Source organism: Tenrec ecaudatus, chromosome 5, assembly GCF_050624435.1.
Source record: "Tenrec ecaudatus isolate mTenEca1 chromosome 5, mTenEca1.hap1, whole genome shotgun sequence".
NCBI lineage: Eukaryota > Metazoa > Chordata > Mammalia > Afrosoricida > Tenrecidae > Tenrec > Tenrec ecaudatus.
In genome coordinates this window covers 49641840-49713928 of record NC_134534.1, presented here as the reverse complement: position 1 = coordinate 49713928, position 72089 = coordinate 49641840, and the positions used below count along the sequence as shown (strand labels likewise).

At 37.9% G+C, this 72089-nt stretch overlaps 1 pseudogene; it reads right to left on the bottom strand.

Annotated features, from left to right (window-relative positions):
• Nucleotides 1-31290: 31290 nt before the first annotated feature.
• On the bottom strand, nt 31291-62206 carry LOC142449082 (large ribosomal subunit protein uL2-like; annotated as a pseudogene).
• Between the last annotated feature and the right edge of the window lie 9883 nt (nt 62207-72089).

The following is a 72089-nucleotide window of genomic DNA, read 5'->3' as shown; positions in this document are numbered from 1 at the left end:
GATGCAAATGTGTTCTTACCTATCCCCAAATTCTTGAGACTTATCTAATCATGATGTTTAAAGTTCAAAATGTCATGATCCATGGTGAGTCCTCGTATTCATGTGAGAATTTATAAGATAAAAACACAATTTGGTTTTATCTTATATGTACAATGTACAAGTGCAAACATGAATTTGCCAACTATGAGTATCATTCCCATTGGAAAAGAAAGATGGGAGAAAGAAATTATGAAATGATTATGAGAAAATGTTGCTTCTTCTATTTGTGTTGCAAATTATACTTGAAATCTAGATCAAGTGCCTTTGGTTATGCATTGGGTGAAGCGTTCTCGCTGGGTCTCAGACTGATCTCTTTGGAAGACCTTCCTTTCTTATCAAGCTTCTTAGTCATTTGTGAAAAAAAAAAAAGGATTAGAAACTTGATTATTGAACAACTTTATCAACTTGATATCTGCTTATAGAAAGTTGGGGAGCCAGAGGCTTTATAACAGTCATTTTGAATAATCTTTGTCACTTTTTTATATTTACCTGTCATTTATTGACTTTGTAAAATTATTGGACTATGTGGATCATAATAGAAATTATATTGCATGTTGTAATTAATTTATTATTTCCCTACCTCCAGCATAATATAAATTCCATGAGGGCAGGGAATTTGATTTCAGTACCTAGAGTAGTTCTTGACATATTGTAGGCATTTGATAAACCGTTGTTTATCAAAAAGTAGATGTACTTAAATCTTTTTTTTTCTTTTTTTACATTTTATTAGGGATTCATACAACTCTTATCACAATCCATACATGTACATACATCAATTGTATAAAGCACATCCATACATTCCCTGCCCCAATCATTCTCAAAGCATTTGCTCTCCACTTAAGCCCTTTGCATCAGGTCCTATTTTTTCCCCCTCCCTCCCCGCTCCCCCCTCCCTCATGTGCCCTTGGTAATTTATACATTGTTATTTTTTCATATCTTGCCCTTCCCCCCCTTCTCTGCCATCCCTCTCCCAGGGAGGAGGTCACATGTGGATCCTTGTAATCAGTTCCCCCTTTCCAACCCACTCACCCTCCACTCTCCCAGCATCGCCCCTCACACCCTTGGTCCTGAAGGTATCATCCACTTTTTATTCCATGCTGGCAATATTTTTGCCATCAGTCTCCAAAAGTTATTTGAGATTCTAGGAGTCTAATTCCATCTCACCCTAAGAACAAAACTATTGGCATAATTGTTTTTGAGATATGCCTTTCTCAACTAGTTTCAACAGTGCCACGTGGTTTCTTCTTGGAGTTAATAGTAAAATATCAGACTAGAAACATAAACTAAAAAAAGCACTTAAGAACAAAGGTTATCCAGGTCATGATGGTTTGACAAGTATTGGACTATAGTCATTTTAGCAGTGGGCTGAGGTAGAGGTCGGAAGAGTTGTGTCTGTGACTTTCCTTAGTGAATTAAAAGCCAGCCAGGCTGTGTTGTGTGCTCAACATTTGGCTGCTAACCACAATGTGGGGATGATTCAAACGCATCAGCTGCTGCGTGTGGGAAAGATGAGGATGTAATTTCCTGTTATCAGAGACGCAGTATCAAGATAAATTTAGGGTCTTATGACGGAAACAAACTTCATAGGGGCGATGTTTGCTTGGTTTGGTTTTGGCTAAGGAATCCTAGTGGTATAGAGGATTAAGCATTTGTCTGCTATCTATAAGGTCTCCGAAAAATTTACAATTTCTGAACCCCTAAGGAATACTTCTATTATGTCTTATAGAGGCACTCTGAGTCAGAATTAATCGAGTGATGTGGGTTGTTTGGGTTTGAGCTTGGAAGGTTTTAGAGGGAGTTTTGGTGCTGCGGCAGTTAACATCCCAGCTGCAAACCAAAGAATTGGTGGTTCGAACCCATCAGATGCTCCCAGAAGATGGATGTAGTTATTTGCTTCAATAAAGATTTCAACCTTGGGAACGGCGTGAAACAGTTATACTCTGTTCTATATAGAATTACTCACGACAACACGTTTAGATCGGTAAGATTCACATAAAAAATCTCTAGTTGCACAATGGCTAACCATTCTGTTACTATGGAAAGGTTGGCAATTTGGAGTCACCTAGCAGTGTCATGAGAGAGCAAACAGATGATCTGCCTCCATAAGCTCACAGCCAAGAGAGCCCTGGGGCAGTACCACTCTCCCACACAGCTCATCTCCAGCATAGATACTTGACAACCCCTAGCAACAACTACATACCAATAACTAGATTATAGCAACAAAATATGACTTATTGCTTCATCGGAATAAATTAAAATTGAGACTTCACTACCAATTGCATCTTCACCTTTTCCTCCTCTCTCCTGATCTTATTTCACACAAGGAACTCCCTCCTCCAGCACCTGTATGAGCCTTCATGATAGTACTTATCACACACAAGGTGATTTTCCTTACTATACTTGGGCCATGGGCTGTCAGAGAGCAGAGAGAGAAAAGAAAAATCTAAGTGTTTGTGAACAAAGGGATGTTCCACTAACAAATATATTGGTTTGAAGATGACTAGTCATCAAAAACACTTTTCATGAGGGTAGACTTCACACACTTGAAATCTCTAAAAATTAAAGCTGATTCTTGAAGCAAAGGGGGGATTATCTGTTGTCCTAAACCTAAGCCTGCTGACAAACACTAAAATCCAGAGTGAAGCTGCTTTTAAGTTTGATTCAGAAAAAAGCTTCTTACTTGTTTTATTTATTTATTTTTCTTCTCCTTTTTACACCCTGAGAATATGAAGATAAAAATCCTTTATCTCCTGGGTGCAGAAGTCAGTAAATTTCAAATGTAAGAGAAATGAAAAAGCACACCATACCAACTTAGAATTAAGATGAAGAAAATACAAGTGCTTTTTCTTTCTCTGGACGGAAGGAAAGAGATTTGTTTTCTATGCCTGTTAATATTTTGGTACAATATGGCACAATGAAGTCTTGCTAATATTTTTTATCAAGTGAAGTAGAATTCTCCTTAATTGAATATGTTTTTAGACTTGATCTAGGCAAAATAGAAATAAATATGCTACCATTGTTCCAAAAAATGACAGAAAAGTTAAACTAATATTGTTGGTTCATTGGTTTATATATATTAAAATTTTGTTAGAGAATACTATCCATAGGGAGAAAAAAACTTGAGCATGATACTTTAAAAGCATTCTAACATCAGCTAGTATCTCCTTTCTACCCTGAAAGCATGCATTCCTTTCAAGATTCTAATAAAATACAATATTACATAAGCTTTTATTTGACATATGAACTGGATTTTTTTCTAAACTTAGTTATTAAAATTTCCAGAGGATTGAGGCTATCTTAAAAAGCAGGAAGCTATTACCATTGTTTTTGTTCAAGGCCTTCTATTTCAACCTCTACCTACTTTGTGATTTTATCTAAAATTGGAAATGCTAGATACATTCAGTGGGTATTTTTCCTGGACTAAGCTTGCCCTAGGATAATTTATTTGGTAAATGGAAAATTATACAACTGAAATGGCAAAGAAATATAAACAAAAGGTATGATTGATGGCCACATTAGCAGTCAACTCATAGACTCAATCTCTTAGTCCTATTGTATAAAAGAAGGGGAAAGAACCAAATGCTGATTTAGGATTAATCTAAAGGGTTTAAGAAAGAAGATGGAAGAGAAGAGACTGTGTTTAAATTTCTGCATGCCTCAGAGAAGGGTTATCTTACTGAAAGAGCTGTGCTTGTCTGACCTGGAGCCCAGGGGAAAGGGCACTGCAACCCAAAGATGTGTTGTGGTAAGAGCTGCTTGCTTCACTCACAGTGGGCTTCTTATTGATGTGTTCAAAGTGTCACTGAGTTTCTATTCTTTCAAAGGGCTAACAACACAGCGGTGATTAAAACCAAATCCCTTTGCTATTTTATTCTGAAGAATATGTTTTAATAGGAAGATGAACACTGTGTGTATACAGAGTGTGTATATATATATATATATGGAAGATGGACTCTGTATACAGAGTATGTAGGTATACATACTCTGTATATATTATTTAAAGAGAGAGAGATTATATATATACATACACAAGCATACTCACACACATACACACAGGGCTGTTAAGCACAAGGTCCATAGTTAAAACCAACCGCAGTTTCATGGGATAAAGATGAGGCTTTGTACTCCTATAAAGATTTACAGTATGGGCCTTATATACACATATTTCTCATTTAATCTCTATGTCAACCTTAAAAACAAAAGATGGATTTTCAAAACTTTGTGAGGAAAGATTTGGAGTGGTTGAGTGATTCATAACTATCAGACTTATATGTGACAGAATCTAGATTGGAACTTGGATATTCTGAATTCTAATGTGTTCCTGAGCTATGGCTTTCCATCAAAATAAAGCTCTTCATTGTATACATTTTAAGATAACAACCCTTAAAATTTTTTAAAATCATTTTATTGGGGGCTCATACAACTCATCATAATCCATACATCCATCCATTGTATCAGGCACATTTGTACATTTGCTGCCATCATCATTCTCAAAACATTTTCTTTCTACTTGAGCCTTGGTATCAGTTCCTCATTTTTTCTCCTCCCTCCCCACCCTCGTTCCCTCACAAACCCTTGAAAATTTATAAATTATCATTTTTGCCATGTCTTACACTGTTCAATGTCTCCCTTTACCCACTGTTCTGTAGTCCAACCCTCAGGGAAGTGGTTATATGTAGATCATTGTGATTGGTTCCCCCTTTGCATCCCTCTTTCCTCTAGTCCTCCTGGTATTACTACTCTCATTATTGGCACTGAGGGAGATATCTGTCCTGCATTTCCAGTTCTTGTCTGTACCAGTGTACATCCTCTGGTCTAGCCAGATTTGTAAGATAGACTTGGATCATGATAGTGGAGGGAAGGAAGTATTTAAGAACTAGAGGAAAGTTGTATGTTTCATCGTTGCTATACTGCACCCTGACTGGCCTGTCTTCTCCCTGCGACCTTTCTATAAGGGTCAAAGCCCAGTTGGCTACACATGGGCTTTGCTTTGGGTATCGGCTCCACACTCACCTTTATTTAAAATTATATGATTTTTTGTTCTTTGATGCCTGTTACCTGATCTGATGGACACCTTGGTGATCATACAGACTTGTGTTCTTCTTCCATGTGTTGCATTGTTGCTTCTGAACTAGATCTCCGCTTGTTTATCCTCAAGCCTTTTAGACCCCAGATGCTATATCTTTTGATAGCCAAGCACCATCAGCTTTCTTCAACACATTTGCACCGCTTTGTCAACAACCCTTAATGTTAAGGCTTCCCATACAGCAGGAATACTCACAAAGGTATGTACTTAACAGGTCTGTTCTACCCTATAGCTCTCATTTCTAATCAGTGTCGGCTTTCCTATGTCCCATATAGAGATTTAGTTATTTTTCCTATTAAATTACATATATCACTTCTCTTCTAAAATGTGAGATTTATTATAAAGGAAAAAAATGTAAACATCCAAAAATGTGCAGCGGCAAAAGTAAGTTAGGAATACATACAAAACAAGGCAGGTTTATGTAGAAAGTCTTACATTGAACAAAAGAAGCCAGAAAAAAAATCAGTCAGTGTTGGCAACATGAAGTTGAATATCTGTTGATGACTGCACAGCTCTTCTTGATATGACTGAATTATTCAGTTTATGATATGTGAATTATATGCCAATACAACTGTTGAGGGAAAAATTAATTAATGAATTTCAGTTACATGGGCTAGAGCTGGGGCTGGAAGCTTCAAGGAATATGAGGAACATTTCCGAATGATGAAAATTATTTATACCTTGTTTATGCTAGCTGCATAGACAAATAATTTACAAAAATTAATTAACCTTTATACTTAATTTATTATTTGTAAATTATGTTTTGTTTATAAAGTAAAATGATACATAGGCTATTGTATGTTTCAGGCAAATTATCAATGACTTGGAAACAACTAAAGCAAAGTGAACAAAAATTTCCTTCTTTCATTAATCTTTCAAAATCAAAGTATCTTTAAAAAGTTGTTTAATATAGGCACTTTCCCTTGTATATAAGGTTTCCATTCATTTAGCAAAAATTTCTAAAGTAATGGAACCTCAAAAATCATCTAACATCAATTAAATCAAAAGCTTTCTTGGCACTCACTGATAGTATTAATACAAAAATGTCTTAGATCGTTGGGAAAAATAAATTAAGCTAAGTCATGTATAGACATTTTTTGCTTTACTCTCAGTTTTAATAATGCTCGTCTGGCCTTTATGCATGCGTGGCAAGTGACCTGCCAGATAAAGAGACAGAGTCCTGGGCTTGCCTTTGCTCATCAGCTAGAGGGGTCTTGTTGGCTTCATGGAATAAATGGATTGGGATTCACCTTAATAGCAGAGAATAATGGGTCCCCCCTTGTGTTGGAGAATATTCCCTTCACATGAAATCATTAAATAAGTTATTGACTCAACATTTTCTTCTAAACATTTCTGTTGTGTTTCTCAGCTACAAAAACGTTGATGATGGCACTTACTTTGAAAAATAAAAGTGCATGAAAAAAAACCAATTTTATGAAATGTTCTCATGAACAAAATGTCCTGGATTACTTGAGAGGCCGTTACATAGAGGGTGGACTTGTTTTCAAAAAGTACAGCATGGGAGGGGGAGTACAGTAAGTAGATTTGCATCTCTACATTTTGTACATTTTCATATGTTTAATGATTCCAATTATTCCCTATATGCTCACATCCTCACACCACACAGGTTATATAGTAATAGGAAAATTCAAAGATCCAAGAGATAATATTTAACTAAAAATAGAATAAAGAGAATGAAAAAACTTAAAAGAGAACAAACTTAAAAGATTTCTTGCGGTACCATTTAAAGTTGCTAAACCTTAAGCTTTGCAGGAATTTTTTGCTTCCACTACTGGTTATTTACAGTGATGTAGTAAAATCAAATCCGAGAAGCTGCTAGACATCAATGATGTAGGCAGTCACATGTGATGACTGCAGAGCTGTAGAGATCTTGGGTAACTACAGATACTCATATTGTCCCCACTGTGCATCTTCAAAGCATGGTAGACTAGAAAGGAGAGAGTTTTTGAACATCAACACCAACTTGGAAGTGGACAGATTGCAGAGCGGGAACAACACCCAGCATGAATTCTGGCTAGATGTTCGGGGTGGGGAGGGGGTGAGGGGGGATTCCTTTCAGTTTCTAAAATGTTAGTTAAATACATTTGGTAAAGACTTTATAAATGGGTCTAAGAGGTAAAAGACACACCAGAAAAGAAAAGGAGGAAATGAAAAAAAAATCATGCACTCATGTTTTTATCTATTCCAGAATTCAATGTTAAATATTGATTTTCTAACCTAATTACTAGTAAAAAAGTATAAAGGTCTCTTTTGAATTCTAAAAGGATATTGCTGAAATGTGGAAGTATATTGTTTCTATATGTGACTTTCCATCCATGCTGATTTTATGGTTCAGAAGTTGATGCTTCATACCTTCTGTCACTCATAAACCTGTGGCCAGTGGCTTGCAAAGTAAGATAGCTGACAAAGGTAAATGTAGCATTTGTGATTACTGGGCAGTTTTCCCCAGGCCTTCGTAGAGCACATTAGTAATGGAATACTTTTTAAACATGTACTGAGAAAAATCAATTAAGTGAAGAGCATAATTTTTAAAATTCAATTCTTCTACCAGTCATTACTAGAAATCATAATGAAACTTATCTTATTTCTCTAGGTAAGTTTTTAAACTGTATTATCTTCATCCCAGAGAACATTCCCAGTACATTTGTGGCCCAGTTTACATATTGGTTCCTAAAACAGGTATTTTTCAGAGAAATATTAAGTATTCTTTAATGACATAAGGTTTTAAGTAATTTTATGGAGAAACATACTTAACTTCTGGTTGAAAAATGAAGTACATTGGAGGGACAACGAAAAAGATCAAATTTAGGTTTCTCACTTCTGGTAGGTGGCAATCCATTATTTATTGTGGTGTACCTTTGAGACAATACTTACTTCTGAAGACCCTGTAAAACAGAGTAGATGTGCCCCATAGTATTTCGAAGGCTGTAATCTTTAAGAAAACAGACTATTACATCTTACTCTTATGGAGAACTTAATGGGTTTAGATTACTTATCCACTAAACAACCACTGGGCTTTAATTCCTGTATCTGTTATTCTGAATTTGGGGAAGATGCTTAATATCTCTAAATATGTTACTTCATTCTGGAATTTAAAAATGCCTAAAACCATCAAATATCCTTAAAAAGAAAGAACTATTTTGGAAGATTTATACTTCACTGATTTTTAAAATGAAGCTAAAATTACAATAACCGAGATGATATGATGTAAGGGTATAAATATAGGTAAATGGAATATAGAATGCTTATGAAATAAACCGATGCATTCAAGGATAATTGTTTTCAGCAGTTACCAAGATAATCCAAAGGAAAATATATTATTTCAAGATGTATATCTGAAACAATTGGACATTTATATGTTAAACCAAAAACAAATAAAAAATAAACTCATTTATTGTAGCATATTATGCACAAAAAATAGAAGTGGGTAATATTGCACATGATATGAGACAATGGAAAATACTACAACTTGAGTCAGGCTCACCATAGTCCTCAAAGTAACATCCTCGCTCTTCAACACTTTAAGGCGGTCTTGTGCAACTAACTGATTTACGCGATGCGGTGAGGCACAGGTTCTCCTAAACGCTGCTTCCATGAGTATTAATTTGTGGATCCAAGCAAGACAAAATCTTGACAACTGAAATCTCCTGTTTATCTTAATGATTCCTATTGGCCCAGTGGTGAGTACTTTTTCCTCTATTGAGCTACAATCCTTGATCTTATTAGCAAGTGCTTCAAGTCCTCCTCACGTCCACCAAGCAAAATTGTGTCATTTGTGGATCCCAGGTTGTTGAAGAGCTTTCTTTCAAACCTGATGCCACGTTCTTCTTCATATAATCCAACTTTTCTTTTGATTTGCTCAGTGTACACAAAGTGAGAGGATCCAACGCTGTCCCACAACGTCCCTGATTTTAAACCTTGCAGTATTCCATTGTTTTGCTCATAAAATTGCCTGTGGACACATACAGGTTTTGAATGAATATAATTAGATGTTCTGGAATTCATATGTATTTACAAGGTTATCCATAGTTTGTTATGCTCCACACAGTATAAATCCTTGGCATAGCAATCAAACACCAGCAAATCTCTTTCTAGTATTCGGTGTTTTCAGCCAAGATCCATCTTACATTAGCAATGATATCCCTTGTTCCATGTTCTCTTCTGCATTGGGGCTGAACCTATGATAGTTTCCTGTCAATGTTCTCCTACAATCATTGTTGGATGATCCTCAGAAAAAATTTAATTTCATGTGATATTAATTGTACTCTTCTATAATTTGTGCATTCTGTTGGGTCAATGCCCTTAAGAATGGGTACAAAAACGAAACTCCTCTAGTCATTTGACCAAGCAGTTGTCTTCCAAATTTCGTGAATTACTTAAACAAGTGCTTCCAGGGCTTCAACTGCTTGTCGAAACATTTCAATCGGAATTCCAGCAATTCTTGGAGCCTTGTTTTTGGCTGATGTTGTAAGTGCATCTTGAACTTTTTCCTTCAATAATATTGGTTCTACCTCATATGCTTCCTCTTAAAATTGTTCTTTCCATTGTCTTTTGATGTTTGCAGCATCATTCAATATGTTGTTCATAATGTCTTTCATGATGCAACTAGAGCCTAGATTTTTTTCCTTTAATTCAGTTTAAGATATGTTAAACATGCTGGTCGCTGTTGGAATTCTCTTTCGGGGTCTTTGCACATTTCATGATGCTGTTTTACTTTGTCTTCTTGAGCTTTCCCTTTGAACGTTTCTATTCAGCGCTTTGACTTCAAACTTTCTTCCATTTGCTTTAGCTTACTCTACAAATAACAAACAACTTTGTTTCTTCTGAAACTCTTCCTGACTTTTTAATGACCTTTTGCTGTTATCATGAATGGTTTTCTTTACTTCCTCTCAGAACTCATCAGGTCTTCTCTCATTAGTGATCAACGCATCTAATCTGTTCGACATGTTCTTGAAATTCAGATGGAATAGACACAAGGTTGTACTTCGGCTCTTTGGACTTGATTATATTTTCTTCAGCTTTATCTTGAACATACATATGAAAAATAGATGGTCTGTTCCATAGTCAGTCCCAAACTTGGTTTTAGCTATTTATCTTGAGCTTCTCCATTTTCTCTTCCAACAGATGAAGTCAGTTTGATTTTTGTGTATTCCAGATGCAGAAATCCAAATACATAATAGCCTTTTATATTGTTCAAAAGAGTTATGATAAAGAAGATGTTGGTCTTGAAAAGTTTCTATTATTTGATCCCTTCATTTCTATCAACCAGGCTATATTTTTAAATTGCTGTTCCTCCTCTTTGTTTCCAACTTTTGCATTCTAATCACCAATAATTACCAATGCATCTTGATTGCCTATTTGATCAACTTCAGACTGAAGGTGTTGGTAAAATTCTTCAATATCTTCATTATAAGCTTTAGTAGTTGGTGCAGAAATTTGAAGTAATATTTGTATCGACTGTAGTTCCTTGTATGTGGGTATGTATTATTCTATCAGACAACACTGTGCTTTATGATACATATTGGCATGCCCTCTTTCTGCCAATAATAGGACACCATTCTTCTTGAATCTTTCATTCCCAACCTTGTAAACCACAAGATTTTTCTATTCATATTGGCTCATACCAGTCATTTTCAACTCACTAATGCCTAGAATGCTGGTCTTAAGTGTTCCCTTTCACTTTATACAATTTCCAACTTTCCTCGGTTCATACTTCATAATTCTAAGTTCCAATTGTTAATTGACATTTTCAACTGTTTCTTCTCGTTTTAAGTAGTGCGCCATCAGCAAATGAAAATCCCAAGGGCTTTACACCTGAACGTTGCTCTCGGGCTGAGTCAGTACTGCTGACTGGGCTTTGCCAACGCAGCTGAGGCTCAGGCACATTTCACCACGCCTTCCGCTCTGCAGGGCTCGGCTTCTCGGTTATCGCCGACAAGGTTCAGCTTCGATTCAGGAGCTTTTCAGTTTCTCTCTCTCTCCCTCTCTATTTGAAAAATCATTTTATTCGGGGCTCTTATAGCTCTTATCACAATCCATACATCCATCCATTGTATGAAACACATTTGTACATATCTGGTCATCATCATTTTCAAACATGTTCTTTCTATCCAAAAGGTTTTCAGTTGATAATTCTTCAGAAGTGGATTGTCTCTTCCTTCTGTTCTGTTCTGAGTCTGCAAACTCTTTGAAAGTTGCTAATTTGGGTGACCCTGCCAGTGTTTGAAATGCCAAATATATAGTTTTGAAAGTATCTTTTTTTATTTTTTGAGGTAATGCTATCAATAAAACAACAAAAAATTTGTTTCCTTGAGTAGTTCTAGATTGGAGTCCAAAGATGTAATTAACTTTAAAATAATTCCACACCTCTCTGGCCCCAGTTGAGGAACCCTGGGGCATAGTGGTTACACCGGGCTGCTACCCACAAGATCGGCGTCTGAAAGTGAAACCACGCTCCAGGAGACGCAGGAAGGTTTCCCATCCCACTGAGAAGCACAGTTTAGGAAACGCAAAGGGGCTGTTCTACCCACACGTCTACGGTCGTCTTCAGTTGGAACTGACTCAATGACAGGAAGTGAGCGGGTAAGGCAGTGAATGGCACCCCAGTTTCTTCTCTTAAAAACTAGTGATGATAGTATAGTAACATAGGATTTTATTTTTTAAATGGTATCATAAATGTTTGCTTTATGAATTGTAAAATACATGTACATCATAATTGTTTTTATTTCTGAATTCTCATCATTCATAACTCAAACAAATAATTTCCTTCTCATTTAAGTTTTCTGAATGATGAATATTCTCTTTCATAACTGGGACATGTATAAACAATTAAAAGCATTATGTTTTTCTCATTATTATATTTTTTCTACTAAAATTAGTATAAGTCTATTTCTTTCCTCTACATTGAACAAATCTTGATATCACTTACCACATCTATGTGTCTGCTACATATTGTTGTGTAATTTTTCAAAATATCAACTCACTCTACAAGAATGTGCTCAATGTTGTCTGGTTAAATCATATTTTTAAGCACACTGAAACAATAAGAAAGAGAAAACATTCTTTTCTCTTGAGAAAAAAAATCTTAATTGTCATTTTAAAATTGACAAACTTAAAATTTGACAAATCTAGATACAGTCTGTTGAGCATAAACATGGTACAACAATTTTTGCAACCTACAGAATGCACAGACTTGGGCAAATGTCCACAGGGAATAGGGTAACTGAGCATTGTGGTTATATGATGAGCAGTAGATTCAACACAATCCATGATATGATTCATTGCAATGCAAGACTCATGGTGCAAATACATGCTCTTACAAGTTTGTTCTTATCAAAATTTTGTGCTCTTTTGTGCCCACATTTTAAGAAGACATGAAGGAAATACAATTCAAGAGATTTTTAAAAAATTTACTTAATAAATGAGTATAACACTTTTTTAAAATTAACACAAGAATATTAAACCTCTTATCAATCATGTCTTGTTAAAGCTAACATATTTAAATATGGTAGTGATAACTAATTCACCCGATCATTTATATATCTCTTCTCTATTTTTTGGAAATGTCATTAAAAAATGAAAGATACATGTTTTCCAAATGAAAAACATGAAAGGTCCATGTTAGGTAGTTTTACTCTTTAAAGGTCTTCACAGATGTAAAGTTTGTGAATGAAATGCCTGTCTTAAACAGCTAGCTTGTAGTACTGTAATGGAAGCTATGTCTATTGTAAGACTCAATCTTTAGAGATTTCATCTGTAAGCAATAGTAAAGTGTGCAGCTGCTAATGAAAACTTCAGAAGCTAGAACCCACCAGCAGCCAAACAATGATAAACAGTCGACTGACGATAATCCTTCAAATTAGTTGAAATTTTGCTTGGCTTTACCATTCATTGCCTTGCTGAACCCGGACAACTGCTAACTTTTCAGGTCTGCGGGTTTTTTCCTTTGAAAAATGGCACTCATGAATAAGGACCAGCTTTATGGAACACAACAGGAAATCACCTTCCGGGGCCTTCTCATCTGAGCGGTCTCCCTGATCGTCCTTGCGGTGTAAAGGCTCCAGGCACCTTTCTTTCTCAAATAAAAGAATAAATGTCAAAAGAAATAGATGTTCTCTTTGGCATGTGTGATGAATTGAATTCTGTCCCCAAAATATGTGTTGGAACCCTAACCCAAATCCCTGCGGATATAATCCCATTTGGGAATATGGTTGTCTTTGTTATATTAATTAAGACACACGAGTCTAGAGTGTGCTTTACAGCAAATGACTTTTAAGCTACGAGGGGTAGCACAGAGACAGAGTTCTGATGCCGGAAGGATATGGCAAAAGGAAAATATTTTAAACTAATACTGAGACGACTGAAGTTGAGACAAGTTCTCCAGCAGAGTGAGTAGTGAACGTGCCTTTCCCTAGGGGCAGTCCTCTGAATTCTGAGTCCACCCAGCTAAGCTGTGAGGAAATAACGTGCTGTCCATTAGAATCGCTCACAGGTGGTCTTTTCTGTTAGAACAACACTAAGAAAATAAAATCTCATGACTTCAGATTCCACTAAGCACATTTTAGATATTGTATACGCAACTTAGCTGATATCACCCCTATCAGCATCCCGGGGGGAGGGATCAGTTTAAATCCCTGAGGCAGAGAATGATCAGGTCACTGGTCAGTCGGTCCCCTCATCCCTTCATTTGCTGTACTTGAGTTTGGCAAAATGAGAGTCACGTCACCGAATAGAGGGGCTGTGAAGATTTAAGTGAACATAATTTCAAAAGCTTTCAAAGAGCAGAAGGCATCATTTCTTATGGAGGTCTGAATAAGCAATTTGAAATTTATAAATGAAGTGCAAAGCAAATTATGACTGCTCACAAATCTGTAGGGGGCAAAGTGGTGTGTTTTCCAAGGTTGAAATTTGAGCTCTATTCAATCGGGTATGCAAAAGCCAAACCATGTTTTCCATATGTATGTTGAAATGTGACTGTTAAATTCAGTTTTAAATAAGTCGACTTGCTTCTTGTCTTTATTGCTCTTATTACAAATGCCTGATTTTTTTGTGTGTGTGCCGCAGTTTCCTTTCCATGGCTATAGCTTTGATGGTGCATCTGGGTACTAGGCAATTAAATCTTGACTGCACACTAAAGATAGTGATCTTTCCAATAGGAAAATGAAGACAAACGTATCTAGGCAAATGGATAAATGAAATTCTGGCTCCTCAGCGAATAGACAGGATGATCGCAGTGGCTGCGGTAGCCGAGGTCGGCGTTGGAAGAACGTAGCCCTCATTCTTACCCCACAGACCACTTTCTAGTCTTAATCCAGGATGAAATTTGTATTCCATCTTCAATGCACTAAGCATATTATCGATGATATTTCTTATACTAGCATATCTAAAACACAAAAATGCATCTTGAGATTTTCAAGTAACATTCCATACCTCAGCCATTGTCTAGCTCTAGATACTTGTTGAACCTGTCACTCACCTGAGGTAAATGAGTGAAACCTTTTTTAAGGATTAGATGTTTAAAAGAACGAACAAAACATATTGGAATAGAGGAGCTTAAAATCCATAGAAGCTATCCTGCTATTTCTATGTGGAAAGATCATCTATATGTTAAATACAGAGATTGCATCATATTATTTCTGCCAGTAACTTAAATAGCCTTGCCCTGAGACACCCAAGAGACCCAAATGACAATCAGTTTATTTAAAAAATGAAGGGCAGACTGTTATTGGTGAATATGTATAAAGTTCCTGCATAATTACAGTGAAGAATCCTATATTAGAAACATTTCTCAAATGCCCCCCGGCGTGTCCTCTCTCTGAGTTATCAAGGGGAAGGTGATAGCCCTCGAGGCCAAGAATGCCTGGGAAGAAAACTAAATTTCACCTCCTGACACTTCTTGATTAAACCAGTGACCTCAGAAAATGAAGTGAACAAGATTCCAAGAGATAGCTACTGCCTCTATTAATACGAGCAAACACAGCACCTATCTACCCATCATTTAATTGGCATATGACATCACTCTTTAGCTCTCACTACCATAGTCCCGCATAGTACTACATTCACGAAATGCAGTACAGGTCACACATGCAAAAACATACAGACACACAGAATTCTTTTACATATGTGTACCTTGGAATTTTCATCTCCCCTATATTGGCTACATTATTAAGTGAGACTATATGGCAGAAGATAACATGTTTGATGAATTAGATGGCTGGAAAAATTGTAGAAAAAAATGTTTAACCTTGAAGAGATGGATTGACAAATAGTTGCAACATTGTCAGACAGCTCAGCAATTGTGAGGCTGGCATGGCCTGCAGAGTTTCATGTGGCTGCACATGGGGTGGCTTCGAGTTGGAACAGCGTGATGACACCTTATAGCAACAACCCTGAATTAAACGTTGGTCTCCTCCTTTGCACTAAACATCTGACTGAGCAAACTAAAGGAAGCCTGAGGCATGAAAGTTACCAAGTTTGCTAAAACCCAGAGTTTATTACATGTAATCTGATATTGATTACCCTTCTTGAATATTGCTACAATTAATTCTCTAAAGAAACATGTGCTTTCTTAGTAAAAAGAGGGAAAGTCATTCCAAAATCACAAAGAAAGGCGTGGAAAGAAAAATTGATTCATTTCTAGCTCTCAAGCTTATTGCCCTAATTTTCTGCTGTTTTCACCTTTTGAATCTTGTGATGCTTTGGGTAGGTCAAGGAAAGGTACTATCAACCTCTTTTCTCCTCAAGGTTATTTACAACACCCCTCCCCTTCATTTTTCTTTATCTCCCTTTTCAACTTGTTTTACTGCTCTTGCATTTCTCAGATAGGATGGCTCGCATTTGGATGATGTTCTCTATTGTAACTGGAAGTTGTCTCTCTAGAGAAGCTGAGGATATGAAATGCGATATGGGGCTCCACAGTCACACAAGTGTAGGCTCAGAAAGATGGAGAGGAAAAACACACAGGCTTACCTATCACAGGAAATTGAGATGGCGATATAACTCAGCTAAAACATAGTCACATTCAACAGTGACATGTGGAGATCTAACTACTTCAAAAGGTGAATTATTCACCTAACTTAATTAGGATCAAATTAGACCTCTGGAAATCTAACTGCCCCTTTTTAAGCTAAACCCTTTTCGCACATGGACTAATGATACTCTCCTGTAACACAAAGGTGCCGTCATCCTCATTCATATGCCATGCACATTTTGACTGAAGACCATGCGCACTACTGTGGACTCAGACCAAGGCAGTTCATCACTCAGGATTCTCAGACTAAGTGTAGATCAAGTGAGCCAGGAAAAGGATTCGTGATCTCCATCCTTCTGACTGATCACAGAGATGTGCTTAGATGTATTTGGCTTGGAATAAATCTTTCTATGTATGAATTGGAACACCATATATAATTACAAAATAATTATAATATATATTTCATATAATTCACATAAAATACAATGTATGCCACAAATACTTTTAGTACATTAATTCTACTTAGACATATTTTATTTATATACTTTCTTGGGTTGTGAATTTTTATATTCCTTATTCTAAATTTCATTCATTGGCAGTACTTGATTATTTCCAGACCAAAATCCAGATTTATTAGAGACAGACCATTACCTCATCCTCCATAATGTCTTTTGCCTTTTTGAAAGGTATTTAAGGAAGTTTGATACATCTCTGGGCCTAAAATTAGTAAGATTAATAATTAATAGGATTAATTATGATGAAAGCCAAAGGCCTTAAGATGCATCTGACCAAAGCCATGGTATTTTCAATTAACTCAGATATATTTGAAAATTGAGCATTGGATAAGGAAGACTAAAGAATACTCAATACATTGGAATTGTGGTGCTGGAGAAGAGCATTCATGGTACCCTAAACTGCTAAAAGCAAGAGCAGATCTGCTTGGAAGGAGTATGGCCACAGTGCTCCTTAGAGACAAGGACGGTGAGACTTGGTCTTACATGCTTTGGACATATTAAGGGCACCAATCGCTGGAGACAGATATAATGCTTGGTAAAGGAGAGGGGCAGAGATAAAGAGAAACATTCTCCAGATAATGAATCAACACAGCGGCTGCAACAATGGACTCAAATATATGAGCAATTGTGAGGATGGCACTGGACCAGACATTATTTGGTCCTGTTGTGCAGAACGTCGCTATGAGTTGGAACCCGCTCAATGGCACCTAACAAGCACACAATAAGGTTATCATAAAATGACTGCAATTAATTCCCCTGTTTTATTTCTTTTTCACTCTTCCATCATAGAGTTTTATAAATATTCAACCTACAGAGACCGTGTGCCACAATCTGGATAAATAACAATGCATCAAAAATAAGCTTCCTTATACGATTCCTTTGCAATAAATTCTAATGTACTCTTGAGATTCATCCAAGCCATTTCTATTGCTGAAATAATATCACATTGTAATATGTCTGAAAGTTTTTATTCTCTCTCACTAGTGGATGCAAATCCGCATTGATTTTACTTTTTGGTGATCACAAGTTGAACTGCTATACACATACATATGCAGATTTTTGTGAGAACATAAAGTTCATTTTTCTAGGGTAAATAAGCATATGCGCAAAGTGCATATTTAACTTTCAAACAATTTCCCTTAGAGTGATGTAATTCGCATTCCTTCTAGGAATGCATGAGAGTCCTTGTCAGGATTGACAGCATTTTAAACTGAATGCATTTTAACAGGTGTGTAGCAGCATGAACCACCACCTATAGGTCAGTTTGTTGTACTATGGGGGTTTGTATACTGTTATGACTCTAGAAGCTATGCCACCAATATTTCAAAATGAGCTCTGGTGGACAGATTTCAACAGAACTACCCAACTAGGGCCGACTAGGACAAAAGAATGGGGATCTACTTCTGAAATTCTCCAACAGAAACCCTACGGATCAAAAGTAAAGACTGTGTCTGATACGATGCTTGGGGATGAGTGTCCTCGGTGGGAAGACCCTCAAAACAAACAGTGACTCCAACAGTGAACTTGACTACGCTAAATCGTCCAGAAAACAGTGCAGAATGAGGGAATATTTCATTCGGTGGTGTTTCCTATTGTAGCTTATGCCCCCATTCCTCCTGAAAATATTTAATGTTTTGAATCTTCCTTACCTGGACTTGGGACTCTCATGGTTCATTCCTACTTAGTATCAATAATTAAAAACATTAATGAAATTAAACTACTAAGTCTATTAAGCAGTGGAATTCATAACTTAAATGTTACAGCTGTCCCCACTAGATTAGAGACTTCCAGTATATTCTGCCTTATGGGTGCCATGGTGAATGCTGAAGCCATGTATTGAAGGTTCGAATTCCAGTGTTCATAGTCAAATGAGGTCATGTTGTCCCAAAGACAAGGCAAATGATTTAAGCAGCCCCAACTTCTACTGCGCTGATGCAGATTTCATATGGTGTCCCTGTCACATTGACATTGAAAAGGGAATAAGAAGAAAACAGATATATTCCTTGCCTAAATTTTCAGTGTAGACTGTTTTTTTATCTCCTAGGAAACCTCTAAGATTTAATATTTCATTTGGATTGTTGAGTGCTGCCAAACTCGGTGTTACAACGTGCATATTTCACATGACAATGGAGGATGCTCCCCGGAGGCCTCGGACAGAAATGAGCACGCTGAGAAAGCTGCCAGCACCGCCGAGAGACACCGTCCGTCCCAGCACCGAAGACACCGTCCGTCCCTCCACAGAGCTCCAGGCGGCTGCCAGGCACAAATGAGTCTGGGGGAAAACACTCACCACAAGCACATTTAGCTTCTATTTAAAGGGGCCCTTTGGAGCAAAATATATTAAAAGGTCATAAAACATGCAGAAATAGTTCAGGGTCTAATTTTTCAGGGCATTCTCTTTATTTTTCTGGGGTTCTTATTGCGCTATTTTATCTTTCTGTAAGGTGCCTGACAACTCAAAAATATCATGAAATGGCAATATTTTTGAAGATGGAAAGAAGCCCAAAGTGAGTTTGAATCGTTCCACATGAAAAATAAGATCTATATAAGCAAATTTGATAAATTTTGGAATCCTATCTTCGTATGTCTCTAGATAATGTCAGGACTTTGAAGGGGAGCTAGAGTTTTGTTTTTCTTTGTTCTATTTTTTTAATAGACAACTTCGTTATTGGGATAAGGATAGAGGTGTGTACACATGGGAGAAAGTCACTTGATAAATAATTATATGATATTCTACTCTATCTTTCTTGTTTAGGAAAAGCCTGTATAATTATTTTAGAAATACATATGCTTACTTGTAAAAGAGAGCTTTGCAGAACTCAAAGCTGTGGTATGACATTTTTATTCTTCTTATGAGTGTCTATGGATATGCACGTATATGTATATTTAAAGAGAGTATACATATTCATATGTGAGTATTACATATTATTATATAGGCAATATAGAAAGATTCTGTGGTCAACAGAACATCAAAAATGATGGAAGTGTTTTATCGAGTCACTATACCAGAAAGAAATGGGCCAAGACTCAACTATTTCAGGAGATAGCATACGCTCAAGAATCAATGATTTTAAAGGAATGGATAAGTAAAAGTTGAATAGAAGGCACTGATGAAATTAAAAGCTTCTGAAATATCAAATGAGATATTTCAACAAAGGGATGAGTGTTAGGATGGATTGTATAGGGAAACCAAACCAGTGACACTCATATATGTAATTTATATCCAGAAAGGGGCCCACACAACCACAGACTGGGCAAGCCCTGTGTGATTTAAGTCCATGTGTCTACTGATGAACCAAAAAGCAGGATAATTTACCAGAAGCAGACTGGTGGAGGCCAAGTGGAATGAATACAAGGTCAGCAAGTTACATGGAAGTCCACTGATAGCTCCCAAGGTTATCAGGACACATAATGGTTTGTAACGCCAAATGGTGGGTTTCTAGAACACATAGTGGGTTGTCAGGTCACATGGTGAGTTGCCATAATATTTCAAGTTCCAGCGAACCACATACAAGATCTAGGCCAACAGGAGAAAAAAGAAAATGAAGGTTATTTACATTGTCTATTAATAGGCACGGCATAGGCCAAACTGCCAAGAGGACATCACCAAATTTCAACCTGAATAAGGAGTTTCCTTGCCATACAGGGAAGCCTGGAGTGGTTGAGATTACATTAGCTGCAAACTACTGAAGATCCTGGCTCAGCAAGTTGACCTAAAGCCTAACTATCCCAGTACATCTCAGTAGATGTGCTTACTAGTCTATGCGAAGAAAATTTAAAAGACAGATACCTGGAAAATCAACCGGGAGAGACCCATATTTGTATCCATTCCAAAGAAAGGTAACCTAACAAAATGTTACAATGATTGAAACAACTGTGAAAATTTTTGTTTTTTTAAGTTAAAACATATTTCATAGTAAGGCATATAACTTTTGTCATTAATATCACAGGCAAGCAAATTTTTTGTGAAGAAAATTCAAAAGTAGCTGCTACTATACCATGATAGGGAAGTATCAGAAATTCATGTCAGATTCTAAAAAGGATGTAGAACTGAGCTAGTATTGCTGAGGGAAAATAAATTCAGCTGAAAATAGAGACTATCAGAAAGATGTTTACATTTGTTATATTCAATATGCAAAGACATTAGACTGTGGAACACAGTAAATTATGGATAGCACTGCTTTCCATAATTCCAGAACATGTCATTGTGTTCATGTAAAAACTATACATAGATCAAGAGGCAATTATCAAACAAAGGGGATACTGCGCACTTCCAAAGCAGGAAGATGTACAGAAACTATGCGGCCCTTATGCTGGCTGCACATTAGCAGCCATCCAGTCAAATTCTACTTCCAGCAGCCCTGTACACACAGCACAAAACACCGCAGGGTGTTGTGCCATGCTCACAATCGTTCTGATGCTTGCGTTAGTCCTTCACAATTACACAGCCACCGTGTCACGCCTTCTCCTTGAGGACCTTGCTCTTTTGCCCTGCCCCTGCCTTTACCAAGCATACGGTCTAACTCCTGACAACATGTCCAAGGTATGAAAGACCCCGTCTTACCTTCCTTGTCTCTAAGCAGCACTCTGGCCCTACTTCTTCCAAAACAAATCGGTTTATCATTTTAGCAGTATATGTTACTTTCAATTTTCTTCACCGGCACCACAGTTGAAATGCATCAATTCTTCTTGTGTTTTCTTTATTCATTGTCTAATTTCTCCATGCTCATGAAGCAATTGAAAATGTCATGGCTTGGCTCAGGTGTCCCTCAGTACACAAAGTAACCTTGGAGATTGAATTCAGCCTGTATAATGAGCAGAATGTCTGTGAAGTTGAAGAGATAGCCTGAGAAGCAGCATCGGGACTCGGGGAAGATTCATTCAATCATAAACTGCAAAATGCAGGTGACATTTCATTCCTTGCTGAAAGCAAAAAGCCCTTGTAGCACTTATTGAAAAAGTTCAAAGATTGCATCCCTCAATACAGATTACACATCAAAATTTAAAAAAACAAAATTTCTCATAATTGGCCCAATAAGAAACATCAAAATAAATAGAGAAAATATTGGAGTTGTCCGGGAATTAATTTTGCTAGGATGCACAATCAATACTCATGGATGCAGCAGAGAAGAAATCAAATGACATATTGAATCTGGGTAAAGATGGTACAGGAGATGTCTTCAAAGCAGTACAAAGCAAAGGAATCACAGGTTGACTGGAAAAGAATCGATGCATTTGAATTTAGGTGTTGTCAAGAAATATTGGCTACATCATGGACTGCCAGAAGAACAAATAAGCATGGCTTTGTATAAGCATATCCATAATGCTTCTTGGAAGCAGAATGACAAGGCTTTTTCTCGCTTACATTGAACAAGTTATCAGGAAAGACCAGTTTCTTGGTAGAGTAGAGGGTAAGTGAAAAGGAGGAATACTTTCAATGAAATGGATTGACAGTGCTTGCAACATGTTCAAACACAGCAAGGATGATGGGGATGGCATAGAAACAGACAATGTTTCGTTCTCTTTTACAAAATAGACACTATCCCAACCAACCCAGAAACCCCTAGCAGCAACAACCAAGTGGAATCTAATAATATGGGTTTAGCACATAGAAAATATCATCAAGATAGCTATGTAAGTCATTAAGCCAAAGAAACAGGCAGTTGACAGTGAAAATGTTTCCCTTCTCTCCAAAAGACTTCCACATCAATTGGCTGCAAGCCTCAAAAGAGTCTTCAAGTCATCATGCTGAGGAATGGGTCCTGGAAACACCCATATAAGAAAAGGGGTATGATTATATTTTGGATCGTTTTGCAGAGTCAGCAAAGTGTTATAGTCAGCTTGAAAAAGATTAAATCCATCCATTAGTCTGCTAGCGAAGCGCTCCGATCATCGAAGTCTCTCTGGCAGGACACATGTGAAGGCAGCCACTAAATAGCATTTTCTCAACATCATTCTGTCAAAGGATGCACTTACAGAACAGGAGTTAGAAAGCTTTCGATGAATCCATCATGTTTTTTATCAAGTATTAGAAATAGGATTGGAGCAATAAAGAATGTGGCCATATTTTTATGGGCAATCATGCCTCAGTATTATTCTCAAGTATGTAACCCCAGAAGCAGTCAACGTAGATTTAAAGAAAAATTCAGAATGGGTTTCTGCCATGTCAATAGGCATGTAACTCTTAAATTAAGAAAAGTGGGGACTATTTTAATGAGAATCAACTGCCACCACAACATGGATGGCCAGAGCCAGTTTGCTACATAGCACATATAATGTTGACATCCCCGCCAACACTAATAAGCAATTTACAGTTGTTTGGTAAGGGTCTCTTTTGCGACTTCTGATCTAGATCAACTGGCCTGCAGCCCACACGTCATCGATGTTGACAGAAGGCATCCGTGTTGAGCTGGAACTTGTGACCTTAGTCTATTACACCATTTCTGCTGCAAACTGAAATACTACCACAATTAGGGTGCAATCAAGGTTGCAGTGTCGCATCACCAAATCTGGGAAGTAAGGGTTTCTCTGGAAAACTTGTGGTTCTATTCTAACCTTCCAAGTACTGCTCAAGAAGTACTTTTAATAGCCCAGATTTTGAAAGAAGTCACTCCAGTGGGAGCACAGGATAGTTCCCTTCCAGACTCACGTTAACCTAGCTGCCACGTGTGAAGATCAAGGACCACGTCTCATGACAATTGAGGGGAAACCCTCATAGCTCCTTTAAACAGTGTAACATATTCACCTGCCCTCCACTCTACTTGCCAACCAGGAGGTGCTGGAAGGTTTCCAGGTTCCTCTCATCATCATCTGCTCAGACTTTTACAGCAGAACCTTTGGTGATACAAGCATGAATTGACCTCATATGATGTAATAAGGTCACCACATAAGCAATACCTCCTTCATTTGAATATGACACCACCAATCACACTGTTCAAGGTAGTGTGGGAAAATCTACTGTACAATACCTCTTTAGGTTGCTAAAGAGTCAATATGTCATTTGGAAGACTGACTTGTGCCAGCTACAAGCCATATTATCTGCAATGGCCTCAAATGCATGTGGAAGCTGATTAGAGAAGTTTGCAGAAGAATTGACGCACTTGAATCACAGTGCTGGTGAAGCATATGAAAGTGCCATGGACTGCCAGACAAACAAACAAATCTGTCGTTGAAGAAGTACAGCAAGAATTCTCCTTAGAAGTGAAGATGGTCAAGAAGATACTGTTTATATCTCCATGGGGAAAGAGGGACCAGATTTCACCCAGTGCTCCAAGACGTGAATGCAACATACCAGCATGAACCCGGAAACCAAGGGAGAGCAGGAAACCAGCCCCAATTCCAACTGCATGGACAGCTCCCCCTCTCCCCAGAAAATGTCACTTCAGAGGATAGCAATGAAGCTACCGCTCAGGGAGAGGGACATGTCTGATCAGAGCACATGGGAATAAATGAAGGGGGAGAAAGAGAGAGTGGAACACATCCTGGCCCACCAAGCTATGAAGACGATATTCCTGCTCAGAGAAGCAATGCACAGAGAGGACCATAGGGTCAGCCACACTACAAGACATGACATCCCTCTCTGATCATAGCACTCTGAGGGAAAACACTGAAGACACACTATGGTAACTGTGCCCAGTCTGACCCCACCACAGTGAGGTGAAACACTAAGTGTGTGCAACAGAACAGCAAGGAAAACAAAGAAAAAGTCCCCAGGGAATACCAAAAATAGACTTTGGGGCCAGGGCATGGCACCCCATCAGGCTTGACCAGAAAATACTCCTGAAGGTCAACAAACAGACCTTGAACTATTTTCAGGCTTTTCCTTTTTTTGTCATTGCATTTTTTATTGTTGTTGTTTACTGTTGTTTTGTTTTCTTTTGTTGCTTTGTTCTGCTTTGTCTTGTTTTTTGTGCATATTATTATCTCTGCAGGTCTATCTAGATAAAATAGGCAGGATAAACAATCTGGAGGAGAAAACAACAAGACCGATGGTTCTGGGGGTACATGGGAGAGCGGGAGGCAGGAGAAAGGAAGTGGGTATTAACAAATCCAGTGACAAGGGAACAGCAAGTGATCCACAATTGATGGCAAGGAGGGTGTAGGCGTGGGATCAGAGGAAAGTAAAAGGAAATTGAGGAAAGAGGCAAAGGACATTTATAAAGGTCTAAATACGGGCATGTACATATATATAAATGTATTTATGAATGACAATATGGGAATAGATCTATGTGCATACATTTATAGGTTTAGTATTAAGGTAGTATAGGGTCATTGGGCCTCTACCCAAGTACATCCTCAGCACAAGAACACTTTGTTCTATTAAACTGGCATTCCATGATACTCACCTTCCCGACACAATCAGTGAAGACAAAGCAGGTGCATAAGCAAATGTGGAGAAGAAAGCTGATGGTGCCCGGCTATCAAAAGATATAGTGTCTTGGTTCTTAAAGTCTTAAAGATAAACAAGTGACCATCTAGCTGAGAAGCAACAAAGCCCACATGGAAGAAACACGCCAGCCTGTGTGACCATGAGGTGTCGAAGGGATAAGGTATCGGGCATCAAAGAACAAAAAATCATATAATTGTGAAGGAGGTGGGGGTGTGGAGTGAAGACCTAAAGCCCATCTCTAGGCAACTGGACATACCCTGACAGAAGGGTCACAGGGAGGAGATGAGCCAGTCAGGGCACAGTATAGCAACAATGAAACAACTTTCCTCTAATTCTTTAATGCTCCCCCCCCCCCACACACACACACACTATCATGATCCCAATTCTACCTTACCAATATGGCTAGACCAGAGGATGTACACTAGTATGGGTAAGAGTTGGAAACACATGGAATCCACGACAGATAAACCCCTGAGGACCAATAATGAGTTTAGTGATACCAGGAGAGGAAGGGGAAGGTGGGGTAGAAAGGGGAAACCAATCACAATGATCTACACATAACCCCCTCCCTGGGGAATGAACAACAGAAAAGTGGGTGAAAGGAGACATCAGACAGTGTAAGACATGAAAGAATTGAGGATGGCATATGGTGAGACTTTTTCTCTCATATTTTAGACATTCTCAAGGGAGACCAGTTCCTGAAAAGGACATTGTGCTTTGTAAAGAAGACAGGCAGAGAAAAAAGGGAAAACTCTCAGGAGATGAATTGACACAGTGGCTGAAAGCCATTAGCTCAAACACAGATGTGAGAATGGGGTGGATCCAAAGACTATATCATTCTATCATGCAGAGGGCCACGTTGAATCAGAACTGCCTAGATGGAGCCTAACTACAATAAGAATGTACTATGAAGACACTCAGTTCTGGGCCTCAAATATTCTGCAAATAAGATTTCCTGACATCCAAGACAATGCTTTGATCATTGCTATATGAGGTTCAAGTCCACACCCTTATCAAGTGTAAATACACATGATCCTAAATTAGGAGCCACAAATTATCCATTTGGTTTGAGTAATAATCTTGGTCTTGTGAACCCCAATTACCTAGATCCCTGGAGTGATCCATCAGAAAATATGCACCCCAAGACCTCACAAATGCAGTCCATCCAGAACACAGTTTACTTAGGAAGTCACTGCATGAAACAATGACTGAACATGGTCGGAACGAGTGCATAGGTATGAGTGAGTTCTAGGGAGAAGCTAAATTGGATTTGCTACATGTTTATGCATATAGAGAGAGTGGTTACTTTTAAAATCAATGAATAAAGCCTTTCTGCTTGCTGAACTATTTGTATTAATGCAGTCTGGCTTCTCTCAGTGCATTTTGTGATAACAGTATGAAATGCATTTCATTAAGTTAAAGTGTGCTGACATTAATGTAATGGCTGATAGCATCTCTAATTTGAGAGGCCTGCAGAGTACATTTTATGGGAGCATTTTCCTCAGCACCAAAAGAGGGCTATAGAATATCTGTGGGATATTGTTCCACTCAGACAAGAATTCATCCCTTTGGCCTAGTAGATTTTTTATTGACTCAGAAGTATTAACCAAAACATAGCACCCTTGCTACTTCCATCCAGGAAGCAACACGATATTGTCTGTAGTTGTGCAGAAGCGTTTCTCAGGTTTTCAGGACTAATTAAGTTAGTAGTGGACATGGGATCCAGAGAGCAGATGTGTCTGGGCAAATTTTAATGCAAAATAAAGAGTTGAATATCTCACAATTTCGAAAGGAGAAAACATTTTTGGAATTTATTTCAATGAGGGGAAGAGACTGATCTAGCATTTACCTACATAAGACGTACGCTGCTATCAAATGATGAGTTGATTTTGTTGGCTGAATAGCAGTTTCAAAACGGTTACAGCTCCTGCAGTGATGGGCCAAGTTTATGTTGTTCTCTGTGCCACCATGTTTTGTTCTGAGTTCAATAAGTAGGTGCTCAGAAAAAGTATGTGAAGATGAAGTGGTACAGCCCAAAGCAGCAGTATATTTCTGGGATGTGCCTATTATGCTTATCTATGAACTTTCTAAATAATGGAGATTTTTACAGGGCATAAAAGCGCACACTACTATTCAGATTTACAATCCATTTTAATGAATTCTGAACTCTGAGGCTGTTTCAGCTCTTTTTCTCCTTGCTTGGAAGAAATAAAAAAGAAGAAAAATACAACTAGACACCATTTTCCTTTTAACGGAAAATAGTAAAAGTGTATTATTCATACTGGGGTTATTAAAACTATCTTGATCAACATCTATTTGTGAAAATTGATTATACTATGTAAGGCTAGGTGAGGCTTGGTGAAGGGAACCCATCTCCCAGAAGCATTCTCTCTGTTTCTCCATTCCACATACTTGATAAAAAAAATGAGCAAAAACAAAACAAATAAAAGAACCCTGAAAATATATGCTAACGGTATTAGTAGTGTAAGCAATTATGGAACATGAATTGAACAAATGACTCCTACAAGATTTGTGTGTACAGAGAAATTTAATTATGGAGAAGTTAGAAATAACTTGGGTTTCTCATAATGATAAATACCAAATTGAACAATAGACTAATGCAAGGGAAATATCCAGGTAGGTGTCATAGAAACAATAATTCCCTCCTTTATGATAGGCTTTAATTTCCAAAGTATGTTTAGATTGGTAAATTTGACTCACCTGTGGAAAGACAAATATATATTTACCTGTAAATTAATGCATATATGTTATAAAATCAGCATTTTCAGTATATATACATATATGTTCATTTATACATGCAAGCAGATGATGGCTTATGAAGTAAATCCATTTCAAAGTATATCTTTAAGTCAAATTTGCCCATAAATCAGAACAAGTGCATTAAGTTCATAATTAGCCTAGTTCAATACAAGAAAAGGTACAGAGCTTTTTCAATGATTGAAAAAATATATTGCTGCAAGGGAAAGTGATTGTGCTGAATTGGTTTGAGTGTGGGTTGGTGCAATAGTTGCAAAATTATGACAAACATGCATAATATAAAAAGTCAAGTATGAGTTTTCTGTGTAACGTATGTTCATAAACTAGGAACTCACTGGACAAAATTTTCAATGTAGGAAAAAGTAATCCAAACATTATATTCTGAAGACACAATATTACATTTTAATCCCAGTTCCTTGTCTTTTGGTTGTCTTTCCCTACATGCATCACACCTTCTCCATTGGCTGCACTTGAACTCTGTTAGAACTACATGGGAACAAGCAAATGAATTCCTGATGTGGGAGGATCAGAAGAAATTCTAGGCAACCCAATGTCAATACAAAGATACAAAAATAGGAACAAAGGAGACATTTGATTCTTTTTTATCTTTGATATTGATTGGTTCATCCACTGACTCAATCAGTATTAGCTCTACTCACTCTTAAACATTTTCTCTGTATGCCAGACATTGTCCTGGGAACTAAAAATTCAAAGTTCATTCCAACAAGATTTCTTCCCCCAAGAAATGTTTCATTCAACAGACAACATATAATGTTTCACATAATGTTGTGTTGTACTTGCACTTTGAATACTTTCTTTTTCCTCGAGGCTTGCATATTTAGATCCAATCTCAGATATGACTCATTGGCCCATTGGATCCACCCAGAACACCCATGAGCCAAATCAATCACAAATGATAACATTAGTAGAATCTGTTTGGATGACACATGTTTATTTCTTTGATGCACAGAGTTTTGTTGCATGACTCCTAAACCAATGAAGAAAAGTATTTGAACCCCAAAGAAGTAGAAATAAATGTCAGTACATACCTTAATCTAAAACTAATTTTAAAAATACAAATATTTATTAAATCTGCTTAACTGAAAAGGAAAAATAGTTACTCTAAGAAAAATTAAATAATAATAGTAGTGGCTTTTCCTCCAGAACAATAAAATTTAATTAACTTGAGTTACATAATATAGACAAAAGTATATATACAACGAGCCAAAGGCTAGTCAATATTAAGGTATTCATATACCATCCTAATCCACATAAGTCTCGGATACTCTCCCCCCTTGATTTCCCCTTACTTAACTGAAATCAAATGCAAATAAGCTGAACTCGCATTCAAAACCTAGAAACATTAAGATACTTTGCTTTCCTTGCACTGTATCAGAGGTAGTTTGCAAAGTAATAAATTAAATTACCACATATATTGCTTATTTTCTATATTTAATTTGTATATTTGTCAGGACTAACTTCCTTGAAGCTATTACTCAGAAATTGAATTTTTCTGTTGGAAACAAAATGAGCCCCATAGCTATCTATCATTTAGTTTGCTGTACTTTGATGGGAATCTGATACAGAGTAGCAGCCAGGATGTTTAGATATGATAACAAAATACATCATTTGGCCTACTAATTTTTAATAAAACCATGTCTGCAAGCTGATGAACTCTGATAACCTGAGTAGAGTGTGGGATTTTCCATCATGTTATAAGTCTGAGTTTCAAAAACTGGATTAGAGAGAGGTGGTTCATTGCCTCCTATTTACTTTACTGGTCAACACATGGTTAGAGGTGGCTTCATTATAAACACCAGGTCCCTATAGCCAAGCTGCCTGGAGATTTTGTTCTAAGAGAGAAAGTAAAGAGAAACTTTTCCCTCTCTAAACAATTAGATACTAAAAAATGCTTTATAGCTTGAATGATTTAGCAAAGTAAGTTTCCTCTATTATATTTATTTTATGCTTAGCATAGACATCAAAAGTTCAAATCCAGGTCATGTTTTCCGAGAAGAAATGGCATACAATAATAATAGCTCCTACAGTGAGGCATTTCTATGTCTCAGAACAATATGCAGAAATCTCAGAATATCTGCTGGCATGCTTTGCCATTTCCTAATCAATTCTGCTGGCTAAATTAGACTATGAAAACAGATGGCTAGCAGAACTGGTTAGAAAAGGGAAATTTCCACCCAAAGAATAAATGTGTGTGTGTGTGTGTGTGAACTCTAGTAAAACACAGAAAATAGTGTATCTATTCTCTTCTATCATGCCTTGTTTTTTAGCCTTACTTAAATATAAGATTGAAAATGTCTAAATTTTATCTTATCTACTTCAGTCAAAAACTTTGCTTTCCTGGAGTATTAAATAATGGTTTATTAATGTATTACACTCTTGCTAATAAACTCTCACTCTGAGTAATAAAGCGTTGCCTCTGACTCAAGCTATCATGGCTTCAATTTCTACATATTCATGTAAAAGCTATGCAATGAATTAGAAATATCAAAACTAAATAATGCATGTGAATGAGGGTGTTAGTAAAGAATATCGAATGTTGAATGGATTGCCCAAAGAAGAAGCGCTAGAATGTTCCTTAAAAGTGAAGATGGTGACACTTCAATGCACTTACTTTGGATGTGTTACCCAACGAGCCCAGCTGTAAGAGGGATATCAGGCTGGATAAATGAAAAGCGTGAGTAAAAGAGAGGGAACTCTTCAAGGGGAATGATTAACACAGTCATTATGATAATGGGCTCAACCCACAAGGAGGTGGCCCTGGATCAGGCAATGTTGGATTCCATTGCACAAAGCTGTCTCAATGAGTCCAAACTGACTTGGGGCACCCAACAATAAGGTGCTGATATAAAACAGTATCTTATTCATCCAACAGTAAAAAGATAACTACCATTTAAGTTTGTTTTAAAGGATGACTACATTAAATAGTAAATCAATTAGTTTGGGCTGAATTTTAGAGTGCTGAGTTAAGTCATAATGGTGTCTCATGCCATATTTAGTGTTACAAAGAGAAATGTACAGTTTTTTGCAGTGATTCTGAAAATTTTGTTAGGCCACTTTTCAGAGTGCACTCAAGTTAAGTATTTTAAGATTCAGCCAAAGGATGATCATAAACCTAATAATTAAGGAAAACTACAAACATTAAATATAAATAGTTAGACAAATTAATATTTTTAAAAGACAATTATTTTAAGAATATAGAGAACTAGAAAGAAAGGACTACAGATTACAGATGTGAGAAATATTCAAAACCAAATAAAAATATTGTTCACTGTGATGTTTAAGGATTATGTCCATTAGGATAGTCCAACCCAACCCGTCAATTGGGTGGCAGCCGGATAATACCGCCTTAGTGTCTTAAGAGAGAGACACTTTAGAGAGTCAAATTCTCTTTGGTCCTTTGCTTTCTTTGTATGTGGGGGGTGGGGTGGGGTGGGTAGGTGACAGGAGAAAAGAATGTATTGAGTGCCTGATCCTAGTTATCTTTCTCCTGCACAGTCCAGGTTCCCTGGAGGCGCCCAGCCCGGCGAGCAGCCACGATACCCACTTTGCGACTGGCAAGGGCATCTCTGGATGCTTGAGGGCTGGTGGGGACCACCTCCGAAGGGATGCTCCACAGGGTTCATGGCCACACCCGGCACACAGGGCGAGCAGTTGCTCTTGGCCTTCTACTTGTGATAGGCGCACTGTCAGCCTTCAGTATAGGCGTGTCTATGCGGCCCCACCTGTTACCACCCCAACCACAGCTCGGGGCAGCTTCACTCGGGTTTTCCTGGTCTCGGGGTTGTGGGAGATGACAGTGGCGTCGTTCCCAGAGGCTCAAGCTAGCTTGCTCGGTCTCCAGTCTTCTCCTCCAGACAGCACAGGATGGTGCCCCTCGGGCATGGTGCCCTGCGGAGAACAACACCGACATTGAGCTGGGCCTTCTTGCCGGTGTATGTGCCTTAGGCTGCGATGAACAGTTCCGTCCGTTTCTTAATCCAGTAGGGGTCTCTGAAGACCTGGCCCGGGTCATGGATAATGTCCTTCACTGTGCCCTTGATGTAGCTGCGCTGCGCCCTTAGGATGCTTCCATGCGCGCGCAACACAGACCAGCGCCTTTCCTCTGTCTGCGATGACAGGGCCAATGGTGGCAGGTCTGCTTTCAAGCACGGCCCAAAGAGGCGGTCCTTTGCTTTCTATCAGAGCTGAATCTTGCGTTGGCTTCCTTGGTCTCCACTTACTCCACCTACTGATCCCAGGAAGCATCAGTGGAATGCCAATGGTGGATTCATTTGGCCCACTTCAGACCTTTGCATTTGCAAATCGGTGCCCCCTGCTGTCTCTGCTTCAGCATCCTGCTTCCAGTTCATCACCCTCTATGAAACAGGGAAAACTTACTTGAACTCTACCTGACTTACCTATTTCTATTACTGTATAAGTCATATTTGATGTAAATGTATTTCTATGTACAACAAATACAAGCATCACCAATCTAATACATCCACAGATTTCATGTGTTAATGGTCTCATGTATTAATAGGTCTATTAATACATGGTTTGAAATCCTTATAGAAAGGACAGAATCCCTGGTGGCAGAGTGGTTAAGAGTAGGACTACCAACTGCAAGGTCAGCAGTTCGAAACCACTAGCTGCCCCATGGGAAACTGACACGGTTTTCTACTACAGTAATGAGAAACTCACAGGTGCAGTTCTGCCCTGTTCTTTAGGGTCACTATGACTCCATGACTCTGTGACAGTGAGTTTGGTCTTGAGTTTACAAAACAGGCACAAGAAGTCTACTTTATTTCATGGCACAATGAAGAAGTAGTTGATGCAGTACAGTAGACTGCAGAGACAACCACTATATATTCATAAGTTTTATGGACATAAATTATTCTAATGAAGTTCAATGACCTCTGAATGCGCCTAGGATATGAAGCCCAAATGCCATCATAATATGCGGTTCATTTGGTCCAGATTGTTATTCAAATGTATTTATTAACTACAAAATTAGCTCAGAAGAATTCTACCGACCTCTTCTGCCTGAAATTGATGGAACACGCAATCCAGATGTATTGATAATTACTGAGGATTAGAAAGCAAAAGTTGATAATAAAGAGGAAGGAACAGTAGTTGAAAAACACGGTCTTGGTGAAAGAAACATAGCTGGAGATCACATTATAGATTTTTTACAAGACCAACAACTTGTTCATATCAAATGCCTCTTTTTCAGCAACACAAAAGGGGACTATACACATGGACTTCTCCAGAGGGAATCCCCAGAAATCAGATTGTGGGAAGAGATGGGGGAGACGCTCAACAGCAGCAGCTGAAAGAAGGCCAGAGTCTGATTATGGAACAAACTACTGATTACTCAGACTCAGTTCAGGTTGAAACGGATGAAAATTGAAACAATTCCACAGAGTCAAAATACAACCTTGAGTATATCATTTCTTAATTTCAACCTTTATAGAACAGATTTGACAAAATAAACAATAATGACAGAAAACCTGATGAGTTCAGGGATGACATGAAGGACATTATTATTAATAAAGCAAAAAGTCATTAAAAAGAGATCAAAGAAAGAAAAGATCAAAGTGGGTGTCAAAAAAGACAATGGCACTTGCCCTTCATTTCATATTTGCTAAGGCAAGTAGAAGAAATGAAGTAGCAACAGAGGGAAACAGAAAATTTCAAATGGCAGATAAAGAAGACAAAGTCTAACCTTATCGTGAAATGTGCATAGACCTAGAGTTGAAATATAACAAAGAAAAAACATGCCCACCATGTTCAACTGAAAGAAATGAAAAAATAATTCAAGACTCAAGTTGTAATATTGAAAGGTTCTATGGGAAAATATTAGATGATGCAAGGAGCATAAAAATGATGGCAAGAATACACAGTTACTGTACCAAAAAGAACTAGTCTACATGAAATGTCAGGGGATTGAAGAAGAGCCAGAACCAATGGTGCTGAAGACAGAAGTTTTAGCTGCAGGGAAAACATCAGCCAAAAAGAGGCTCCAGGAATTGATGGAATACCAATGGAAATGTTTCAACAAGCTGATGAAGCACTGGAAGCACTTACTTATCTACGCCAGAAGATAGGAATAACAGCTACTGTTCCAACTGACTGGAAGAGATTTGAATTTGTACTTATTCCAAAGGAAGGTGAGCCAACAGAATGCACAAATTATAGAACAATACCATCAGTATCACATGCAAATAAAAGCTTTCTGAAGATTATTCACAACAGTTGCAGCAAGACATTAACAGAAAGCAGCCAGAGGTTCAGGCAGGATTCAGAAGATAGAATAGAATAGGAAATCTCATTGCTGATGTCTGATGGTTCTTGGCTACAAGCACATAATACCAGAAAGAAGTTTACTTATGATTCATTGACTAAGTAAAGGCCTTCAACTGTCTGAATCATAATAAACTATGAACAGCCTTGAGAAAAAATGAGAATTCCAGAACATTTCATTGGGTTTATGAAGGTCTTGTATTTGGATCAAGAGGCAGATGTGCAAGAAGAACAAGAGGATACTACATGGTTTAAAATAAGGAAACCTGTGAATCAGGATCGCATCCTATCACTATACTTATTCAATCTGTATGCTGAGAAAATCATCAATAGTTTGCTATCTATTGGTAGTTCTGAATTATGGGATAAGCAAAAAATACTGCAAGTATGGTGGCATGCGGGAATAATAAGCAACTCTGTCTTGGAAGAAGTACAGTCAGAATGGTCATTAGAAGCAAGTGTGCTAAAACTTTGTCTCCTATACTTAGGCATGTTATCAGGAGAGTAAAACCCTGGAAATTGACATCATACTTGTATGGACGTACTCATGTTGACATCATAAAGGGTGGAGCAGTCAGGGGGGAAAAAAGGCAAAAATCTCAATGAGGCAGATTGACACAGTGGCTTCCACAGTCGGGTTAAATGTGGCAGCACTTGTGAGGATGTCACAGGACTAAGCAGAATTCTTTCGGTTGCATGTGGAGTTATCACATGCAACAGAGCCAACTCGGGGGCACCTGACAACAACAACGAAGCTATCTTGGAAAGACAACTCCCTGTGAAACAAATATAAAAAGCCAACTGAGCAAAAATATTAGTCAGAATTACATCTAAGGAAAGAAAGTTGATAAATACTGCATTCTTCTCAGTGTGGATATTATTGATTATTCAGTTGGTTCAGTTTTCTCATTCTTCTGTTGAAAAGGTGCTATCATCATCTTTAGAACCTTGGGGTACTTCACAGAACACCCCTCAGACTGCTGCCTCAGACAGACATCCTTGGTAGAGTCATTCAGAAGAGATTCTATTTATTTCTGCATGTTAACATAAAATGAGTTCGTAAAGCCACTGAAGAATGATAACATTTTTAGCCCTTTACTGAGAATCCCATGTCTGCTTTTCTACTCAGTAGCTGCGTTTCACCATTGTTCATCACAATGCTTGGTACCAAGAAGCAGCCTGTCAGCAATAACAGGTGAAAACGAACCAAATCTCGGAATCTTTTGCAAAAGGGCTAACCCTCTAGCAGGTCATTTAGCTCTAATATAAATGGCTTAGAAGAATCCAAAGTCCCTCCACATACTCAGAGCAACTTTTATGAGTCAATTGGACCTTGTCTGATTATGCAATTTTAGCTAAAAAAAAGTAGAAAAAATACATGTCATATCAACTGAACTATGAAAAGCATAAATTATATTATCAGCATGGGGAAAATTATAATGAAAAATCAATTAGCAATACAAAGAAGAGTTAGTAGAGAGTCAATGAAAACTTTCCCTTTTAAAAGACAATTATGATATCTTATGGATTGACACAGTGCCTGCCACAATGGCCTGAAGCATAACAATTGTAAAGATGACGCAGGACTCTTATTTATCAAATAAAAGTGCTTTATTTGATTGCATACAGCGTCCCTGCCTGACGCTGGAACCAACTTGTCGGCACTGAAAAGCAGCAGAGATGTACTATGGAGAAAAAAGAGTCAGTCTCGCTAAAGGCTTTTCCCCGGTAAATTTGTGCTTCTATTTGACAATCGGGAAAAGAAATTCCTGCTATTTCTGAACAGCAAAATTAAAATATCTATGATTTAAAAATCAATTTGGATATTCACATCATATATGATACCTGAGGTTGTATCCTTAACTATCATCAAACAATGATAATCTTTATTTTAATTTTTTGATCTCATATAACATTTGTTTTTCTCTTTAAGCTAAGAAAGCTCCACGTGGAAGAATATACTTACATATTTAAAATATTATGAAGTTTCAAAAGAGGGAATCAATGGATCTTGGAAGTACACACAGTAGTGAGGATGGTGAGGCTTTTTCACTGACTTTGTGATCAGATGGGATCACTCCCTGGAAAGACTAGCTTGGTAAAATAGCAGAGTCAATGATACAAAGAAAAACTCTCAGCCATGGCTACAATGGCCACAGACATAACAATTTTGAAAATGGTGCAGGACCCACCAGCATTGTGCGCTGTTGCTTTTAGTAGCTTTGAGGAACAAATTTGACAGCACCTAACAATATTATCTCTCAATAGAGCATGGCATATTTGAATTATAAAAATAAAACTATGTGTATATTATTACATAGAAAACATCCTTAGATGATGTCATTCCTTAAAATAACTTTCCTAGTTCTGTTGTTGTTGTTGTTAGATGCCATCCAGTTGGTTCCAACCAACAGAGACCCTGTGCACAACAAAATGAAACAGCGCCCAGTCCTGAGCCGTCCTCACAATGGTTCCTAAGCTTGAGTCCGTTGTTGCAACCACTGTGTCAATCCTCTCATGAGGCTCTTCCTCTTTCTCTCTGCTTCCCTCCTTTACTGGGCATGACATCCTTCTCCAGGGACTGGTCACTCCTCACAACAAGTCCAAGGTATGTAAGACAAAGTCTTGCCATCTTTGCCTCTAAGGAGCAAATCGGCTGTAGTTTTTCCAAGACAGACCGGTTTCTCCATTTGGCAGTTCCCTGGCACTTTCCATGTTCTTCTCCAGCACCATAATTCAAACGCGTTGCTTCTTCTCAGGTCTTCCTTATTTAATGCCAACGTTCACACACATGAGAGGCAATTAAAAAGACCATGGCCTGGTTCAGGTGTACCTTAATCCTCAAAGTAACATCCTTGTTTTCAATACTCTAAAAAGGTCTTATAAGCAGATTTACCGAATGCAATCTTCTTTTGATCCCGTGACTGTTGCTTTCAGGAACATTGATGATGGATCCAAGCACAATGAATCCTTGACAACTTCAATCGCTTTATTATGAAGTTACCTACCAGTCCAGTTGTGAGGATTTTGGTCTTCTTTAAGTTGTGATCCATACCGAAGGCTGCAATCGTTGATCCTCATCAGCAAGAGCTTCAAGTCCTCTTCCATTTCTTCAAAGTTGTGTCATCTGAACATTTGAGTTTGTTAATGAGCATTCCTGCAGTCCCAATGCCACATTCTTCTTTACATAATTCTGCTTCTTTGATGATTTGCTCAACATACAGATTGATTAAGTATAGTGAGAGAATACAACCCTGACTCACAACTTTCCTGATTTCAAACTGTGTAGTATCACTACAACTATCTCTTGATGCACGTACAAGTTCCACACCTGAGCAGAATGGAGTGTTCTGGAATTCTCATTCTTCTCAAGGCCAGTCATAGTTTGCTCTGATCCACAGAGTCAAAGGCCTTTGCATAGGCAATAAAATTCAAGTAAACTTCTTTCTGGTTTACTCTGCTTTTAACCAAGATTCATCTGACATTGCTACACATAATCTTCTGAATCCTACCTGAACCTTGGGTAATTCTGTGTCAATGTACTTCTGTAACCATTGTTGGATGTTCTTTAGAAAAATTTACTTCAGTGGGATATCGGTGATATTGTTCTATAATTACAACACTGCTTTGGGTCACCTTTCTTTGGAATGGATACAAATATGAATCTCTTTCAGTCAGTTGACCAAGTAGTTGTCTTCCAAATTCCCTGGCATAGAAGAGTAAATGCTTTCAGTGTTTCATGAGCTAGCTAACAGATATCATTTGGTGCTCTATCAGATCCTGGTCCTCGATTGTGGCTAATGCTTTCAATGTACATTGAACTTTTCCCTTTGGAACCATTAGTCTTGGCGCATCTGCTACCTCCTAAAATGGGGAACTGTCAAAGAGTTCCTTGGAACAGTGACTCTGCATTCCTGCCCGCTTCTTGGGTGATTCGTTTCAATACTTTCCCATAGAATCTCTCAAGATTGCCACTGGAGAAGTGAGTTTTCTTCGTCAGTTATTTCAGTTTAAGATCTACAGAGGGTGTTATTCTTCTTTGGCTTTCCAATTGTAGGTCTTGGCACATTCCATTATAATATTTAGCCTTGTCATCTCGGGCTACCCTTTGAAATTTTCTCCTTTTTTTGGCCCATAAGATCTGGCCTGCCATAAATCCAAACCCATGCACCCCTTTGAAATGTTCTACTCAGCTCTTTGACTTCACCATTTCCTCCATTTGCCATAGCAACTTTATCATTAATAGCATATTTGAGGGTCTACTCTGATATCCACTTTGATTATTTATTTCCTGTTTTCTTTAACTGGCTTTTTGCATTATTCATGAATAATGTTCTTGATGTCTGCCCACAGCTTGTCTGGTCTTCTCTCATTAGTGTTCAATGTTTCAAATCGGTTCTTGAGATGTTGTTGAAATTCAGGTGTGATAAATTCAAAATTGTATTTGGACTCTAATGAGCTTGCTTTCATTTTTTTCTAATTTAACCTCAACTTACATTTGACCAATCGATTGTCTGTTCCACAGTTATCCCCTGGACTGGTTTTTGCTTTTGGCATAGAGCTTCTTCATTTTCTCTTCCCATAAATGTCACCGGTTGGATTTCTGTGTATTCCATCCAGAGAAATTGATGTGTAGAGTGGCCTTTGGTGTTGTTAAAAAAAAAAAGATATTTTCTATGAGCGAGTCGTTGGTCTTGAAAAATTCTACCATGTGATCTTCAGCTTCCTTTCTATCACTAAGTCCATATTTTCCAACTACAATTCTTTCCTCCTTGTTAGAAAGTTTTGCGTTTCTAATCCTTAATAATTATCAGTGCATCTTGATTGTATGTTTGATCATTTCCTGACGAAAGACATTGTTAAATTCTTTCATTATTTTTCTTTGCTAGTTTTTGTGGTTGGTTCATAAATTTGAATAATATTTGTATTAATTAGATTTACTTGAAGGTGGATAGCTCTAATCCTATCACAGAGTGTCGTTTTTTATCATGAATGTAATGCCACTGCTCTTGATTGTGTTATTCCAAATACAAATACAGTCAATCATGTGATCTTTCTGATTCAGAATGGCCAATACCAGTCCGTTTCAGTACACTAATGCCTAGGGTATCGATTGTTATGTGTTCTACTTCATTTTTTGTGACTTCCAATTTTTCTAGATTCATATTTCACAAATTCCGAGTTGATATCACTAGCAGATTTGTGCAGCTGTGTCCTCTTACCTTGAATCATACCCCATCAGCAAATGAAGATTCTGAAAACTGCACTCCTACAGGCTTTACCCATCTCAAGTCACCATGGGTGACTCCACTCAGAGGAAGCAGCTCTTATTTCATGTGCCCTCAGACCCCAGAGGCCCATTCTCTTGTACACCCTTCTACAGCATTTGGCTTCCATTCATTAAGCCTTCAATACCTGACATTGTTTCACAGCTATGCATAAGGTTTCCAGAGGCTACTTCTGTCAGTGTGGGTAGCCAATTTTTTTTATTTGCTGTGTGTTCCTAGCCTGGAAACTCCACTGAAACCTGCTCATTTTAGGTGAGCCTGTTGGCATTTGAAATACCAGGGATATAACTTCCAGCTTCACAGCAGCACACAAGTTACCCTGGTGGAAGAAACTGAGAGACAAGTGGTGGTTTGTAGTACCTAATCATTTTTAGTTGGTATCATGAAATATAAATCTACTATTCAACTGTAAATCAGTTACTTTATTTAAGAAAATTGAAAATATTGTCACTATAATTATAAAATTACTATTTTTAAAATTGTTATTCCTATCACCATTTGAAATTCAGTGATGTCATTATGACTGTTTTAATTTATGCTACAACCTCCAATACCAGCTCAGACAAACTATTTAATTATGCTTATTTGTTACTTTTAGTCATTGAATATTATGGGACAAGATGTAAATTGCTGAAATGCAATATTTCTTAGAGTATATGAATACTACTAATAAAATTGTTTTTGCAAAATATTTTTACATTAAATTATAGCATTATTAGTTAGACTCTTATTATTAGCTAAATAGAAAACTTTTAAATAAATTTTCCTCTTCCTTTCTTTTAATTATTTGTTCAGGTTCAAGAAAGTTATTGGCATAGTATGTTAGTCTGGATTGACTAGAGAAACAAATCCAGGGACACTCATGTACTCACGTATGTGTAAGAGAGAGCTTTACATCAAAGAGTAATCGTAAGTTAAGAAAACATCCCAGCCCAGTCCAGATCAAGCCAATAAATCCTATATTAGCCCATATGTCAGCTACTAATTGATAAATTTCTCCTCAGAGTCACACAGTACATGTAATGATGCCAAAAGTAGGAAAATCACAGGCTGGTGGGTGAAAAGTCTTGTGGATTCAGTGGCAGTAAAAGCATCTCACTCTGGCAAGGGTCTCCACATGGTTCCTCAACAGGAAGGTGAAGCAGGTAGAGTGAGTATGGTCCTCCTCCAGAGAGAAAAAGAGGAAATTCCCAGAATCCTCAGGAAAAGGACATGCTCACCAGGAGGCTGTGACCTGTTGATTGGCTAACCTCCACCCCTTCACTCTATTTATCAAGTTGAGTTGAAACTATGTAACTACCACACATAGGTTCACAAATATTACTTAAAGTATTTTTGTAGCTAACTTAACAGGAAATTTGAGACTATAAACACCAACAATAATGAAAAAATTAGTGCATGCTTATACCATGTGCAGACAAAACCACAAGATTCAAAGCATAATTTTAATTAAAAATAATGACAGCTCTTACCAGAGTGCATTAAAAGGTTCAAAATGTAAAATAGCATAGAGATTTACACTCAAAACTATATTAAAGTATGTAATCTTGGCTTAAAAATATGTTTTTGTTGTTAATAACTACACAGTTATTTTTGGAAAAATAATGGACTTCTGGCGAAACACTTGTGCAAAAATTTGATAGACATTTAATTTTGTATCAAAGTGTCACCTCCTCTAGTCTATAATCCTTTCTTTCACCCCCACCCCTCCTCACACAGACACACACAGTCCATCCTAGTGATGCAACCAGCAGATATGAGTTACTCACAATCATGAAATGGCTTCTATAGTGCTTTTTTATCACATTAAAAATTTCTTATTGTAGACAAGTACATGTGAAAAAAGAAAACCACACATTTTAAGTACAGGGGAAATATGGAGTAGATGTCCCTTGTGCATGCCAAATTTCACATTGAAACTAAATATTAAAAAATCAATACCAGTTCTAATATTTTAATGATATCAACTTCCATGAAAGAAGTTTAACCTGGGAAGCATTATAGTTCACTTGTCTTTGAGTGGCTAAAGAAGAAGTATAAACTGTTAAAATGCATTTCTTTATTTTCCCTTTCAATATAAATTCCCTATTGATGAGATAATTTAGGAAGTCAATTATTTGACCCAGATATTCTGTGCTTTTCCTCCAGAGCAGAAACTGGTGTCCTGCATCTTCAGGCGCCCAGGTCCCCCCTTATATTTATGTTTGCTCATCCAGAGGAGAAGAAACCAAAACAACCAAGGGAAGGCGGACATTGCGAGTGTAGGTGTCTGCAGAAAAGCTAGAGATCTGAAAATGTAAATTATTTTGATTATGCATATTCGTGTGAATGAGCTTGAGTTCAGCATAGTACATTGATTTTTGTTTTATTCTTAAAATTTAAAAACTAAGATGTTATATCAGTCTTCCAATAAAAATAACCTCACGGTGCTGATGTTAATGGTTGGATTTGGGAGGGTGTTTTAAACAGTTACCAGCCTCCTCGTAAGTCTCCTTTAGCATTTCACCCCAATATTTGCAAAGAACTGAACTGAATATTAGACACTTTCAGAATATGTGTAGTGATCAATTTTAAAGATAAAAGATGCTAGGGAGAAAGATCATTTTATACAGATTCTGAGTAAAATATTCCCTATACTGGCAGATGTATGAAATAAAACTCCTCAAAATGATGGAGTTGTATTGCTGCTTATTTTTCTTCAGATGCCTATATTTAAATAAACTGTGACAGAAAAAGCAAGTGCTGGTAGAGAATACCATTCGTTTCTTATTACAAGGAGGCAAGGGAGGTCACTTTTCTGTCCAAGCTATGTTGAGAGTGATTTCTAGCTGTCAACCCAAGAGCAGCAAAAGGGCAAACATCATTTTATGATTTCTGATGTTGTCTCAAAGTTTATTTATTACATATCCAATAATAGGAGCTAATAGTTACTAGAGATGAAGCTTTTTATCACAGACTAGAAGTAGAAAACCAATTTTACATATTAATTCATGATCATATTATGATGTGTGTTCATATAGAATGTTTGCACTACAAAGAAATTTCTCTACATTGGTGGACCTTTTGCAGAAGAAAGCATTTTTCTGATCAAGAAAATATACCAAATTGAAACAAAAGCAATTTGATGGATTAAAGCAAAGGTTGTTAGCCCAAACACTTCTACATTCCAATCATCCACTTCCCTGAATGGTGAATGTTGAAGCCCCACGCCCCCTACCGTACTCACCCCCCCACCTAACCCCACCCCACACACATAACACTAGAAGGTGAGTTCACAGCTTTTCAATGCATACTTTGATTTTTTTTAATTTCACACAAATTAAATAGAAATATTTAGTATCCTGAACAGAAGGATGCCTCTCCTTAATTTGAACTCACAATAGACAACTTTGCTATTGAGTCTAGTCTAACTTTTGGCTTTACCATTAACTCTGATACCAAGTTGAATTTGGGAACTGTAAAACAGTACATTCTCCTCCTTAATGTGCACCTCTTACTTTTGGCATCTTAAAGCAAAGGACCTGTTTCCTCAATTTGAACTCAGGATAGGTAACTCTGCAAGGGGTTAATTCTTTATCAAACATAATATTTGGAGGTTACTTCTTTGCATAAATCTAGGTTGATCTCACTAGTAACTCTCTGATTATCCTTAACTTGTCCAAAATGAAAACAACAAACATCTTCCCTTATTTTCATCCTTGTGTTTCCAATAAATGTGATTAAACAGGACACCTTTAAAGAACACTCAATGCCACAAAAGATCCTCTCAGTGAAGGCATTTGGTCAACAGAATCACAAACCTGACGCACTTTCTAATGCAGTGATACTCCAAGCCAGGACAGAATAAAAAATGTGACGTGTGTAGGTATTTTGTAATATATGTCACCAATCATCAGCACTAAAATAAAACTTATCTTCAACGTGCAAGTTTCTTAATTAGTTTTTTAAGAATGTCATACTTGAAAATTGTATTGAAAAAAGTTTTAAAATGCTGGTTTCAGATGAAACATTACATCATAGGTTGCTAACTAGTTAAATTATAACATAAAATATGATTAATATGAGGGCATATTATGATTCATGAGTCCACAATTTCCATTTAAAATACTCTAATTGTTAGAGCTTCTTAGTAGGAATCAGATTCTTTTAGGTAAAAAATAAAAAGTAAACATTTAGAAAAAATGATGACAACATATGTACAAATATGCTTGATAAAACTGATGTATGGACTGTTATAACAGCTGTAAGAGCCCCAATAAAATGATCTTTTAAAAAAGAGGCACAAATTATAAATGAAAATATCCATCTTATGGAGATTCACTTATTAATTAGGAATTCTCAGCAATATAATTTCTTCTGGAAATTGTAGTTATCAAAGGATGAGCCATGTAAAATAAAAGTATTATCTTTCATTAAAAGCTCCACAAACAAGGAGTTTAGCTCTATTTTGTTCATTTATATATTACAACTTAATGGAATAAGACTTAAAAATAACAAGTACTTAGAAATATTTTTGCAAAAATCCAAATCAGGTGGTTTTGGTTTCATGCTAGCATTAAATGTATTTAACATATATAACTCTTATAATAATTGATAGAAACATGATCTGCAGATAAAAGAAATCTCAATTCATCCACTCAAATTGCTTCTAGATATGAAATACTGCTCACATAATGGCACTAAATATTAATTCATTTGAGATTTAATAAAACCCTACTGTATACCCAAACCATACTGGTTCTGGGTTAAAATTGCATTCATGTATACCTAGACTCCATTCCTATGTAAGTGACAGCTTGATAGAAATAGACAGCCAAATAAGTAGGCAATAATGATGCATTTTATCAAATACAGTATAAATGATTTATGTTAGGAATGACCCGTAAAAGCAATGTGAAAATACTGAACAACTAGAAAAATGTAATTAATGTCACTGAATTGTATATATTTTAACTGATGAATTGGAGTAGGTCTTGCTGTGTACATTTTGAACAACAAAAATTAAATTTGGGGAAAGTATTCTGTATAACCTTAGCGATTCTTTGAGATTTCTGATGATTTATGACAAGTCTTTCCGGAATTCTCAATCTTTGCTTAACACAATCGGTGCTATTTTTCCCTTTCCAATATATTTCTTGTTACTTTAAAATTTGTATTTCCATATTATCTAGCTGCTGAAACCTTGTTATGAGAGTTGGATTTTCTGAAATATCTTAGGCTCAAGTGGAGGGGCAAGAAACTATTCAGACTCCTTAAGCTGCCTTGGGTTAAATATTTGCTTGTCAGCTGCAAGGTCAGCAGTCCAAATGCTCAGAAAGATGAGACTTCGTGCTTCTATAAAGATTTATGGTCTTGGCTATCCGATGGACCAACTCCACACTGTCCTTAAGGGTTTTTGTGAATCAGAATCAACTCAATGGCAGTGGATTTTGTTTGTTTGTTTGTTTTAGACATCAAATATTCAAACAACCATATAGCCAGGTGGACTACTCTGGAATCGACATCTAAAGTATTCTCAGCTCAATCCCAGGCTGCTTTATTTTTTCCGGATTAAAAATCACTACCCCTTTATCCATCTGCCTATTACCACGTTTCCTATAACACCTGATTTAACAATGATTCCTGTTCCAAAAGCAATTTGCCATCATTAACTGCATGTTTATCTTATGGTTATTATGACATTTTACCCTTTGGTATAATTACTTGATTAGCAAGCCTTCCTAATGGCATTTGACAATAAGTATGGGGCGTAGTACTAGTAGATGACGCTGGATATCTGCTACAGGGGCTGTTTCTTAGTATGCTTTCAAAATTTGTCAAAAAATGGATTTTCCCCAACCCTCTTATACTGTAGACTCTGTACTAAAGTCTAAAGTTCACATGTGAACACAATAAAATAGGTCTCTGGTCATAGAGATGCAGGTGGACAAGCCTGCACAGATAATTTCAGCAAAAGGTTTGTGTAGACTCTGAATAAGTCCCTCATAATGTGGATGCACACAGGGAAGAAAACATCATGAGCTTAGTCAACTATAAGCTTCCTGGAAGCAATTTGTCTTAAGAAAGACTTGTTTTAAATAGAATTTAGAAAAGGCAATAGATTTTTTTTTTAAGTGGAACAGGTGAAGACCTACACAATAGGCAGAGAACACCACATGTTTCGCACACACTGGAGTAAGTTTGTAGATAAATTTAGTTTTAAACACTTTTTTGTGGTGCCCATGGCGTCATTTATATAGAGTTATAACTGGAAGACTTGCACCTAGTCCTTTGTAAGCTCCAAATCATTGCCTGCTGTATAGGGTGTGTTGTTAGGGTAGTTTTTGTTGATGGTATCCCCATGTGAAAGGGTGCAACCGTCTCATTGGTTTTTCTTTTCTGAAACCCTTATGGGAGTCGACCATCAGGTGTTTCTCCCATGAAGCCCTGGGGTGAGTTGGAACTTCAAACCTTTTGGTTTACTAAACAGCCAATGGCTTAAGGGTTGTGCAGCTGGGGCTCAGAGCATTAGCTATCAATAGCAAATGATGCCTGCTGACGCTCTGATGTTTCCTGGGGAGCCTGAGGAGGGTGAGGGAAAAGAGGATGAAAGATGAAGCCCAGGGGATAATACAATATTGAATGGCAAATATGTTTAATGAATAAAACATTAAATATTTAAGTTTTATTCCAACTTTTATTTTTAATAGTAAAATGATATTTTCTCAGATACCTCATCTTAACCTTTTCTCCAATCTTATAATTTTATTCATTTTTACTTATATTTACTCAGATATTTTATTTATTCTCTCTCAGTAATACTCATTCTAGTTATATCTTTTGTCTATTTGTTTTAGCAAGAAATTTCTCTTCTATTAGGAATTAATATTAAAAGGTCAACCAGGTTGTATTTGGTCAGCCTTTGCCAGTCTTCTGTTCTTAAGTGGAAGATAGATAAGAGTGAAAAAGCATTAAAAAGTTGGAAGAAGCTTAGAAGCAAGTGATAAAATATATAAGTAGAAATAATAAAAGTGAACATTAATTCTTTTTTATGAAATCTGAAAGTATAGAACAATACACTCTTTAGAAACTCTCCTTGCCATTCTCAGTTATCTTAAATGCCTGCCCACAGTGATCAAGACAAGGGTGAAATTGACTTCAGAACAGATTTACAAACACAGGGAAATTTTTTATAAAGATTTCAACTAATAATATTTGCCAGCAACCAACATTATGTAACACATATTATTTGCATAAATTTACCTCACTGGGAAGCAGAGGATCATTTCCCCCTTAAGAACCCAGGATTCCAGTTGGTAATAATGGAAAATAAAAAGCTCCAAATTTGTAGGCTCATCAGTTAGAATATTTTCATATACTAGTGGCTTCTTGACCCAGGAGATGATTTTTTTAGGAAACATGGAAGATCTTTTTCCATTATTTTAGCAGTTAGGGAAAAAGTATAAATAAAGTATTTCTGGATTATAGCAAGACCTTTAATAGATACTTATTTTCTTTCTGAATAAAATGTAGAAATATAGTGCAAATAATAGCAGAGTTTGTTATGGCTGTAGAAGGATAGGGAAGATGCCCAAGGGAAATTGATCATTTGTTTTATTAGTAATAAGTTAAATTAATAAGTATGAAAGATCACATTTTAAAATGCTTTCCAAGTACCATATACTGTTAGGCCATTTATATGTATTACCTCATATCATGGCAACATGTGTGGAAAAGGAATTTTAGCTCACATGAATCAAAAATGGAATTAGCTTGCCAAGAAATGTAATGAAGAAAGAAGCTATAATAGTAGAATATTTGTTCTGTCAGAAGAAGAAACTAATCCCTGGAGAACTATTGCTCAATGCTGGGAGTCTTGTTTTTAAGAGGTCTTTGATAGACTGGTTAGAAAAGCGGCTAAGTTAAGGCGGAATGAGAATGATGTTCGCGATAACAAGAATGCTCTAGAAAAAAGAGCAAATAGCTGGAAAGGTACCGCACGTGCTGATTTCCAAGGCAAGGCTCCTTTAACAGGACATTGCGACTTTCCCGAGGTCCCAGCCCACTGATGAAGGTCACAGACAAGTTCGCTCCTCTGAGACAAGCAGCACGTGGAGTGAAAACTTTAAGAAAGCAGTGGCCGCCCCCAAATCAAGGGAAACAAAAAGAGCAGACAGGAGGAGACAGTGATGTAAAAATACAGAGGCCAGGGAAAGAAACTAAGGGGAAAGAATGAGAGGGAGGGTGACAAAGAGATTTGTGAATTCTTTTCTATCTCCCAAGTGACAATAGTTTTAGTCTCTGCCTAGCAACATTCTTCTTGAACACATGACATCAGTAAATTAGTCAACAGATATTTCTGAGCACCCGCCATATTTCAGTTACTGGTCTAGTGGTAAAGAATATACTTTTGTTGTTCTTGTTGTTGTCAGATGACTGTAGTTAGCACCAACTCATAGTGAACCTAGGCCCAAGGGAAGGAAACATTACCTGGTAATATTTAAGTCAATTGTTGCAACCATTGTGTCAATCCATCTCATTGAAAGTATTCCCCCTTTTCACGGACTCTGTGCTTTACCAAGCCTGGTGTCCCTTTCCAGGGACTGGTCTCTCCTGAATCCACATGCAACGTCCCTAAGACACAGACTAGCCACCCTTGCTAAGGAGCTCTCTGACTGCACTTCCTCTGAGATAGTCATTTGTTCTCTGGCAGTTCGTGCTACTAAATTAAACGCACCCATTCTTCTCCCGTCTGCCTATTCTTTCTCCAGCTGTCACATGCATGTTTGGCGATTGAAAATATCCTGGCTTGTGATGAGTACACTTTAGTCCTTTGCCGTCCTCCTCTTTCTCCAGCAAGGTTGGGCTAGCTGCATATTGCAGGTTCTTAACGAGCCATGCTCCAAGCCAGGTGCTGTGTTCTCCTTGAAATAGTCCAGCTTCCCCGGTTATTTGCTCAGCCTGCATGTTGAATAAGCATGGTGAAGGGACATGACTCTGATTTTCAACCACGGACTATCCTTTTGTTCTGTTCCTTCTGTTCCAACAACTGCCTCTTGGCTTATATGCAGCTCTCACATGAATAAATTCCGTGTTATGGAATCCCTGTTCTTCACAATGTTATCCATAGTTTGATATGATCCACACAGTGCAATGTCTTTGCATAATCAACAAAGCATAGGTAAACATATTTCTGGTATTCTCTGCTTTCAGCCAAGATCCATCTGACTTCAGCAATGATAGTCATTCAATATCCTCTTCTGAATCAGGCTTGAATTTCTTACAGGCACCAGTTGATATATTGCTGCAATCATTTGTGAATTGGCTTCAGCAATAATTTACCTGCATATGAATTAATGATATTGTTCAATAATTTCTATATTCTCTTAGAAAACTTTCTATGGAATGGGAAAAATATGTATATCTCCCAGTCAATTGGTCAGATATCTGTCTTAAAATTTTCATGACATGGAATAGTGAACACATACAGAGCTGAATCAATTTATTGAAGTATTTTCATTGATATTCTACCAACTCCAGGAATTTAATTTTTTTTTTACAAAAATTAGTTGAGTACAGTTTGGGCATGTTCCAATTCCATTGATTCTTAATCATCTACTACCTCTTGAAATGGTTGACTATCAAAAAATTGTTTTTAGTACAGTGACTCTGTGTATTCTTTCCAACTTTGTTTGATGCTTCCTACATCATTCAATATTTTCCCCAGAGAATCCTTCAAAATTGTAACTCCAGGCTTCAATTTCTTCTTTAGTGCATTCAGCTTGATATATTCTCAAAATGTGCTTCCTTTTAAATGTTCTAATACAAGGTTTTGTACATTTAACTATAATACTCTACTTTTTTAGATAGATAGAGGATAGATGCAACATAAGAAATAAACAGCTAATTAGTCCAAATGTCTCGGTTTAACTCACTTCTGTGAGACAGTTAATACACTAGCAGTCCTTCAACTCATGAGGACTGCTGGGTGCAAGTGAAGGAAGCAGACAGCTGAGTCTTCTGTAGAGCAATACAGGTGATCCAGCCACTGGCAGCAAACAGCAAGGCAGATCACCAACAGCCAGATGATAGGGTTAGACTGTCCCCAGCTCAAGAGCCGCCTTTGGAAATTTTCTGTTTAGTTATTTTACTTCATCTTTTCTTCCATTTGCTTTAGCTACTTTTAATTCAAGAACTTATTTCAGGATCTATTCTAATATCTGATTTTCCCTTTTATTTCTTTCCAGTTTTTGAATCCCTTTTGCTTTCTTCATGTATGATTGGTTGGATGACATCCCACAGCATCCTACCTTCAGCCCTTGCAATGGTCTCTAAATACAGATGTCATATACCTAAAGCTGTATTTTGGCCCTTGTGGATTTTTTTTTCATTTTCTTCAGCTTCTACCTGAACTTAAATGTGAGTGATGATGGTTTGTTTTACAATTGAGTGGGCTGATAATGGTGGATTTCTCCATTGTCTCCTCTCATAGATGTAGTCCATTTGATTCCTATGTAATCCATCTGGTGAGGTACAAATATAGAGTCCCTGCTTATGCTAAGGGCATAAGAAATAGTTTGGCAAAACTCTACTATGTCCTCTCCAGCTTTGCTTCTGTACCAAGGCCATGTTTCCAGCTCCTGTCCCTTCTTCCGGAGCCCTGGTTGCATTGTGGGCTGCAATTCTCAAGCTCAGTAGTTGAATCCACCAGCTGCTCCTCGGGAGAAAAAAGCTCAGAGGGGCAGTTCTACCCTATTCTATACGGTCGCCATGAGTTGGCATTGATTTGATGGGAATGAGTTTGGTTTTGATTTTGATTTGGGGTTTGTCGTTGAAGTTGTTGCTTTTTTGTTTCCAGCATTTTCATTTCTTTCACTGCAAATAATACAATGCATCTAGATTGCTTGTTTGGTCAACACAAGATTAAAGAAGCTGGTAGAACTCTTCAAATTCTTCATCATTGACTTTAGTGATGGATGTGCAAATTTTATTAGTAATTGTTTAGTGGTATTCCTTTTACAGCTATTACCCTACCACAGACACAAAGTACATCAACATAAATTTTAAAAGATTCTTTTTGGTGATGATATAGTCTTGGAATGAGTCTCTCGTGTTGAAAAGTATTCATAATATAATTGAGGAAAACTATGTCTTCAATATAAGTGGTAGAAAACACTAACTTGGGGATTGCTCAGTTTTATGTACTGCAGGTTAGCAGTTGAAATGACCAGCCACCTCATGCGAGAAAGATGAGACTATTTACTCCTGTAAAGATCACAGTCTCAGAAACCCGAATGTGCAGTTCTACTCTATCCAAAAGGGTCACAACCAGTCAGAATTGACCTTATGACAGTGGCTTTAGCTGTTCTGGAGACACACTGTAGTGGCATCAAGATAAAATGGGAAGACACAAAATTGCTGTAATAAAGTGGATTATATGATAATCCACCATTTTAGGAGGCAGGATATGAGCAAGATACAATGGTGCTGAAGGAAGAAGTTCACATTGCAATGAATGAATTATCTGAAAATAAAGCTCCAGGAATGGGCAGAATACCCACTGCAATGTTTCAGAAAGCTGAAGAAGCACTCGCTCATCTAGGCCAGGAAACTTGGAAGATGGCTACCTGGCCAACTGACTGGAAGAGATCTATTTGTGCCCATTGCAAAAAAAGGTAACCCAATGGAATGCTCAAACTACACAATGATGCCATTGATATTGAACACAAGTAAATTTTTCTAAAGATCATTCAACAATGGTTACAGCAGCACATTGACAGGAAGAGGCCATGAAACAAGAGATATCATTGTTAATATCAGGTAGATCTGGGCTCAAAGCAGAGAATACCAGAAAGATGTTTACTTGTATTTCATTGACTAGGCAAAGGTATTTAATTTGTATGGACCACAAAACACTGTGGATAACCTTGAGAAGAATGGGAATTCCAGAACGCAGCATTGTTCTCATTCGGAACTTGTACATGGATCAAGAGGCAGTTGTGCAAACAGAACAAGGTAATACTGTATGGCTTAAATAAGGAAAGGTGTGTGTCAGGGTTGTATCCTATTACCCTACTTGTTCATACTTGCTCAAACTTTATGCTGAGTAAATCATCAGAGAAACTGTATTCTATGAAGAAAAGTACAGCATTAGGATTGGAGGAAAGCTTGTTAACAACCTGAAGTATGCAGATGACAGACTGTGCTTGCTGAAAGTGACAAGGAATTGAAGCACTTGATGAAGATCAAAATTGTAACTTTCAGAATGGATTACATCTCAAAGGAAAGAAGAGTAAAATGTAACTGGACCAATAGGTAACATGATAAATGGAGAAAAGATCAAAGTTGTCAAGGATCTTGGATTGCTTGGAACCACACTCAATGTTCATGGAAGCAGCAGTCGGGAGATCAAGAGATGTATTGCATTAGGTACATCTGTTTCACAAGCCTTCCTTGGAATCTTGAAGAGCACAGATGTTACTTTCAGGACAAAGTTGTACCTGACCCAAGCATTATATGTATGTGAAAATTGGATAGTGGATAAAAAAAGGCCATAGAAGAATAGATTTATTTGAATTGTGGTGCTGGAGAAGAATACTGAAAGTTCACAGACTGCTGAACCAGATGAACTGACCTGACTTTAAAGAAGTAGAGTCATAGTGCTCTTTAGAAGCAAGGATGGCAAGACTTCATCTACATACCTTGGACACACTGTCTAGAGAGACAAGTCACTGGAGAAAAATATCATGTTTTATAAAGGGTGTGCGCGGGGGGGGGGGGGTTGCACAAAAAAGGAAAGCACTGGATGAGATGGACTGACACAGTGGCTGCATCAATGGACTCAGGCTTAGGAACAATTGTGAGAATGGAGCAGGACCATGAAGTGTTTCATTCTGATGGCTAAGGGTCATTATGTGTTGGAATCACCACAATAGCACTAAAGAACAGCACACTGCTGGGTGTAAGAGTAAGCCATCTCAGATGCAGGGAGAAAAATATGTGGTAGTTATATAATCTGCTATCAATTTGAGATTTATGAGTGAAGGGGTGGAGTGTAGCCTGTCAATCAGGTCACAGTTTGATGACTTCATTTGGAGGTGCTAAGGAGATAAGTAGCTCATTGGAGGCAGGATACATGCTCACTCACTAGGAGGCATTGTAGCCAACAATACACATGGAGCTACGCTAGTGCCCTGAGCTTGAGGAACCACGTAGAGACCCCTGCCAGCACTGAGATGCTTATACCACAGCTGGGTCCACAAGACTTTTCACCCACTGGCCTGTGATCTTCCTGCATTCAGCATCATTGCATGTGTTGCAAGAGTCTGAGGAGGACTTTATCAATTGGTATTGGACATGTGGGCTAATATCAGACTTATGGACTTAATCTGGATTGGGGTGGGATGTTTTCTCAATCGCGAGTTGCTCTTGGATATAAATCCCTTTCTTATACACACAAGAGTGTATCTGGATTTGTTTCTCTCTACTCTACTCAAACTAACACAGAATCTCATGGTCATCAAGAAAGTAGTTATCAGTGGAGCATTTTCAAGATCCCTTTATGAAATGGTACAGAGAGCAAAAACACCAAAGACTATAGCATCAACACCATGAGACAGAGCAGAGAAGCCATCCATGAGCATGAGGAAATGCAGCAGGATAACATCAGTAGTAAAATGGATACTGGCAAGCTTCCTGCCCACTGAACTAGACAGAGGTTGTGTTAATCTGGGTTCACTCGTGAAAAAAAATCCAAGGACAATTGTGTGTGTAAAGAAGTCTTTATATCAAAGAGTAATTGTATATTAAGAAAACATCCCAGTCCAGTCCAGATCAAGTCCATAAATCCAGTATGAGCCCATATATCCAATGCCAATACACGAATCCTTCTTCAGACTCACATAACACATGCAATGATGCCAAATACAGGAAGATAACAGGCCAGTGGTGGAACATCTTGTAGATCCAGTGGTGGTAGAAGCATCTTAGTGCTGTGTATCCACATGGCTCCTCAAGCTCTAGGGCTCTGGCTCTCATCAGCTTACTTTATGTGGCTTGTCAACAGGAATGTGAAGAGAGAGAGTGGGGTCCTCCTCACAGGAGAAAAAGAGAAAGTTCCCAGAATCCTCCTGCTGGGTGTTACCTTGTGACCAGATTGGCTGGCTATACTCCACTCCCACATTCTATTTATCAAGTTGACATGAAATAATGTAACTACCACAGAGGCCAAGGGATCACATGGCTGAGATGCAGAGGGCCAGAGAGAGACAGTGATGCCAGTATGACTAAGCAGAAGCACTGCAGACAAATAACTATAACTTTTTGTAAAATATTAGCCACTTTAATAAGCCTCATAAGTGTGTGGGCTATCTGTGAATACTGAGTGGCCTTTGCAACAAATTATGTAATCCAGCTGAGAAGTGGTGTGCCTTGGGAAGAACAATGCTGTCAGAAAAGAATAAAGAGGGATGGAAGGGGGAAACATGTAGGATTTTTCCTTGAGGCACTTGGCCTTGGGCTGGTGTGGAGTGAGATTCTTCTGCTCGTTTGTGTAGCCAGAGGACATCTGAAGTTACTTCTACCCTGTTGCCACAGTGAGTGACCTGAAGGATATTTGCAATACTCGTGTCGTAACTCCCGGCAACATGCAAGCCACCACAATACAACAATCTGATTGAAAGTTGGGGAGAAATACATTAATGAACACTAAAGAGACAATCTCCACATTTACTGAGCATATATTCTAGTGAAAAGAAACAAAACTTGATCATAATTTATTTTACACTTAAAAATATTACACTCACTCTAAGGAGCCCTGGTCACAGTGTGTCTTCTATGTTGGGTTACTATATGCAAGATCTTCAGTTTGAAACCACCAGCTATCTTCAGGAAAAAGATGAGAGTCTCTTCTTCCAAGAATTTACATGCTTGGAAACTTGCAGGGGGGAGTTCTACTTTGTCCAATGGGCTCACTATGATTCAGAATTGAATCAATATCAGTGAAATTGGTTGAATTTCTGACCATGTAAACAATGGGTTGTAGTAGCTAAAGATGGAAATTAGTGAGAATTAGTTTGAAATTCAAGATCAGGAATTTTTAGGATATAGTTTTTCCGTCAGGGCAGCTATCTCTCATCTGTTTTCACAGGAACTCCCAGCTTCTCAGTCTTGGGCTGTGCTCAGGCAAGTTTTTCAAAGCTCTTTTATCGTGTGCCCTACACTCTCCATGGCTACTTGACCTCTGTTAGTCTGCCTTACTTACTTATGAAGTGCATCTCTGCCTATCGAGCACCCCATATCCCAAATATCCAGTGTCTGGAAGCAACCTTCACTGCCCAAAGCCATTCAGCTTTTTAGCTCCATATTAAGACCTTAAAGAGAGGAATTGGGACTTACCTTTTTGAGGGTCTACCACAGTACATGGAAGTATTAGGACATTTAATACAATTTAATAAAATTAATGTAGCATGAAGTGATCACAGAAAGTCTTACCACAGCAATCGAGTTGATTCTACCTCATAGCAAGCTAACTCTTTACTCAAGGAGAAAGTCTCCTCTTTGCCCAATGAGTGGATGTTGAGTTCAAATTGCTGATCTTATAGTTAGCAGTCCAAAGTGTAACTGATTTCCTTTCTGCAAGTACAAACACATTTCACCAGTTGCACCTTAAATATACATGGATATATTCAGGTGAAAACTGGTTTTCATTTCTCCATCATGTAATTCATTAGAAAGCAGCAATTACCACAGATATCTACTTTTACATTGTCTCAGTGCTTCACACTTTACATCTAAGGTCTTCAGAAAAAAAGGACAATGACTACCCACTGAATCATCTTTGATTATCTTCACACTATTAATGGTGATCAGATCCCAAACAGAATGTATGAAGAAGGAATGGATAAGTGCCAACCCATCCACACATATCATAAACACAGATAGAGCCCACTTTTTCTAAACAAATGATTCTTTTCTAGATGTCATATGAACAAATTAAGATATCATTTTCAATATGTATTTTATGATAAAAATATCTTGAAACAGTAATTTTAACTTATTTAACATCCAGTGATAATTTTAATGGTGTTCAATGTGCAATATTTAAACTGTACAAATTATATTGTAAATGTACGTGTAACATATTAAAAATAGTGCGGTATATTTCTAATATTTAGCCCAACAGTAAATAAGAAATGTGCCCGGTCAAATGCATAAAAAACTTTACCCAACTCTTACTCCTTGGCATACTTGGGTTATTCTACCAACTAGCCTTCATAGGAACATGTAGGTGGAGTGTAATCAAGTCACAGCTTAATTGGAGGATGACTGAGATAAAAATTTTCCAAGGCTGATTTCCCATCTCTCTTTTTCCCTGGTGATCAGACAAGCATGATGCTGCTTGAGCTAGTTATTTGCCTCAATTGTGTGCTGCACTACCTATGGACTGAACTAACCCATGGATTGTGTAGTCTTGCTGTGCATTGCTAGAGCTTCAGGCTCTTTTAAGACCTGCTTTGCCACCCTGCTGGTGGATTGTGCTGCATCACTAGAGCTTGAGACCCCATCAAGGCCTAGTTCATCATGCTCCTGCACTACTGACGGTTGCAGCCCCACACTGCTGCCTATGACAGATTCTCCCTTTCTTGCCTAAGGGAAGACTCCACCGTCTGCTTCCTTGGCATTGGACCAGCAGCCCACCTGAGTTAAAGGACCTTCAGTATATTAACTATTCCACAAAAATGAGTTGAACTGAGCCTTTTGTGCTGCTGTGTTCACTAATTATATGTTACATTCCTTCTCACCCTATAAACTTATCCATATGTATATGTATATATATATATATATATATATATATATATATGTGTGTGTGTGTGTGTGTGTGTGTGTGTGTTGCCTTGGTTTCATTTCTCTAGAGAACTTGGCCTAACACACCCCTTCAACATTGTTATCCACAAGCCAAGATAAAATTCTTATTTTGACTATAATTTCTCTATATTCCTAAAAATTATTTCTACAAACTTTCATTAATTTTCTTTAAAAGAAAAAAAGCATAATTCACTTGATTTGTTTAAATCTTCTTCATTTATATTTCCCATTATCTCCACACACACACACAATATCATGATCCCAATTCTACCTTACAAATCCAGCTAGACCAGAGGATGTATGTACACTGACAGTATTCTTAAAAACCAAAAGTGATTCATCTTGCAGTGAAAATGTTTCCATATTCTGGATGTATTGCCACAGAAGAGGGAAAATTCAATAGAGAAATTCTTGTTTAGTGAAATTTCTCAATAAGGAACATTATTCATTTTAAAATGTATATTTATAAATAAAGTAAGTAGCAATAGCTTGACCATGGGAATATTATAAGTCTCTTTGGAACTGACACACATCCTTGTTTAAAATTCTTTTCAGGCCTTAATTTTCTTGCATCTTATTTTCTCATAAATATATTTTTTAAAATGTTGAGGGGAAAAATAGAAAATTCATTTACAATGTAATAGTCTAGCATCATATGCATGCTTAATCAGTTATTCATAAGTTGGGATAAAAGCTCATATTAATACCAAACTACAGAAAGTTAGTTTTTAAAATGTGATTAAAAGAACACAGTATAAGAAAAAAACTAAGAAAATTATTTTTCATGTATACATGAAATTAGACATGTTGGCTAACTGAGGCCACAAAAATAAAGGATGAGATATACTGTCTCATTTTCTCCCACAACCATGGGGGCAGGCGGGGTCTAGACTTCTAAATGCCATAGAATGATTACAATGAGTAGAGCATGAATTTCTTCACACCTGGTGGATTATTAGGACCACCAGGAGGTTTTTGTAAATTAACAGATTTATAAACCTTATTGTCTTAAATTTAAGATTTAATATGTCAAGTATGGAAACCAATGATCTAAAATAAGTTGCAGAATCTTCTCAGAGGATCCAGGAACTCACATCATATACAACAAGGTGTTAAAATTCTGAAGCTGAATGCAGATACATCTCCAATGACTTCTTGTCATGGAATTACTTATATTTTTCCTGAAACAGGTTTTCTTAACCCCCCCCCTCCGACTCCACTATGATAATACCACCTAGTGAGACTTTCTAATTATCCACAGTAGCATAAAAGGTTAAGCATTTAAATAACTTACAAATCACAAGTTTAAACCCACTGGATACTCTGTGGAAAACATAAGGCAGTCTGCTTCTATGAGGACTTAAGTGGAGTGGTTTTTGGTAGGAAACGCTAAGAACTGGTTTCTACTCTGTCTGCTTGGGTTGCTATGACTTGGAGTACACACATCTGAAATGGGTTTGGTATAACTTTTAAAGGAGTCTTTTCATACCATATTTCGCCAATTTTCTACTCCCATGAAATTTTGACACCACAGATATTTATTTACACATTGTGTCTACCTCTATTTTAAGGGTAAAATTAGGAATTCCCCCTTACCATAAGAAACAATTTTGACATCTTTGGAAGCCATATTGTACCACTGAGAATGAATATCCCAAAGCAGTCCATGTTCTGACTAGGAATTATCTGGTTACTTCCTTAACTTTATGACCAATTATTTTATTGCACTTAGGTGTCTTATAGATACTGGGAAGAAATGTGGGATAAAGTTAAGCCAACGCAGCAATGTAAACAGTCTTTAATAATATGAATTTTAGTAGTATACTTAACCTTGACAAAAATCAGAAGTAACTTTATTAATTGCAGTTGGCATAATGGAAAACTCGCTAAGTATTTCAAGTTGGGGCTTTGTATGGGAGTTTGGTGCTGAAATGACTAATGGGGTGACAGTCAAGGATGATCGCCATTGACTTTTAGAGTCACCAACTCATATGGAACCCAGAGAATCAGAACATTGCTACTGCTGCCCAGAATTCAGGTAATGAAACTATTACCAATTGTCAGTTTCCCTGCATTAATATGCAGGTAACTGCGGAGGAATAAGAAGGAGCAGCCCAAAACACACATACATACACAAAATCACATTTATTTAAGTCCACATGTCAGCTGGCTATGCTGAAATCAAAATATTGCCTATTGCTTTTTAAGGTTTTTAAAATAATCTTTAAGATCATAAGAAAGGCACACCGAAACATAGGCCCCTTGACACAATGAAAGACTATAAAGAAATGAGAGTGAATATAGATGTCAATATATCACTCATGTCACACAGGGCCATGTCACCTGGGGTGCCCTACATTTCTCTCTCCTTTTGAGTTTGGTTGGTTGGTTGTTTATATCTTGCAATTCAGGTTGAATATTTGATTAATTTACAAATATTAGCTATCTCCCTTTACAAGTTAGACACTGACCTACTTCCATTTCAATGGAAGAACTCACTAACAACAATATCTATAGCAGGGATGTGGACACACCACTCTGAGCAAACAGAACAGTGTGAGAACCAGAGGACCTATGTGAAGCCTGTCTACATAAAATTGTCAAATGCTCCAAAAGGCCCCTTCCCCTCTTGATCAGTTAGTTGCTTTTTTTATTTTCATATGAGCTGCACTTTGTCTTTATGCATACTTGCATTTAATAAATACTCCTGCTCTCCCTTCTGCCCAGTCTCCTGAGTTGACTTCTTTGACACAAGTCACCCATCCCACATAATAAGAAAGATGCCAAGAAGGATACAGACTAACAAAAGCAAGACAATCACAACAAACACCAAAATCAAGATACAATTCATTAGTGGTATTTTCATGGGAAAGAACTTTTACTGCAAATCGTCTTTAATTTTTCTCTTCCCTCTCAAATAGGTGAAAGGATGTGACTATTGTAGACTCCTGTGTTACTAAATCATGTAAATTGGACCGCTGACCTGAAAGTGTCTTTGTGCAAAGGCAACATTCTCTCCATCAGAGAAAGTGAGGCTATTGATTCTGAAAAAGATTCACAGTCTCAGAAACTGTGCATAGGGCCCCGGTGATCCAGAGTTGACATGAGGGCGGCAGGCTTGGTTTTTTGGTGCTAAAGAATCTATCTTTTCAAATTTAAATGAAATCTGTATAAACGCCATCACTAGATAAGAGAATCCTCAGAGTTAACAATTCAGAGAGAAAGAATAGCTTAGGAGTTCCCTCCTGTGTGTTTGCAACAAGCTTTTACCATAATGTATAAATCATATTACCGACCACTGTCCTTTACCTTGATGCCACACGATTACCACAGAAATAGCTTCCAATGTGTATTTAGAATGTACACCTTTGAACATAGATTTTAAAATCCATGTAGTTCAACCTCCTTTCTATGTCAAAATGTAATTGTACCTCCTCTGCCCTCCCTCCTCTCCTCCCCCCGCCCCCCACCATTCACTCAGATCCTTTCACGGTTTTCCTCGTCCATTCTCCTAATCTTCTAGTGCAATGACATTTTCCTCTCTAGATCTTTGCATACCTAAAGGCTCAATAATGCTTTTCTAAAATAGAAATACCCACTGCTCTGGATCTTAAGCTTTTACTCTATAGTCCAGAATAAGCTTTAAAAGTTGTCTTTCCTTCATTCCAGATTCTAAGTCAAGCAAATAGTAAAAATGTTTACTTTCTTAATAGTATAAATTATAGTACAACCCAAATCTACCTAAGGATTAAAATACTGCTTCCTGAATTAGGGTTTCTATCCTCTAGAAGCTCTGAATACCAAAGCAGCCAGGCAACACCTTTATTTCTGCTTTATGAGAACTGAAGCAGAGAAATCAAACACACTGAGTTGTAGTTTGTTACGGTCTCAACTGAAGAGTAATGTGTGAAAGAACCATTCATCTAAATATTTTCATTTAAAATGTGGTGGGTACAGGACAGGTAATTGAAGGTAAGATTGCATAGTTTACTTAAAATATATCTAGAGAGAGAGAGGGAGAGTAGAGGGTATCTCCAATAACGGCAAAAACTCTCAGGCAGGACACAATGAAAAGTTGTGAGGTAGTGTAGAGAGCAATCAGAAATCAGCAATCAGAGGTGCTGGAGGTATAATATAAGGAAGAAAATATAAGTAAAGAAGAAAAAATATCTCTGCTTCAAACCCTGTGAATAGGTGGCCCTGCTTATATGTACTGCTGATACTCAAAATCAGAGAAAATAAAATTAATCAGAGCTAACGTAAAAAGAATGACCTTTGTATACACCAATGAGAGAATGGTGTGTCGTCTTAGCACAGGATGCACTGCTTAAAAAGATAAATAAATCTACATCTCTTGATAGAGTTCATGCCAGGTGATTAAGAGCTAAATATTCAATCTCATCAATAATCTAAGCATCAACACTCCAAACAGCAAAAATAAGTGGATTTAAATGACTCTCATTAATGAAAATATTTCAGAGAATTGTTCTCTGTGTTGATTGGAAGAAGTGTGTGTTAGAAGGAAGAACCCCTACTCTGTCCAATAGTTTTATATACAAAAGGCAGAGTTATGAAAGCTAATGAGCCATAAGCAAACACCTTGAGGAAACGAGTTGCTGGCCCTGGGGGCTTAGAACCATAGTCTTGGGAGAAACAAAGATCACTTGGAAAACACAAAGATGCTCTACATCCTACTTTGGTGAGTGGTGACTAGGATCTTAATATCTGGTGAGTAGACATTTAAGGTGTCGCCTTGGCCTCTTTGCTCAGAGGAAAAAGACTGATTAAAGTCAAAGACACACAGAAAACCTTAGTCAATAGATTAATGTACCATGAAAATCAGTATGCATGACCCTCAGCTCAGAAACACACCATCAACTACTCTGAGGAGGCTATTAGAGGATCTTAGATATAATAAAAGAAAGGGAAAAATCCTGAAATCATAAAGGAGGGCAGGTTTCTATGTCTAATAGAGAAGAGTGGAACCTCAGAGACTATGACCCTTAGTTATCATTCAGATCCTGACCTACACTCATTTCCTTGGCTCCATATTCAGCCAAACAATAGCAGATCTTAAAGAGGAACAATAACACTAAGGAAGTACACACATTTTAAAGTGATATATAATTTTAGATCAAAAGTGAAGAGATAAGAAGGGGGAGGGACAAAGGAGGAATAGAAATAGAAAACACAGGGAGGAACCGAGATCACAGATATTTCACGGAAGGAGTTGCAACCACTGAGATAATACAAAATGTGTATGAATAATTCATTGTTAAACTGGGATCTGTTCTATAAACCTTCCCCCAACTCACAAATTAAAGAACCTTCCATGGCAGTGAGTTTAGGTAAATGATGGAGGAACAATTCAGAAAATTCAGATGAAAATGGTTGCACAACTTGAAAAATGTGATCAATATCTTTAAATTGTCCACATAGAAGCAGTTGAAATGTTCTGTTTTGCTCTGCATATTCTCAGAGGTAAAAGCTATGTCAAAAGGACTTTGGGGAGATGGCACTGAGGTAAGGGTGCCCACATGGGGAGTCCCACAGCAATTGCTGAGTTTGGGGACTGGGAGCCTGAGTAAGGGATCTGTTGATATGCCTTCAGACTTCTTGGCACCCTGGAATTCTGCTCCAGCCTGTATGCTGACCTTCCCTGCAGTATTGGTCCAGCCTGACCCCCATACACACCACAGGCTTGGTGCCTGGGTCACCCCAGCCTGCAGGGCCACACTGTGCTCTTCTCCCATTGCACCCAGGCTGCTTTCTCTGTGCTTAGCCAAGCAGCACCCGTTCCACTTGCACTGACCCTGGCAGTACCAGTGCCACTTGTGCTTCCCCTGGTGTTCCAGGGTAGCTGTGCTTCTACTGGCAGCACCCAATTAGCCTGTGATGCCTGGCAGCACCAGTGCCACTCACACTTACCACATCAGCACCAGTGCTCCTTGGACTGTCCACAGCGGCACCCATACCGCATGTTGCCCCCAGCAGTGTCCATACTGCTCCATGCACTTCTTGTATGATTGGCCTGCCCTGTGACTTCCTCATCGCCTGTGAACACACATGCCTGCCCACACTGCCTGAGAGGGCCATGCATGCAGTCCTTCAAATAGATAATCCAGATATCAAGGGAGAGTGAGCTCTCTTGAGAGAGAGACACAGTGTTATCTCACAGCGCAGGTGACTCCAGGTAGTACTTACATTCAATCTTTCTAGCCTCAGCGAGAGAAAATATAGGGCCCCTGGAATCCTACAAAAATGCCAACAAGATCCACCAAAAAATAAGCAGACAAAATCCCACATAAACAACCACTACAAGAAAGCAAGAGCAACAAAACTCAATGCCTAGGGTAGATCTAAATCTAGTGACAAACACACAAGAAGTAGAGTTTGAATGGCCACAGCAATAATTCTATTTTAGAGACATACAAGATATGAGGGAATAAATACAGAAATAAAAGATGAAATAATAGAGGGGATAGAGTCCACATACCCAAGGGAAACACAAGAGCTAAGGGATTAGACTACAGACTCAAAGAAAATGGAAAGAGACATCACTAGGAACAAGCAAAAACTGTATCGGTGACCTCAAAGATAGCTGAGCAGAATCCAGGAAACAGGAAAGGAATCTAACATGATAATCAAAGAAGCTGAAGGAACCTGAGAACATTGAGTGATGTGATACTAAGAATGAGAACAATAGTTGAATAATTGGGATACCAGTACAAGACATAATGAAGAAATCAGCAGCCAAAATAGTGAGGAAGTACCTGGCAGAATATATTCCTAATTTAGTGAATAGAATCTGATCATCATCCAGGAAGCAGAGAGACCACCAATTAGGCTGATCTCCAAGAAAAATACACCAAGGTATATGGTAACCAAATTATTAAACTTTGAGGAAAAGGAGAAAATCATTAGAGCAGCTACAGAAAGAAAAGCAGTCATCAACAAGGGCAATCCGTTAAGAATATGCTAACACTTACCAGAAGAAATCATGAAGATGACAAGAGAGTAGAGTAGCATCTTCTAAAAATTGAAGGAGAATAACTGTAATCCAAGAATCCTCTAACACTCCAAACTACCCATCAAAATGCACAGAGAGGTAAGAGTGTTCCCAGACAAGACAAACATTTAGAAAATATGTTAAAAAAAAACAACACAAAAAACAGCACTACAAACTCACTAGACAGAAGAGCAACATGCAAAGAGCACACATATGACAATACCACATAGTGTAACACTATCTAGAAGTCAGAGCCCTGAAAGCAACCCCCATGACATCATTGACCCCCATGGTGGAAAGAAGGCAAGAATGAATCCCCCCACACATACCAAATACGGTTAAGGGGGAAGGTAGGAAAATATCTTACACATAAGGTACAAGATGACAGCAAATAATCCATAGTCAAATGTGATAACTCTGAACACCAATTGTCTGAATTCACCCATTAAATGACAAAGACTATCAGGCTGGATTAGGAAAGAAAACCCATCAATATGTTGTCTTCAAGAGAAACATCTCAAGCTCACAGACAAAAACAGGTTGACGCTAAAAGGCTGGCAAAAAGTATATTAAAATGTCAATTTTTAAAAGCAGGAGTTGCAACACTAATTTCTCACAAAATCAATATCAATGTCAAGGTTCCGGACATATCAAGATATAAGGATGTAGGATATAAGAACTACATAATGTTTAATGGATCAAAAGATCAAGAGCCAGCAAACATACTAAACATACACACACCCAAAGCGAGACCTGTGAAATTCATCAATCAAATCCTTCAAAAGATACAAAAAGAGGATGTGAGTGTGATCTGCCTGCGACTCCATTGATTGCCAGAGTTGATTTGGTTAATTTGCTGGCTAGACGAGTGTCCCCTTCCACCCTCACTGCCCCATGTGCATCCCTCCCAAAGCTGCATGCTCCATTGACGAGGACGACCTTCCCCAATAGAAGGAGGACTGTCCTTCGGTCAAGGGTATATGAATAGCTGCGCTCCCCTGCTAGAACCTCTAAACAAGTCTCAAAGATACAAAAAGAAATCACAAGATTAACATTGATAGTAAGAGATTTCAATACACCACTCTCCAAGATAGACAAATAAGTAGGAAAGAAGCTCAACAAGGAGACTACAGAACTAAACCCTACAGTTAGACAACTTGACATGATAGATATATTCAAGGCTCTCCACCCAACAGCAAAACAATTCATTCTTTTCAAGTGCACATGGCACATATTCACATATAGGCCACATGCTTGACCCCAAGTCAAGCTTGAGTAAATTCAAACCTAGAGAAGTCACTCAGACTTTCTTCCCTGAGAACTACACTGTAAAGGTGGAAATCAACAAAAGAAAAATGTTTTAACAAAGGGAAAACACTGGGAGGATGAATAACTTTCCTCTTACAAATGAGTACGTACGAGACCAAATCAGAGATGAAATTAGGAAATTTCTACCAAAACCTATGGGATAGAGCAAAGGCAGTTAGTTGCCAGAGGATGTTTCATAGTGATAAATGCACTTATACTTTTTCATTTTTCTTAATTAATGCACTTATGAAGCAGGAAGAGAGACTTACAGACAATACACTATCACAGAACTTTCAGCACTTGGAATATAGTCAACAGAACAATCCTAATAGCAAAAGAAAAGAAATTATAAAAATCAGGGCAGAGATAAACAAGCGGGAAAAATGCAAAAATTAAATTCAGTGAAAAGCTGCTCTTAGAAAGAATTAACAGAATTGATAAACTGTTGGCAAATCTAAGAAAAGACAGGAAGGAGCAGATGTCAATATCCAGAATGAGGGATGAAACAGGAGAAATTACAACAGACACTATTGAGATTGCACAGTCCTACAACGGTCTGTACACCAATGAATGTAACACCTTGGGAAACAGACAAATATTTGGAAAAAACAAACTCTCCCCTGACTACCTCATATAGATATCAAGAACAAGAACAGAACCATATTAAAAGAAAAATTAGAGAAGGTTATCAAGTAACTACTGACTAAAAAAATTTCCAGCCCAGATAGATTCACAGAAGTTTTCTACCAAGCATTCAGGGAAAAGCAGACACCAATTCTACACAAGCTCTTCTACAGTATAGAAAAACAATTGTAAATGACCAAGCACCTTCTAGGAAGCTAGATTAATAGTGATACCCAAACCAGATAAGGATCCCACAATGAAGGGGAACTACATGCTGATTTACTAATGAATACTGATGCAAAATTCTTAAACATTTGGTCAATAGAATACAAAAGTATATGTAATGAGGACTTCCAGGAAGATGGCAAGTGAGTAACACGGACCAGAGGGACTCCGCAGAAATAAGCACAGGAGAGTTACTAAGAGGGAAATTCTATACTGCTGGGTCACAGGAGGAGCATCATAAAGATAAGTAGACACAGATCCAGTAGAAGTTGGGAAAATTCCATTAGGTTTTGAGGAGCTGGGGTCTATTGACTTACCTCAGTTGAGGTCGATGAGGGTTTTACCTAAGCCCCATCAGTGGCTCAGCAAGAGCCGGGGTTATTTGGAGCTCACACAGGGTCATTATAACAACATAGCCACAGCTTGCCGCCGCCTTGGGGCAGGGTGTAAACTTCTTTAACCCTACAGTCAGAGTTGGGGCTTAGATATATTTTTACTTTTGTTTCTCTCTCCTCTTTCTCTCCCACCACAGTCTGAACTGCAATGGGGCAGGGTTTAAGCACCTACAAACCTATGGTAAGGGATTGGGGCTCAACTATATTGTTACTTTGGTTTCTTTGTCTTCTTTCTATATTCCCACAGTCTCAGTGGACTTAATTTTTTTCCTTTTCATTTTCCCCTCTTCTCTTCCCTTTCCTCTAAAATGCCACTGCCGAACCTCCAGACCACTACCTTTAGCTTAGGGCATTTATGTCTGCCCTCCACCCAGCTGGAAGTCTTCCACCCTTCACCCTCAACAGCTTAATCCAAGTCTGGGGAAAACCCACCCACTCTTCTGGGGGAATTCCACCCACCCAGCCTCTACAGTGCTTAACGGGTGGTTGGGGAATGGCAGAAGATTTTATGAACATAACAGTGTGTATAGAAGAAGCAGACATTGAGTTTCCACAGAGAGAAAATTTCAAAATTCTGCTTGGAGTCATACATGATATGAGGGAAACAATACTGGAAAAGGATGAAATTATTGAGGAGATAAAGTCCATATACTGAAGGGGGAAATACAAGAGCTAAGGTACCTAATAACAAAAACCAGTAGCAGATTTACAGACTTAGCCAACCTAAAGGGGAGGCAGCAAGCCACACCAATGACCTACAGGACAGACAAGCAGACTTTAACAAACGTGAATAAAAATCTAATAAGATCATCAGAGAAGCTTAAGAAAACCTAAGAGATAAGTATTATGCTATGAATAGGAATAACGTCAAAATAATTGGATTACCCGAAGAAGACAAAACAAAGAAGTTAACTGCAACAATAGGGCAAGAATTCTTGGAGGAAATTTCCCCAGCTTAATGAATGAAAACCAAGCAAACATTCAGGAGCTAGACTGATTCCCAAGAAGTCACCCAAGCCCATAATAAACTATCCAAATTTGAGGAAAAGGAGAAAATCATGAGAGCAGCTAGGGAAAAATAAACAAGCACATATAAAGTTTCCCAAATAAGATTAAACGCAGACTTATCAGTAGACACTATGAAGGAGAGATGGAGTAACAGATTCCAAAAATCAAAGGAAAATAATGCAAACCCAAGAATACACTACACAGCCAAATAACCTATCAAGAGAGATGGAGAAGTAAGAGTCTTCCCAGACAAAGAAAAAACTTAAAGAATACACTAAAAGAAACACAGCCTTACAAAATATCCTTTGCAACCCAGTATGGGCAGAAGAACAGCACTCACCAAGCACAAAAAGGAGACCATCACATAGAACAATGCCAGCCAGAGGGCAACCAAAAGAAAACAGTCCCCAGGATAGCATTGTTAAAAGGGTGGAAAGAAGTAAAAAATGAACCGCACAAAACACTGATAAAAAAAAATGGAGGTAGGAAAACAACCAACACAAAAGGTATAAGATAACATTACAGAGTCCACAGATATAGGTAATAACCCTGAAAATCAATGGACTAAACTGAGACATTAAAAGACTGAGGCTAGCAGACTGCTTTAAAAACACAACCCATCAATCTGCTGCCTACAGGAGACACATCTCCAGAGTACAGGCAAAAATAGCCTGAGAATCAAAGGCTGGAGGAATCATACCAAGCAAACAGCAATTCCTAAAAGACACAGGGTTGCAATCCTAATATAAGATAAAATTGATCTCAAAGTGCAAACCTTGAAAGCAGATAAGGAGGGACACTCTATAATGCTCAAGTGAATGGTAGACAAAGAACCACTAAGGATTTTAAACAAATATTCCCCGAATAAGAGACCCACTGAATACGTCAACCAAACACTCCAAAAGATGAAAAAAGAAATCATAGCCTCAACAATTATAGTGGGTGACTTCAATACACCACTCTCTGAGAAAGTTAGATCACAGGAAAAACCAAAAACGCAACAAGGAGCCTAGAGATCTAAACACTACAGTTAGACAATTTTAACTGTGAGATATTTACAGAGATCTTCATCCAAAAACAAACAAAAAATCACATTCTTTTCAAGCAAGCCCACTCGGCATTACTCAAAGATAGACCACATGTTGGGCCATAAAGAGAATCTACATAAATTTAAGAACATTGATATCAAATGACCTCTCTGACCACTGTGCCATAAGGCTAGAAATCAAAAAAATGAAGATGAGGAAAACAAGAACAAACAATTGGAGGACGAATAACTCTGTATTGTAAAAGGAGTACATACTGGCCCAGATCAGAGATGTGATTACGAAATTTCTAGAAACCAATGAGAATAAAAACACAACGTACCAAAACTTATGGGACACAGCAAAGGCAGTTATCAGAGGAGGTTTCATAGAAATACATGCACACATGAGAATGGAAGAGAGAGTCATGATTGATATGGTGGCACAAAATTTACAACTAGAGCAGAGTGAGCAGGACAATCCTACTAATAGCAAAAGACAAGAAATAAGAAAAATCAGGGCTCAGTTTCAGAAGAGGGAAATAAGAAAACCATAGAAAAATATTAATGCTACTAAAATTTGTTTATTTGAAAGGATAAATAGAATTGACAGACTGCTGGCAAACCTAACCATAGAAAGGAAGGAACAAATTTCAATAGCAAAGATGAGGGATGAAAGAGGGGACATTACAACAGATCGTAATGAAATTAAAAGGACACTTTCACAGTACTAAAAAATGACTGCACTCCAATGAGTTAAACAACTTGAAAGGCATGGACAAATTCTTGGGGGGGGGGAATCCCTCCCTAGACTATCCCTGATGGATGCCAAGAATCTCAAAAGAAGAAATAGACAAGGTTATCAAGGGATTACCAACCAAAAAATCCCCTGAACCAGATGGCTTCACAAGAGAATTCTACCACATCCAGGGAAGAACTGAAACCAATCCTACACAAACTCTTCCAGAACATAGAAAAAGACGGAAAACACCCAAATTCCGTCTATGAAACTTGCATAACTCTGATACCAAAACTAGGCAGGAATATAACAAGAAATGAGAACTATAAACCAGTATTCCTAATTATCATTGATGAAAAATCCTTAACCTTAACAAAATACTGGCCAATAGAATACATAAAACAAATAATTCACCACGACCTAGTGGAATTCATCTCAGGGATGCTGGGATAGTTCAACATACGAAAGACCATTAGTATCATTCCCCACATTGATATGAAAACTATAACCAAATGATAATATAGATAGATGCAGAAAAAGCATTCGACAACATCCAACACCAATTCCTGTTTAAGACACTCAGAAGGTAGGTATGGAAGGGAAACGCCTCAAGATAACACAAGCTATATATGAAAAACCAACAGCGAACATGACAGTCAATGGAGAAAAGAGGAAAACAATCCCACTGAAAGAGGGGTCCAGAAAAAGATGCTACTTGTCCCCACTCTTATTTAACATTGTAAAGGAGGTTTTAGCTAACAGCATAAGACAAAGAAAAGACATCAAAGTTATTCTCCTGGGGAAGGAAGAGGTGAAACTATCGTTATTCGTAGATGATATGATTTTACATCTGGAAAATCCCAAAAGCTCCACTTTGGGAGTACTGGAAGCAATAGAGGAATATGGCAAAGTGGCAGCATACAAGATCAACAAACAGAGGTATATCGGACTTCTATACACATTGTTTAAGATCACAGAAGGGATGATCAAAAAGGTGGTTCTCTTCACAATAACCAAGCAAAAATTGAAATATCTAGGGATATACCTGACTAAAAGAACAAACGATTCACACGAGGAAACTACAGAACACTATTACAAGAAACCAAAGTAACTTCAACAAATGGAAAAATATCCCATGCCTGTGGGTTGGAAGAGTCAATAAAGTAATAATATCAGTTCTGCCCAAGGCACTATTTAAGTTCAATGCATTTCCAATACAATTACCTTCATCTTTATTCAAAGAAATCCAAAAACTGATTACCAACTTCATATAAGAGAATAAGCCGGGAATTAGCAGAGAACTTCTCAAGGAAAAGGACAGAGTGGGAGGACTTGTTTTACCTGACTACAGCATGTATAATACAGCCTCAGTGGTCAAAACTAGATGGTATAGGTATGACTGATAGTAACACATATGGAAAAGAACTGAAAATCCATACAGACAAATGATTTTTGATAAGGATCCCTCAAAAATTCAAATGGGAAGCAGATGCCCTCTTCAACTAGTGGAGCTGGAAAAAAATGGATATCTATCTGCAGAACAATGAAACAAGACCCTTATCTCACTCCATGCACAAGAAGAAACTCAAGGTGGATCACAAACCTCGAGGTAAAATCCATCAAGGAAGGAACTGGGACAAAACAAAACTTTGGCACAGGTAATACATAGGTTATCAGCAAAAGGGAAGGACACAAACACAGAGAAGGCACAAATTGACAAATGGGATACACTGAAGATAAGACACCTGTGTACATCGAAATAATTCACCAAGAAAGTAATAAGAGAGCCCACAGACTGGGAAAACATCTTTAGCAAGGACAAATTAGACAAAGGCATTTTTACTAAAATCTATAATATTCTGCTAGCTTCAAAAAGGAAAAAAACTAATCACCCACTGAGGAGGTGGGCAAAGGACCTAAAAAGAAGTTTCACAAGGTCAGAAATCTGAATGGCCAATAAACATATGAGAAAATGTTCTCGATCACTAGCCATAAGAGAAATGCAAATTAAAACAATGAGATACCACTTAGCACCCTCAAAGATAGCCAAATTCAAAAAATCAGAAAGCAACAAGCTGTGGGGGGCTGTGGTGAAATAAGAACTCTCATCCACTGCTGGTGGGCCTGTAGGTATGTACAGCCACTATGGAAATCAATTTGGTGATTATCTAAAATAGATGGAAATTGAGCTATCATCTGAGCCAGCAACCCCCCTATGGGGTATATACCCAGAAGAGGCAAGAAACAAACCACGGCCAGACATCTGTGCTCCAATGTTCATTGCGGTTCAGTTCACAATTGAAAGGAGTTGGAAACAACACAAATTTCCATCAAGAGACAAATGGATTAAAAAACTGGTATATACATACAATGGAGTACTATGCATCTCTAAAAAGCAGTGATGAATGCATAAAGCATATTGCTGCATGGGAAGAACTGGAGGAAATTATGCTAAGTGAAGTAAGTCAAGCTCAAAGGACAAATACAACATAATTACACTGAGGTAAACTTAAAAAAATGCAAAAGGGTCATAGGATAAAAAGCTACTCTATACAAACATTCCTGGGGTGAGGTTCAGGTAGTATGGCATGGACCAGACCTAATCTAGGGATACATATGATAGCCAACTAAAAAGGAGGGGGAAAAGAAAAAAAATACATGGGTAGGTGGGGAACAGGGCACTAACCCACCCAAAGGGAGGATACTGTTTATATTTCCACAGGGATTGAGGGACCAGATTGCAATCCAGTGGGTCCAAGATGTGAATGGAGCATACCAGCATGAAGCAGGGAACCAGTAGAATGGTGATAAGGGACTGACCCAATCCCAACTATGTGGACAGCTACCTCCTCCCCAGAAGAATTTACTTTAGAGGGCAGCACTGAAGCTACAGCAGGGAGGGCGACATGTTTGATCAGAGCACACAGGAGCAAATGAAGGGGGAGGAAGAGAGAGTGGAGCACATCCTGGCCCACCAAACCTTGATGATTATATCCCAGCTCAGAGCAGTGAATGGACAGAGAGGATCATATGGCCAACCCCACTGTGAGGTACAGCATTCCTCACTGACCCATAGCCCTACAGGGGACAGCACTGGAGACTTAGTGGGAGAACTGTGTCTGATCTGACCCACCACACCGAGGCAAAACCCTAAGGGTGTGCAACAGAACAGCAAGGGGAGCAGAGCAAGGAAGTCACTGGGAAATACCAAAAATAGACTTTGTGGCCAGGGTGTAGCACCCCATCAAACACGATCACAAAATACTCCTAAAGGTCAACAAACAGACCTTGAACTATTTATAGGCTTTTTTTTTTTTTGGTCTTTGGTTTTTTGTTGTTTTGTTCTCTTTGATTGCTTTGTTGTGCTCTGTCTTATTTTTTGTGCATATTGTTATCTCTGCAGGTCTATTTAGATAAGATCAGCGGGATAAACAATCTGGAGGAGAATATAATGGGAACGATGGTGTGGTAGTTAGTTTATTGTGCCAATATGGCTGATAAAGACATCTGGGGTGAATTGAAAG